This window comes from Bombina bombina, chromosome 2, assembly GCF_027579735.1.
Source record: "Bombina bombina isolate aBomBom1 chromosome 2, aBomBom1.pri, whole genome shotgun sequence".
In the NCBI taxonomy this organism is placed as follows: domain Eukaryota; kingdom Metazoa; phylum Chordata; class Amphibia; order Anura; family Bombinatoridae; genus Bombina; species Bombina bombina.
Window position 1 is genome coordinate 1,397,295,877 of NC_069500.1, and position 72,089 is coordinate 1,397,367,965.

Consider the following 72,089-nt stretch of genomic DNA (forward strand, 5'->3'; position numbering starts at 1 on the left):
CAACCAATCTTCTCCTTCTTTAGTCAAGCTTATCTCCACAGGTTTTCGTGTTTTTAAAAACTGGCTCTTTTACAGACAATTCTACTCCTATATTTCATCCCATCCTCAAAACAAAAACATGACAAGATCAATGACACCATTTGAATCCCTTTTGTAATAAATCTTTCCCCACTAGACACGCCCTCTCTCTCACGTACTCCATACTTTTACAACAACCCCATGACCATCTCCCTTAATACATAGAGAGATGGAATTCCAAACTAGGAACAGACATTACCCATACTGATGCATTATATATATGTTTCAATATTAAGAAAACCTCAGTTTTGTGTAAATTTATTAAGCTCAATCTAAAAATTTCACAATGATGGTACCTTACCCCTAAAAGATGTAAAACAATTTATAAACTAAAATCTGCTCAATGCTGGAGATGCGGTTCCACTGAAAGCCACATGGCCCACATTTGGTGGCAATGCACCAAACTATATTCCATCTGGAATGAGATCTCACAAGAATCAAGTAAAAATCTTGAAACTCCCTCCCCTCTAGTTCCAATAACGCTCCCTACATCCTCGAAAAAACTGTTTAACATACTAAGTAACAGCTTTAAAATTTTAACCGCAAGAAATTGGAAATCCGACAAGATTCCCTCCCTTAGCCAATGACACTTAGAATGTAAGCGCACAATTTCCCTAGAAGAATTTTATTATATAAGAACCAAGAAAATTGATATCTATGCTCAAATGCTATACACGTGGGAAACATACATTCAAAATAACCCCTCTATAACGACCTAATTTGGCACAATCCAGGTTCATAGGCCAATCAAACACTTTATGATCTTTTCATAGTGAATGAGTTATGCTAATACCATGCAGACAATAACTTTATTTTATTTTTCTTGTGTTTATCTATTTATTTTCCCCCACTCCCCTTATGTTGTTTAATTATTCCTCAAAAAATTTAAAAATGCAAATTTGAATTTGATGTATATTAAAACCAATGTATATTTTCTCATTTTTATTCTTTATTTCTGTAATATTTTGATTTTCAATAAACTTTTGAACTAATATACAGGGAGTGCAGAATTATTAGGCAAATGAGTATTTTGACCACATCATCCTCTTTATGCATGTTGTCTTACTCCAAGCTGTATAGGCTCGAAAGCCTACTACCAATTAAGCATATTAGGTGATGTGCATCTCTGTAATGAGAAGGGGTGTGGTCTAATGACATCAACACCCTATATCAGGTGTGCATAATTATTAGGCAACTTCCTTTCCTTTGGCAAAATGGGTCAAAAGAAGGACTTGACAGGCTCAGAAAAGTAAAAAATAGTGAGATATCTTGCAGAGGGATGCAGCACTCTTAAAATTGCAAAGCTTCTGAAGCGTGATCATCGAACAATCAAGCGTTTCATTCAAAATAGTCAACAGGGTCGCAAGAAGCGTGTGGAAAAACCAAGGCGCAAAATAACTGCCCATGAACTGAGAAAAGTCAAGTGTGCAGCTGCCAAGATGCCACTTGCCACCAGTTTGGCCATATTTCAGAGCTGCAACATCACTGGAGTGCCCAAAAGCACAAGGTGTGCAATACTCAGAGACATGGCCAAGGTAAGAAAGGCTGAAAGACGACCACCACTGAACAAGACACACAAGCTGAAACGTCAAGACTGGGCCAAGAAATATCTCAAGACTGATTTTTCTAAGGTTTTATGGACTGATGAAATGAGAGTGAGTCTTGATGGGCCAGATGGATGGGCCCGTGGCTGGATTGGTAAAGGGCAGAGAGCTCCAGTCCGACTCAGACGCCAGCAAGGTGGAGGTGGAGTACTGGTTTGGGCTGGTATCATCAAAGATGAGCTTGTGGGGCCTTTTCGGGTTGAGGATGGAGTCAAGCTCAACTCCCAGTCCTATTGCCAGTTTCTGGAAGACACCTTCTTCAAGCAGTGGTACAGGAAGAAGTCTGCATCCTTCAAGAAAAACATGATTTTCATGCAGGACAATGCTCCATCACACGCGTCCAAGTACTCCACAGCGTGGCTGGCAAGAAAGGGTATAAAAGAAGAAAATCTAATGACATGGCCTCCTTGTTCACCTGATCTGAACCCCATTGAGAACCTGTGGTCCATCATCAAATGTGAGATTTACAAGGAGGGAAAACAGTACACCTCTCTGAACAGTGTCTGGGAGGCTGTGGTTGCTGCTGCACGCAATTTTGATGGTGAACAGATCAAAACACTGACAGAATCCATGGATGGCAGGCTTTTGAGTGTCCTTGCAAAGAAATGTGGCTATATTGGTCACTGATTTGTTTTTGTTTTGTTTTTGAATGTCAGAAATGTATATTTGTGAATGTTGAGATGTTATATTGGTTTCACTGGTAAAAATAAATAATTGAAATGGGTATATATTTGTTTTTTGTTAAGTTGCCTAATAATTATGCACAGTAATAGTCACCTGCACACACAGATATCCCCCTAAAATAGCTATAACTTGCCTAATAATTCTGCACTCCCTGTATATATATATATATATATATATATATATATATATATATATATATATATATATATATATAATATAATATAATATAAGTGAGTGCATTGGAGCTCTTTGCAGTCAAGTAGATGAAAACATGAAATAGCATATTTATGCAATATTCATATTTAATAAAGTGTTATACTGTGTATTCACTATAAATATTTCACATTCCAATTTTCTGCACATAGCAGAATATGTTCTATGTATTTATAAATAGATATTCCTATTTCATATACTCCCATGGAACACTCGTGTTCAGGCCATTTTACAAAAAAAGAACAATTCTGCTTTGTATTTTGTACTAAGTATGAATTTCTAGATGATTTTTTGCACATCCAGTGCACTTAAATTGCAATTTATGCTGTGCATATTTTATACGATTTATTCATGTGTAATTTGCATTCAAATATTACGTTTTTGATTAAATTTGTTATGATTTTTGAAGCACCTTAACAATACAATTTTTTTCCTGAGTATTTTTGTGTGAATGGTTCTATTATTTATTTTGTAAAAATTTTAAATTGCAATTTTTATTGTGCATTTTTGTAATGTGTGTGTCTCCTTCCCATACAAAAATGCAGTATACCTCCTTTAGGGAGACACCCTGTTTTCAGGGTATAAAGTGGCTTTAGATAATTCCACCAGGGAAATAGCAGTACTGGCATCACATATTGTTATAGAATCTTACAAGTCCAGAGAGCTTTATATAATCAGGCCCTTAGAGAGACACACTAGATTAATTGTACACATGTCACATATTAGGATTAATGTGGTGTAATTGCTAGATTAACGAAATTCCCAGTTGGTTTATATTGAATTGTATGCTTTTCGTTTTTATATAAAACACAGATAATAATTTTATGTTATTTTCTTGAGGTAACATTTTCAAGCTTCAGGGATATAATAAGCAGACACATTTGGGGTTCTTTGGTCACTGGAAAAACACATTGACATTATCAGTTGAATCACAAGCTTGTAATCAACCCTATAGAAATAGTACAATAATAAAGGGCTATAACACATTACAGAATTTTATTATTTCTACTAGCGTCCCTTTAATAAAGAGGTACAGCAAAAAAAAACATATTTAATTTGTCTTTTAGTGAACAAAGCATTTATAAGTCAATTAAGTCTTCCGTAAAAAAAAACTGACGCTGTATTTAATTCTGATATTTTAAATTATAAAGGATTTCTCTATATTTAGTAAAAAGACATAGCAAAGTGGCAGAGATGCCCTTAAAATTATAGATATAAGCACAGTAAAATGCAAATGAAATGTCCCATTAATTCTGAATGCATGACGTATTTCTGACAGGTGAGAAGTCAGGCACGTTGCATGAATAAGCACCCACATCCTAAATCACAATCCAGGAGCTCAGTGTGTGAGATGCTTCTACTGGCACGACTGTGGCATGGGTGTATTTGGCTGAGCGCGCTGAAGGATTACATTAAGCGGATGAAACCTGTGACTGAGATGTCAGCAGGGTCTGTTTTACTGACAAGGCATTGCCTATACATTCAAGAAGAAGTCAGAAGTCAGAAGAAAAAGTTTGTTTTTTTTTTTTTTTTTTTTAAATATGACTTTTCCATGTGTCAATTTTAGAAGCTATTTCCGAGAAACTAATCAGTGACTGTTCTTCCGCTTACATTGCTGGGTGATACATATGTCAGGGATATGAACATCTGTAGATTTGTGCTGCAAACTGAATAAAAATGAAATGGAATAGAAATAGTTTTTACTAACAGTACTTCCTACTTCCCAATCAACCATATTATATAGACAAGTTTCTACTGGACATATGTTTATACTCTTAGGGCCAGATTACAAGTGGAGCGCAAAGTATCACTCTTGCAAAAGCGATATTTGCACTCCACTGAGTAATACCAGCACACGCAAATTTGAACGCGACCTATGGAGAGCGCATTTCCATAGGCTCCAATGGGAGCCCCGTTCTCATGCCGTTTGCAGCAGAGCGATAAATTAGAGCTCCACTTGTAATCTAGGTCTTAGTTGTCTAGAAAATTATCTTTATTTTGACATTAGAATTTAAAATACCTCCTTTACTAGATTTCAGAATACAACATATTAGCCTTTGTTTAGTTCACTGAAAGCTTATGTTGGTTCTTGTTTACTAAAACAAATAGGAAATATTAGACAGATTTACTTTTGAGCATTTCAAGTGGATTTTATTTTAGAAGTTTTAACAAGTCCGTTGTATAAGCCAATATAGAAGCTAAGAACATTATTAAGAAACCCCCAAAGATACATTTTAAAATGTAAAAATTGAAATGTTGCTCCTTTATTCCTTTAAAGAGATATAAATAGTGATGTCGCGAATAGTTCGGCGGCGAATAGTTCCCGGTGAACATAGCATGTTCGCGTTCGCCGCTGACAGCGAACATATGCGATGTTCAATCCGCCCCCTATTCTTTATCATTGAGTAAACTTTGACCCTGTACCTCACAGTCAGAAGACACATTACAGCCAATCAGCAGCAGACCCTCCCTCCCAGACCCTCCCACCTCCTGGACAGCATCCATTTTATATTCATTCGAAAGCTGCTTTCTTAGTGAAAGGAGGGACAGTGTAGCTGCTGCTGATTTAATAGGGAAATCGATAGCTAGGCTAGTGTATTCAGTGTCCACTACAGTCCTGAAGGACTCATCTGATCTCTGCTGTAAGGACAGCACCCCAAAAAGCCCTTTTTAGGGCTAGAACATCAGTCTGCTTTTTTTTTTTCCTGTGTAATCTAATTGCAGTTGCCTGCCTGCCTGCCTGCGTGTGTGTCAGGCTCACAGCGTATACTGTGCCCACTTGCCCAGTGCCACCACTCATATCTGGTGTAACAGTAGTGTACATTTAAAAAATAACAACACTTTTTTGACTGTGAAATAATAGCAGACAGCTGCCAGTACCCAAGATGGCTGCCAATAATGGCAGATGGGGAGGGTTAGAGAGCTGTTTTGGGGGGGATCAGGGAGGTTGGGGGCTAAGGGGGGATGCTACACCACAGCATATGTAAATATGCTAAAAAAATAAAAACCTTTTATTTTTTTTATTTTAGTACTGGCAGACTTTCTGCCAGTACTTAAGATGGCGGGGACAATTGTGGGGTGGGGGAGGGAAGGGAGCTGTTTGGGAGGGATCAGGGGGTCTGATGTGTCAGTTGGGAGGCTGATCTCTACACTAAAGCTAAAATTAACCCTGCAAGCTCCCTACAAACTACCTAATTAACCCCCTCACTGCTAGCCATGATGCACGTGTTATGCGCAGCAGCATTTAGCGGCCTTCTAATTACCAGAAAGCAACGCCAAAGTCATATATGTCTGCTATTTCTGAACAAAGGGGATCCCAGAAAAGCATTTACAACCATTTTTGCCATAATTGCACAAGCTGTTTGTAAATAATTTCAGTGAGAAACCTAAAATTGCGAAAAAATTTAACGTTTTTTTTATTTGATCGCATTTGGCGGTGAAATGGTGGCATGAAATATACCAAAATGGGCCTAGATCGATACTTTGGGTTTTCTACTACACTACACTTAAGCTAAAATTAACTCTACAAGCTCCCTACATGCTCCCTAATTAACCCCTTCATTGCTGGGCATAAAACACGTGTGGTGCGCAGTGGCATTTAGCAGCCTTCTAATTACCAAAAAGCAACGCCAAAGCCATATAAGTCTGCTATAATGGCATGTCTGGCACACAGTGTTGGGGCAAGGGTCCATCTGACCATTGATACCTGGTCTGCAAAGCATGGTCAGGGCAGGTATATCACCTACACTGCGCACTGTGAAATGGGCGTAACCCTTACACTACCTGATCGATACAACATCATACCTGATGTTTTAAAGCATGTTATTCCAAACAATTTAGGAATGTTAGGTGATTTATGCCCTTTATGGGTTAAAAGCAGACTCTGCATCAACTATGTAATTTTCCATGGGAGTTTTGCCATGGATCCCGCTCCGGCATACCACAGTCCAGGTGTTAGTCCCCTTGAAACAACTTTTCCATCACTATTGTGGCCAGAAAGAGTCCCTGTGGGTTTTAAAATTCGCCTGCCTATTGAAGTCAATGGCGGTTCGCCCATTTTTTGCAGAAGTTCGCATTCGACGTTCGCGAACCCATATTTTTATGTTCGCGACATCACTAGATATAAAACACAATTTTTTCTTCATGATTCAGATGGAACATCAATTTGAAGCAAATTTCTAATTTATCTTATTAACAATTTGTCTTTGTTCTCTTGATATCTTTATTTGAAAAAGTAGCAATATAAGCTTAGAAGCCAGCCCATTTTTTATCCAGCACCTGGGTAGCGTTTGCTGATTGGTGGCTACTGCCTATATGATTGCTTAAAGGGACATGAAACCCAAACTTCAGATAGAGCATAACATTTTAAACAACTACTTCTATTGTCAAATTTGCTGCTCTTAAACCTACCTGGGAATGTTTTTCAACATTCAAGGAAACCAAGAGAATGAACCAAATTAGATAATAGAGCTAAATTAGAAAGTTGTTTTAAATTGTATGCTCTATCTTAATCATGAAAGAAACATTTGGGGTTTCATATCCCTTTTAATTTTCAGGCATCTTTCCTGACATCTAGGGGCTCGATCCGATATAAATCGTCGCCGCAAAAGCCGGTGACGCCAATATTTGCGCGAGTTTGGTATCCTATATACGGTGTAACTTAGAAGTTACGCGCATATATTTCTGCCTTCGCCCGTCGTTTTTTGGCCCATAGACCGACATACAAAACATGCGCAGTTTGGTATCCAATATACGGCGTAAGGACTTACACGCGCAGATTTCAGAAAATCTACTCCATTCTCATCTCGCCACAAATTTCAGCCGCAGGAACCCTTGCACTGACTTAGAAACCAACGTAACTCTCTGAAGGCCTAACAAGTGCATGCTTAACAACATACATATCAGCAGCTTGATCACAAATAGTTAACCTCTTCAAAGCATTTATTATTCCTGCCCCTGCAAGTTTGTCAAACCAATCACAAAGTGGTCATCATGGGGCACAAGGGTTCATCATGGGGCACAAGGGGTCTTCATGGGGCACAAGGGGTGCTGGAAACCCTACAATCCCCTGTTGTTCTGTCCCCCATTCCCTTAACAACCCTAATTACTGAAAATATATCATGAGTTCAATTCATGTTTTGGTCACTTTGATTTATTGACTATCATTTCGAGGAATGAAAATGGATGTTTATACCTTATGTTCACACCTTCTGTAAAAACATTATTATTTAGATATATATACCTATGTGCAGGGATAGGCAAGGTGTCCTTCACTAAAAGTCTTTACCTTAGAAAATGTCCGCCACAGCCTTGGCTCGTGCCTATCCCTGCACATAGGTCAATTTCTATTGGATGTGAGAAACCTTGATTTACATCTTAAAAGTGAATATCACTATATGTACCCTTCATACACAACTATTTGATGTGGTTTAGAGAACATGAATATGTCATAAACATGATGATATTACCTTTTCTGGGCCATTTCCACACAGGCCTTATTATATGTTTTAACAATATTAGTGTACTAAAACACCCCTCACATGGATGTGGATGACAATTATATGGTAAATAACAGAGGACAAGATTTATGCTGAAATATAACAATATTTTTTTTTTAGGCTTCTTAGATGAGTGGGCTGAGGTGCCTGGAGTGGCTCTCCTGGGTCTCCTGGGTTGTGTGGATTCAGAGGATTCTGTAGGAGTGCTGGCCACAGATGAGAGGCTGGAGGCAGTGTCCTGCTGGTGTGTGAAATGCTCCACCAACACACCCAACAGTTGGTTTTGTTCCCTCCATCTGTTGTCAGTCTGCATCTGCATGTCCGAAATAACTCTCAACATCTGAGATTGGTTCTGGACGATACCACTTAAAGATGCTGCCATGTCCCGTTGCAGCTCAATGGAACACTGTAGTAAAGTCTGTTGGCTCCTGTAAAACCTGCATTGGTCTCTCTGCATTCTCTCACAGGTTGATGTTTGCCTCCTCTGGAGGGCAATGTATTCGTCGCCCATGGCGGAAGTCAGAGGATCTAAAGGCTCTTCACCAGCAGGGATTCTAGGCGCAGGTTCACCTCTAGCTGCTGTTTCAACTTGAACATCCTCAGCTGCTGGTGCTGCCTGAGGGATCACAGCTGGTGCTGCTTGCGGGATCACAGCTGGTGCTGCCTGAGGGATCACAGCTGGTGCTGCCTGAGGGATTACAGCTGGTGCTGCTTGTGGGATCACATCTGGTGCTGCCTGAGGGATGATGACAGGCGGTGCTGCCTGAGGAATGCTGACAGCTATATGCTCATCCTCAGATGCTGGAGCTCTTCCAAGGGAAGCAGATGGTGGAGATCTCCTGATGTACTGGTAGTCCCATTGCCGACTGGTGTGCACCCACTCAGCCTGGTGGTTTAATCCCTGACTGGCCTGATATTGGTGGGGGGGGGGGGGTGGTAAAGACATCTACCCTTCGAGGCTGACTTGGCTCCCCATCCAAGCCAAAGGAATAGTCCTCCGGCCAGGGATCCTGCCAGGTATCGTCTTGCAATGCTGGTGGCATGAGATCTGGATCGTCAACAGAGGCACTCCAACCCAGCTCATGTCTGGGAGCATACTCTTGCTGGACTCTCTGGACCGGTGGTTGAGGTGGAGGCATTCTCTATGGCGGTAGTAGAGGTGAATGCATGGTTGTTTGCACCCTGGTGACTGGAGGTTCTGTGGAGGAGTCAAATAATGAGAGGGATTAGTACAGTCAGATATATATCCATGTGGGCATACAATGTACATGCTAGGGCCTATACACATTCTCATGTCAAACTCTATAACATGCATGTGCACATTGAGATTTGTGATATGAGGGTTTTTAATATGCAAAGTATACATGTATGTGTTTCATACAATAGTTCTGTGTACATGTCAGTGATGGAGAAAATGTGTTCTTTAAGTGACACTATGGTTGTGTTGACTATAGTGTGCATTTACTGAAAACTCTACATGTGGCTTGTGGCCTGTGTTACTCTGAGACATGTTAGTATTTCACTATTCCACCTCATATCATGAATTTCAATGTGTTAAGTAGCATTAAATGGACATTAAACCCATTTTTATTCTTTCGTGATTCAGCTAGAGCATGCAATTTTAAACAACTTTGTAATTTACTTCCATTACCTAATTTGGTTCATTCTCTTGATATTCTTAACTGAAAAGCATATCTAGATAGGCTCAGAAGCTGCTGATTGGGGGCTGCACATCAATGCCTCATGTGATTGCCTCACCCATGTGCATTGATATTTAATAAACAAAGAATAACAAAATAATGAAGCAAATTAGATAATAGAAGTAAATTGGGATGGTGTTTAAAACGGTATTCTCTATCTGAATAATGAAATAAAAAGATTTAGTTTAATGTCCCTTTAATGTGAAATATAATTGTAGATGTTTTTGTTAGTAGGCCAAATACCATGCTCCTTGTTGTGTACATGAATGTATGACATTATAGGATGTTATATCTCAAATACAAATAATACTGGTGGGTGGGATGTTACTCACCAGCATGCTGTGCTGATGTTGCAATCCCTGAGTCATGAGCCCCTGGAAGTCCACGGACTGCTGTGACGCTCAGGGACCTACGAATGAGCTCCTGCCACTCGTTATATTCTGCCTCATGGTGAGGCCCACCTCCTGTTGCCCTCTGGGACATTGCTTCTTGGCCCATCTTCTCCTTGACTCTCCTCTTACAATCATTCAACCTGTTCTTTAGGCCATCCACAGTCCTCCTCTGCTGGGACACACCATTAACTGCCTCCTCCACCTTCAGCCAGGCATCTTTACGCCTACGGGCAACTCCTTTGCCCTTCTCTTTGCCAAAGAGGGTGGTATGGTTCTCCAGGACGGCCTGGACTAGAGCGAGGTTTTCAGCAAAGGAGAAGTTGGGGCACCTCATACGCTCCTCGTCCTGGGCCGCCTGGCTCCCTCCCTGGGATGTCCCTGGTGTGGGTTCCTCCCTATCCTCTCCCTCCTCCCCCCTTCTATCCCCATGTGCACCCTCTATCCCTCTTCTACTGAGTGTGCCTGGCCTTGGGGCAACCCCACTCCCATCCTCCCTTCTAAGTTTCCCTCTCCCCACTCCACTGACTCCCTGACAGGGACCCTGCTGCTCTTCCTGACCATAATCCTCTACCTGCAACTCCCCTTCCCTCCTCCCCCCCGCCCTAGCTCTCCCTGACATCCTCACACTACACACACTCACACACTCACACTCACTCCCACTTCAATCACACACAATCACAACCAAACACTCAGCCTTTCACACTGTAAAAGATAAATAAAATGTGTAAGGTGTTATAAAAAAAAATGTATTTTGTATATGTGTGTATGCAAAATGTGTGCAATATGTAAAAAAGTGACAGTAATGTACAAGCTTAACAAATCCACCAAATCCGACCTAACTAACGGCTAGATTTAGAGTTTTGTCGGTAACGACCCGCGTAGCTAACGCTGGCTTTTTTCTGGCCGCACCTTTTAAATAACTCTGGTATTGAGAGTTCACAGAATGGCTGCGTTAGGCTCCAAAAAGGGAGCGTACAGGCATATTTAACGCCACTGCAACTCTCGATACCAGAGTTGCTTACGGACGCGGCCAGCCTCAAAAACGTGCTCGTGCACGATTCCCCCATAGAAAACAATAGGGCTGTTTGAGCTGAAAAAAAACCTGCAAAAAAGCCACGTTCAGCTCCTAACGCAGCCCCATTGTTGTCTATGGGGAAACACTTCCTACGTCTGCACCTAACACCCTAACATGTACCCCGAGTCTAAACACCCCTAACCTTACACTTATTAACCCCTATTCTGCCGCCCCCGATATCGCTGACCCCTGCATATTATTTTTAACCCCTAATCTGCCGCTCCGTAAACCGCCGCTACTTACATTATCCCTATGTACCCCAAATCTGCTGCCCCTAACACCGCCGACCCCTATATTATATTTATTAAACCCTAATCTGCCCCCCACAACGTCGCCTCCACCTGCCTACACTTATTAACCCCTAATCTGCCGAGCGGACCGCACCACTATTATAATAAAGTTATTAACCCTTAATCCGCCTCACTAACCCTGTAATAAATAGTATTAACCCCTAATCTGCCCTCCCTAACATCGCCGACACCTAACTTCAAACATTAACCCCTAATCTGCCGACTGGAGCTCACCGCTATTCTAATAAATGTATTAACCCCTAAAGCTAAATCTAACCCTAACACTAACACCCCCCTAAGTTAAATATAATTTAAATCTAACGAAATTAATTAACTCTTATTAAATAAATTATTCCTATTTAAAGCTAAATACTTACCTGTAAAATAAATCCTAATATAGCTACAATATAAATTATAATTATATTGTAGCTATTTTAGGATTAATATTTATTTTACAGGCAACTTTGTATTTATTTTAAACAGGTACAATAGCTAAAATAGTTAAAATAATTACAAAATTACCTGTAAAATAAATCCTAACCTAAGTTACAATTAAACCTAACACTACACTATCAATAAATTAATTAAATAAAATACCTACAATTACCTACAATTAAACCTAACACTACACTATCTAGAAATTAATTAAATACAATATCTACAAATAAATACAATGAAATAAACTAACTAAAGTACAAAAAATAAAAAAGAACTAAGTTACAAAAAATAAAAAAATATTTACAAACATCAGAAAAATATTACAACAATTTTAAACTAATTACACCTACTCTAAGCCCCCTAATAAAATAACAAAGACCCCCAAAATAAAAAAATGCTCTACCCTATTCTAAATTACTAAAGTTCAAAGCTCTTTTACCTTACCAGCCCTGAACAGGGCCCTTTGCGGGGCATGCCCCAAAGAATTCAGCTCTTTTGCCTGTAAAAAAAACACATACAATACCTCCCCCAACATTACAACCCACCACCCACATACCCCTAATCTAACCCAAACCCCCCTTAAATAAACCTAACACTAAGCCCCTGAAGATCTTCCTACCTTATCTTCACCATACCAGGTTCACCAATCGATCCAGAAGAGCTCCTCCGATGTCCTGATCCAAGCCCAAGCGGGGGGCTGAAGATGTCCATGATCCGGCTGAAGTCATCATCCAAGCGGGAGCTGAAGAGGTCCATGATCTGGCTGAAGTCATCATCCAAGCGGGAGCTGAAGAGGTCCATGATCCGGCTGAAGTCTTCTATCAACGGCATCTTCAATCTTCTTTCTTCCGGATCCATCTTGCAGACCTCCGACGCGGAACATCCTGCTGGCCCGACAGACTACCGACGAATGAAGGCTCCTTTAAGGGACGTTATCCAAGATGGCGTCCCTCGAATTCCGATTGGCTGATAGGATTCTATCAGCCAATCGGAATTAAGGTAGGAAAATTCTGATTGGCTGATGGAATCAGCCAATCAGAATCAAGTTCAATCCGATTGGCTGATCCGATCAGCCAATCAGATTGAGCTCGCATTCTATTGGCTGTTCTGATCAGCCAATAGAATGCAAGCTCAATCTGATTGGCTGATGGGATCGGCCAATCGGATTGAACTTGATTCTGATTGGTTGATTTTTTTTATTTTTTGTAACTTAGTTCTTTTTTATTTTTTGTACTTTAGTTAGTTTATTTCATTGTATTTATTTGTAGATATTGTATTTAATTAATTTCTAGATAGTGTAGTGTTAGGTTTATTTGTAGGTAATTGTAGGTATTTTATTTAATTAATTTATTGATAGTGTATTGTTAGGTTTAATTGTATCTTAGGTTAGGATTTATTTTACAGGTAATTCTGTAATTATTTTAACTATTTTAGCTATTGTACCTGGTTAAAATAAATACAAAGTTACCTTTAAAATAAATATAAATCCTAAAATAGCTATAATATAAATATAATTTATATTGTAGCTATATTAGGATTTATTTTACAGGTAAGTATTTAGCTTTAAATAGGAATAATTTATTTAATAAGAGTTAATTAATTTTGTTAGATTTAAATTATATTTAATTTAGGGGGGTGTTAGTATTAGGGTTAGACTTAGCTTTAGCTATAACATTATTAGAATAGTGGTGAGCTCCAATCGGCAGATTAGGGGTTAATGTTTGAAGTTAGGTGTCGGCGATGTTAGGGAGGGCAGATTAGGGGTTAATACTATTTATTATAGGGTTAGTGAGGCGGATTAGGGGTTAATAACTTTATTATAATAGCGGTGCAGTCAGCTCGGCAGATTAGGGGTTAATAAGTGTAGGCAGGTGGAGGCGACGTTGTGGGGGGCAGATTTGGGGTTAATAAATATAATATAGGGGTCGGCGGTGTTAGGGGCAGCAGATTAGGGGTACATAAGGATAACGTAGGTGGCGGTCGGCAGATTAGGGGTTAAAAAAATTAAATCGAGTGGCGGCGATGTGGGGGGACCTCGGTTTAGGGGTACATAGGTAGTTTATGGGTGTTAGTGTACTTTAGAGCACAGTAGTTAAGAGCTTTATAAACCGGCGTTAGCCCAGAAAGCTTTTAACTACTGACTTTTTTCTGCGGCTGGAGTTTTGTCGTTAGATTTCTAACGCTCACTTCAGCCACGACTCTAAATACCGGCGTTAGAAAGATCCCATTGAAAAGATAGGATACGCAATTGACGTAAGGGGATTTGCGGTATGGAAAAGTCGCGGCTGGAAAGTGAGCGTTAGACCCTTTAATGACTGACTCCAAATACCGGCGGTAGCCTAAAACCAGCGTTAGGAGCCTCTAACGCTGGTTTTCACGGCTACCGCCAAACTCTAAATCTAGGCCTAAATATATGCAATGTGCCTCTCTCTCTACTCTAACCACTTTCTCTTACTCACTGTAGTGTGCTGTAGCTCCAAGTACCAACCAAACAAAATGGCGGCTGCACAGGGGTTTAAGTATGATTTTTGAATGGCGTAAATACTTGGCGCATCTTTTAGAACTTTCTGTTATTTTTTACGATTCATATCCTAATTTGCATAAAACTACACTTTATTGAGACTTTATGTGAACAAAATACTGGCGTAAGTACCTGCGTCAACTAAAATGTGTATTTGCGCAAATTTTAGCTGATCGACGGTTCCCTCGTCTGCGCCGAAAACTACGACGGATATCGGAGCGCGCCCTTGATCTTTTGGTCTTTTTTTTTTAGCCATAGACTAACATAGAACAGACGCGCAATTTGGTATCCAATATACAGCGTAAGGACTTACGCGCGCAGAATTCAGAAAATCTACTCCATTCTCATTTCGCCACAAATTGCAGGCGCAGCAACCCTTGCACTGACTAAAAAAGCAACATAACTCCCTGGAAGCCTTAACAAACACATACATTTAAGCAGCATCTCAAGGTTAAAGGGACAGTATACTATGATATTGCTTTTTAAGGTTTATTTGTGTATTTGAAATAGTTTGAAGCCACAACATAATCAAATGGATTGAGCTTGTAGGTACTTTATCACATTGGGGACATATACTTGCTTATTTACTGTAAATTGGATTACCTTCATCTCTATAGAACCCACTGGAGTGTAATTTATTCTAATGCTAACACAGCTTGGCACTGATGCCAAAATATATAAAGGGACAGTCAAGTCCAAAGAAAACCTTCTTCTTTTAAATAGGGAATGTTATTTCAAACTACTTTCAGATTTAATTCTAACACTTGCTTTGTTCTCTTGGTATTCTTAGTTGAAAGCAAAACCTAGGATGGCTCATATGATCATTTCTAACACCTTCTTGAAGGCTGCCTCTTTGCAATTGTGTCAAACCAATCACAGACACCACAACCTCTCACCTTCAGACTTAAAACACCTGATAATGCCCACCCTATCAGTAACATCACTACTATATATACCAATGTGACAATTTATATTGGATGTGAGATACATTGATTTACATCTTACAAGTGAATATTACTATATGTACCCTTCAGAAACAACTATTGTGGATGTGAGTTATAGTACAAGAATATGTCATAAACTGGATAATATTACATTTTATGGGTCATTTCCACACAGGCCTTATTATATGTTTTAACAATATTAGTGTACTAAAACACACCTCACATGGATGTGGATGACAATTATATGGTAAATAACAGAGGACAAGATTTATGGTCAACTATAAGAATATTTATTTCTTTTTTGGCTTCTTGGATGAGGGAGCTTAGGTGGCTGTAGTGGATTGCCTTGTTCTCCTGCTTTGAGAAGATTCTGCTGTTTCTGCTGGTGTGCTGGCCACAGATGATAGGCTGGAGGCAGTGTCCTGCTGGTGTGTAAAGTGCTCAACCAACACACCCAAGAGTTGATTTTGTTCTCGCCATCTATTGTCCATTTGCATCTGCATATCAGACAGAATTTGCATAATCTGTGATTGGTTATGAACACTTGCACTTAACTATGCTGCTATGTCCCTCTGTAGCTCTATGCTACGTTGTTATCTCCTCTGTTGGCTCCTGAAGAACCTCTCTTGGCCTCTTTGCATGTTCTCCGTGCATGTTATGAGCCTCCTCTGGAGTGCAATGTATTCCTCACCCAGGGGTGAATACAATGCATCCACAGGCTCTTGAGCAGCAGGGCTTCTATGTGCTTGTGGGGCAGGGTCACCTGCATCTGCTGTTGCCTGAGGTGCAGGTTCAGCTGCATCTGCTGGTTCTGTTGGGACAGGTTCAGCTGCATCTTCTGGTTCTGTTGGGACAGGTTCCGCTGCATCTGCTGGTGCTTGAGTACCTTCAGCTATATTTTCATCTGCAGATGGTGGAGCTCTCCCAAGTGATGAGGAGGGTGGAGCTCTCCCAAGTAATGAAGATGGTGGAGCTCTCAGGGTGGATCGATAGTCCCACTGATGACCAGTGTGTGACCACTCAGCCTGTCCAGTTGGTACTTCTTGTCAAATGATGAGAGGTATTAGTACAGTCATATATATGTCCATGTGGGCATACAATGTACATTGATACATGCTAGGGCCTATACTGATTCTCATGTCAAACTCTATAACATGCATGTGCACATTGTGATTTGTGATATGAGGGATTTTAATATGCGCAGTATACAGGTATGTGTTTCATACAATAGTTATGTGTACATGTCAATGAGGGAGAAAATGTGTTCTTTAAGTGACACTATGGTCACACAATTTACTTTAGCCTGATGTAGGCACTGAACCTGCTTTCTTGAGCTAAAAGTATTGTGATGGCTATAGTGTTCATTTACTGAAAACTCTACATGTGGCTTGTGGCCTGTGTTACTCTGAGACATGTTAGTATTGCACTATTCCACCTCATATCATGAATTGCATTGTGTTAAGTAGCATTAATGTCAAATATAATTGTAGATGTTTTTGTTAATAGGCCAAATACCATGCTCCTCATTGTGTACATGAATGTGTGACATTGAAGGATGTTATATATCAAATACATATAATACTGGTGTGTGGGATGTTACTCATCAGCATGATGTGCTGTGGTTGCAGCCCCTGAGTCATGAGCCCCTGGAAGTCCACGGACTGCTGTGATACTCAGGGACCTGCGTATCATCTCCTGCCAGTTGTTGTATTCTATGTCCAGGGGTGGACCACCGCCTGTTCCCCTCTGGTGCATAGCTTCCTGCCCCATCTTTTCTTTCACCCACCTCTTGTAGTCATTCCACCTCTTTTTAAGGCCCTCAACAGTCCTCCTCTGCAGGGCCACACTGTTGACGGCATCCTCTACTGCCAACCATGCTGTTTTATGCCTTTTGGCACTGCCTTTGCCCTTCTCCTGGCCAAAGAGGGCACTGTGATGGTCCATGATGTCCTGGACTAGGGCAACATTTTCTTCGAATGAGAAGTTTGGACATCTCATCCTCTTATCCTCTGTGGACACCTGGCTTGCTCCCTCTGATGTCCCTGGTGTGGGTTCCTCCCTATCCTCTCCCTCCTCCCCCCTTCTGTCCCCATGTGCACCCTCTGTCCCTCTTCTAGATGTGCCTGGTCTCTGGGGCTCTCGGGCATCTCCCCTCCCATCATCCCTTCTAGCTCACCCTTTCCCCACTCCACTTACTCCCTGATGGGGACCCCACTGCTCCTCCTGTCCTCTACAATACTCCTCTCCCTGCCACTCCTCTCCCCTCCTACCCTCTGCCCTACCTCTCCCTGCCATCCTCACACTAAATCACACTACACACACTCACACTCACTCCCAGTTCAATCACACACAATCACAACCAAATACTCAGCCTATCACACTGTAAAATTGAAATAAAATGTGTGAGGTGTTAGAAAAAAAAGTGTGGTGTATTTGTATATGTATGTATGTAAAATGTGTGCAATATGTAAAAATATGTGTAAGTGTACAAGCTTAATCAACCAACAATGCGACCTTACTAACTCCTCTGTTTGCGCCTCTCTCTCTACTCTGACTAATCCTCCACTCCAGTGTAGTGTGCTTTAGCTCAACGAACCATCCAAACACACTGAAGAAAATGGCGGCTACGCATGGGTTTATATATGACTTATGAATAGCGTAATTGCGTGTCACATTTTTAGATGGATTTGCGGTTAATTTTTACAAGTGTTAGCCTAATTTGCATAAAACTACTCTTTATTGAGACTTTATGTAGACAAAATACAGGCGTAAGTTACTTGCGACGACTAAAATGTGTATTTGCGCACTTTTTGGAAGATCGCCAGTTTGTCCTACTTACACCAGTTAAGCATCTAACGGCGCAGTATATATTTAATACCCCGATGTGCGAGGTGAAATAACGTGCAACGCGGGTTTCCACGCTTGCGCCGAAACCTACGCCGTATATCGGATCGCGCCCATGATGTGTTTAAAATGCTAGTGCACGGAGCATACTTAAATACACATTTGAAACAGCTAAAGCTTTTATTAGAAGCATTTTTGCTATTACAAAAATGTTTCTATTGAAAACTGAAATACATCCATGTGGATTCCAATGTTGGCTGGAATCTCCCTTTAACTAGGACTTTTTTATTTGGTACCTCATTTTGCATTGCACAAAAGAATAAAAATAAAGATGTTTTAATAGTCTCCAAGGGTCATCCTTTTTAAAATGTGCTTCATTCCAGCAAGGTATGCAGCACACAAAGACTGCTCATATTCACATTGAAAGAAATATCTCCTGGGCATTCAAGTCCCTAGAAATCTGACTCATTTTTTGGGGACACCAATCACTCAAAACCATTCAAGTTTCAATCTAATTTTCTACTTGAGAGCAGAAGATACTTTTGTGGGAATTCTTTATTCTTGAAATTAGATAACACTCATCCTTTAGGCACATGTTACAACACTCAACAGGATCCCATAAAGCAAATATATATATATAGGAAGAGAAAAATAAAGCCCTTTGATGCAGTTAATTAAAATCGTACTATAGTTCACAGTTTTATTTTTAATAGAAATACAGCCAAATCTGAGGATGGAATTATCAACACTAAAGTTGCTTGAAAGAGCCTTTGCATGGAACAAGAAATGAATAATTTATAGTAAAATTATATTCATTATTAGGAAGAACCGTGGCAGCAGATACAACTTTGCTTCTTTGAAGCTGAGAAAAAAAAAAAGAATAGAATTGCAAAATTAGTTATTCTGCAACCGAGCATTGATAAAAAAAAGTTTATTGTATATTTGTAGTATACAAAAATTCCCATTGAAAAATCAAGAATTTCATGATTATGTGGCTAACGTGTAATTTGGGGAATATTCAACCATAGGGGTTCTATTCTAATCCACTAGGAAAGCCATACAAAGGCCTAGATTTGGAGTTTGGCGGTAGCCGTGAAAACCAGCGTTAGAGGCTCCTAACGCTGGTTTTAGGCTACCTCCGGTATTTGGAGTCACTCAAAATAGGGTCTAACGCTCACTTTTCAGCCGCGACTTTTCCATACCGCAGATCCCCTTACGTCAATTGCGTATCCTATCTTTTCAATGGGATTTTTCTAACTCCGGTATTTAGAGTCGTGTCTGAAGTGAGCGTTAGAATTCTAACGACAAAACTCCAGCCGCAGAAAAAAGTCAGTAGTTAAGAGCTTTCTGGGCTAACGCCGGTTCATAAAGCTCTTAACTACTGTACTCTAAAGTACACTAACACCCATAAACTACCTATGTACCCCTAAACCGAGGTCCCCCCACATCGCCGCCACTCGATTAAATTTTTTTAACCCCTAATCTGCCGACCGCCACCTACGTTATACTTATGTACCCCTAATCTGCTGCCCCTAACACCGCCGACCCCTATATTATATTTATTAACCCCTAACCTGCCCCCCACAACGTCGCAGCCAGCTACCTACAATAATTAACCCCTAATCTGCCGACCACAAAGCGCCGCCACCTACGTTATACTTATGTACCCCTAATCTGCTGCCCCTAACACCGCCGACCCCTATATTATATTTATTAACCCCTAATCTGCCCCCCACAACATCGCCTCCACCTGCCTACACTTATTAACACCTAATCTGCCGAGGGGACCGCACCGCTATTATTATAAAGTTATTAACCCCTAATCCGCCTCACTAACCCTATAATAAATAGTATTAACCCCTAATCTGCCCTCCCTAACATCACCGACACCTAACTTCAAACATTAACCCCTAATCTGCTGACTGGAGCTCACCGCTATTCTAATAAATGTATTAACCCCTAAAGCTAAGTCTAACCCTAACACTAACACCCCCTAAATTAAATATAATTTTAATCTAACGAAATTAATTAACTCTTATTAAATAAATTATTCCTATTTAAAGCTAAATACTTACCTGTAAAATAAATCCTAATATAGCTACAATATAAATTATAATTATATTATAGCTATTTTAGGATTAATATTTATTTTACAGGTAACTTTGTATTTATTTTAACCAGGTACAATAGCTATTAAATAGTTAAGAACTATTTAATAGCTAAAATAGTTAAAATAATTACAAATTTACCTGTAAAATAAATCCTAACCTAAGTTACAATTAAACCTAACACTACACTATCAATAAATAAATACCTACAAATAACTACAATGAAATAAACTAACTAAAGTACAAAAAATAAAAAAGAACTAAGTTACAAAAAATAAAAAAATATTTACAAACATAAGAAAAATATTACAACAATTTTAAACTAATTACACCTACTCTAAGCCCCCTAATAAAATAACAAAGCCCCCCAAAATAAAAATATGCCCTACCCTATTCTAAATTACTAAAGTTCAAAGCTCTTTTACCTTACCAGCCCTGAACAGGGCCCTTTGCGGGGCATGCCCCAAGAAGTTCAGCTCTTTTGCCTGTAAAAAAAACATACAATACCCCCCCCAACATTACAACCCACCACCCACATACCCCTAATCTAACCCAAACGCCCCTTAAATAAACCTAACACTAAGCCCCTGAAGATCATCCTACCTTGTCTTCACCTCAACGGGTATCACACCGATCCGTCCTGGCTCCGATATCTTCATCCAACCCAAGCGGGGGATAGACATCCACTGAAGAAGTCCAGAAGAGGGTCCAAAGTCTTCATCCTATCCAGGAAGAAGAGTAGATCCGGACCGGCAACCATCATCTTCCAAGCGGCATCTTCTATCTTCATCCGATGAGGACCGGCTCCATCCTGAAGACCTCCACCGTGGAACCATCTTCATCCGGCGACGTCCAACTGAAGAATGACGGTTCCTTTAAGGGACGTCATCCAAGATGGCGTCCCTCAAATTCCGATTGGCTGATAGGATTCTATCAGCCAATCGGAATTAAGGTAGGAATATTCTGATTGGCTGATGGAATCAGCCAATCAGAATCAAGATCAATCTGATTGGCTGATCCAATCAGCCAATCAGATTGAGCTCGCATTCTATTGGCTGATCGGAACAGCCAATAGAATACAAGCTCAATCTGATTGGCTGATTGGATCAGCCAATCGGATTGAACTTGATTCTGATTGGCTGATTCCATCAGCCAATCAGAATATTCCTACCTTAATTCCGATTGGCTGATAGAATCCTATCAGCCAATCGGAATTCGAGGGACGCCATCTTGGATGACGTCCCTTAAAGGAACCGTCATTCTTCAGTTGGACGTCGCCGGATGAAGATGTGTCCGCGGTGGAGGTCTTCAGGATGGAGCCGGTCGTCATTGGATGAAGATAGAAGATGCCGCTTGGAAGATGATGGTTGCCGGTCCGGATCTACTCTTCTTCCCGGATAGGATGAAGACTTTGGACCCTCTTCTGGACTTCTTCAGTGGATGTCTAGCCCCCGCTTGGGTTGGATGAAGATATCGGAGCCAGGACGGATCGGTGTGATACCCGGTGAGGTGAAGACAAGGTAGGATGATCTTCAGGGGCTTAGTGTTAGGTTTATTTAAGGGGGGATTGGGTTAGATTAGGGGTATGTGGGTGGTGGGTTGTAATGTTGGGGGGGGGTATTGTATGTTTTTTTTTACAGGCAAAAGAGCTGAACTTCTTGGGGAATGCCCCGCAAAGGGCCCTGTTCAGGGCTGGTAAGGTAAAAGAGCTTTGAACTTTAGTAATTTAGAATAGGGTAGGGCATTTTTTATTTTGGGGGGCTTTGTTATTTTATTAGGGGGCTTAGAGTAGGTGTAATTAGTTTAAAATTGTTGTAAGATTTTCCTTATGTTTGTAAATATTTTTTTATTTTTTTGTAACTTAGTTCTTTTTTATTTTTTGTACTTTAGTTAGTTTATTTCATTGTAGTTATTTGCAGATATTGTATTTAATTAATGTATTGATAGTGTAGTGTTAGGTTTAATTGTAGGTAATTGTAGATATTTTATTTAATTAATTTAATGATAGTGTAGTGTTAGGTTTAATTGTAACTTAGGTTAGGATTTATTTTACAGGTAATTTTGTTATTATTTGAACTAGGTAACTATTAAATAGTTCTTAACTATTTAATAGCTATTGTACCTGGTTAAAATAATTACAAAGTTACCTGTAAAATAAATATTAATCCTAAAATAGCTATAATATAAATATAATTTATATTGTAGCTATATTAGGATTTATTTTACAGGTAAGTATTTAGCTTTAAATAGGAATACTTTATTTAATAAGAGATAATTTCGTTAGATGTAAATTATATTTAACTTAGGGGGGTGTTAGTGTTAGGGTTAGACTTAGCTTTAGGGGTTAATACATTTATTAGAATAGCGGTGACCTCCAGTCGGCAGATTAGGGGTTAATAATTGAAGTTAGGTGTCGGCGATGTTAGGGAGGGCAGATTAGGGGTTAATACTATTTATTATAGGGTTAGTGAGGCGGATTAGGGGTTAATAACTTTATAATAATAGCGGTGCGGTCCACTCGGTAGATTAGGGGTTAATAAGTGTAGGCGACGTTGTGGGGGGGCAGATTAGGGGTTAATAAATATAATATAGGGGTCGGCGATGTTAGGGCAGCAGATTAGGGGTACATAGGGATAATGTAAGTACCGGCGGTTTACGAAGCGGCAGATTAGGGGTTAATAATATTATGCAGGGGTCAGCGATAGCGGGGGTGGCAGATTAGGGGTTAATAAGTGTAAGGTTAGGGGTGTTTAGACTCGGGGTACATGTTAGAGTGTTAGGTGCAGACGTAGGAAGTGTTTCCCCATAGCAAACAATGGGGCTGCGTTAAGAGCTGAACGTTGCTTTCTTGCAGGTGTTAGTTTTTTTTTCAGCTCAAACAGCCCCATTGTTTCCTATGGGGGAATCGTGCACGAGCACGTTTTTGAGGCTGGCCGCTTGCGTAAGCAACTCTGGTATCGAGAGTTGAAGCTGCGTTAAATATGCTCTACGCTCCTTTTTTGGAGCCTAACGCAGCCTTTATGTGGACTCTCAATGCCAATTATTTTTATGGTGCGGCCAGAAAAAAGCCAGCGTTAGATTTTCGGGTTGTTACCGACAAAACTCTAAATCTAGCCGAAAGTGCTTAGCAAAAGATGTTGTGCAAAATTCAAAACCATTTCAGTTAATCAGAAAACACTATCGGCCAGATTACGAGTTTTGCGGTAAGAGGGGTGCGGTGCTAATTTGCACGTTATTGTCACCGCTCACTTACCTACAGCGCTGGTATTACAGGTTTTTATAAACAGCATTAAATGTCAAGAAGTGAGCGTAGAGCAAAATTGTGCTCCATACCGCACTCCAATACCAGCGCTGCTTAAGTCAGCGGTGAGCTGGTTGTACGTGCTTGTGCATGATTTCCCCATAGACATCAATGGGGAGAGCCGGCAGAAAAAAGCCTAACACCTGCAATAAAGCAGCGTAAAGCTCCGTAACACAGCCCCATTGATTCCTATGGGGAAACAAAATTTATGTTTACACCTTACACCCTAACATGAACCCAGAGTCTAGACACCCCTAATCTTATACTTATTAGCCCCTAATCTGCCGCCCCCAACATCGCAGACAACTGCATTATACTTATATTAACCTCTAATCTGCCGCTCCGGACATCGCCGCCACCTACATTATACTTATTAACCCCTAATCTGCTGCCCCCAACATCGACAACACCTACATTATATTTAGTAACCCCTAATCTGCCGCTCAGGACATCTCCACCACTATAATAAACATATTAACCCCTAAACTGATGCACTCCAGCATCGCAAACACTAGTTAAATAGTATTAACCCCTAATCTGCTGCCCTTAACATCGCCGCCACCTAACTACATTTATTAACCCCTAATTTGCTGCCCCCAACGTCGCCGACACTATACTAAATTTATAAACCCCTAAATCTAAGTCTAACCCTAACACCCCCTAACTTAAATTTAATTAAATTAAATCTAAATAAAACCTACTATCATTACCTAAATAATTCCTATTTAAAACTAAATACTTACCTGTAAAATAAACCCTAAGCAAGTTACAATATAACTAATAGTTACATTGTAGCTAGCTAAGGGTTTATTTGTATTTCACAGGTAAGTTTGTATTTATTTTAACTAGGTAGAATAGTTACTGAATAGTTATTAACTATTTACTAACTACCTAGCTAAAATAAATACAAATTTACCTGTAAAATAAAACCTAACCTAAGTTACACTAACACCTAACACTACACTACAATTAAAAAAATGACCTAAATTAAATACAATTAAATAAATTAAATATAATTACCTAAATTACAAAAAACAAACAAACACTAAATTACACAAAATAAAAAACAAATTACAAGATATTTAAACTAATTACACCTAATCTAATAGCCCCCCCCCCCCCCCAAAATAAAAAAAACCCTAGCCTAAACTAAACTACCAATAGCCCTTAAAAGGGCCTTTTGCAGGGCATTGCCCCAAAGAAATCAGCTCTTTAACCTGTTAAAAAATACAAACAACCCCCCCAACAGTGAAACTCTCCACCCACACAACCAAACCCCCCAAATAAAACCCTAACTAAAAAAAACTAGGCTCCCATTGTCCTGACAAGGGCATTTGGATGGGCATTGCCCTTAAAATGGCATTTTGCTCTATTGCAGCCCAAAGTCCTAACCTAAAAATAAAACCCACCCAATAAACCTTAAAAAAAACCTAACACTAACCCCTGAAGATCCACTTACAGTTTTGAAGATCCGACATCCATCCTCAATGAAGCCGGGAGAAGTCCTCATCAAAGCGGCAAGAAGTCCTCAATGAAGCCGGGAGAAGTCTTCATCCAAGCCGGCATCTTCTATCTTCATCCATGCGGAGCGGCTCCATCTTCAAGACATCCAGAGCGGAGCATCCTCTTCTGCTGACGACTACCCGAGGAATGAAGGTTCCTTTAAGTGACGTCATCCAAGATGGCGTCCCTTAGATTCCGATTGGCTGATAGAATTCTATCAGCCAATCAGAATTAAAGTTGAAAAAATCCTATTGGCTGATGCAATCAGCCAATAGGATTAATCTTCAATCCTATTGGCTGATCAAATCAGCCAAAAGGATTGAGCTTGCATTCTATTGGCTGATTGGAACAGCCAATAGAATTTGAGCTCAATCCTATTGGCTGATTGGATCAGCCATTTGGATTGAAGTTCAATCCTATTGGCTGACTGCATCAGCCAATAGGATTTTTTCAACCTTTATTCCGATTGGCTGATAGAATTTTATCAGCCAATCGGAATCTAAGGGATGCCATCTTGGATGACGTCACTTAAAGAAACATTCATTCGGAAAGAAAACTTCATTGGTAGAGGATGCTCCGCACCGGATGTCTTGAAGATGGAGCCGCTCTGCGCCGGATGGATGAAGATAGAATATGCCGCCTGGATGAAGACTTCTGCCCATCTAGAGGACCACTTCTCCCGGCTTGGATGAAGACTTTTCCCGGCTTCATTGAGGACTTCTTGCTGTTTCGATGTGGACTTCTCCTGGCTTCGTTGAGGATGGATGTCGGATCTTCAAAACTGTAAGTGGATCTTCAGGGGCTAGTGTTAGGTTTTTTTAAGGGTTTATTGGGTGGGTTTTATTTTTAGTTTAGGGCTTTGGGCTGCAATAGAGATAAATGCCCTTTTAAGGGCAATGCCCATTCAAATGCCCTTTTCAGGGCAATGGGGAGCTTAGGTTTTTTTATTTAGGGTTTTATTTGGGGGCTTTGGTTGTGTGGGTGGTAGTTTTACTGTTGGGGGGATGTTTGTATTTTTTTAACAGGTTAAAGAGCTGGTTTCTTTGGGTTAATGCCCCGCAAAAGGCCCTTTTAAGGGCTATTGGTAGTGTAGTTTAGGCTAGGTTTTTTTTTTATTTTGGGGGGCTTTTTTATTTTGATAGGGCTATTAGATTAGGTGTAATTAGTTTAAATATCTTGTAATTTGTTTTTATTTAGTGTAATTTAGTGTTTTTTTTGTAATTTAGGTAATTATATTTAATTTATTTAAGTGTATTTAATTTAGGTAATTTATTTAATTGTAGTGTTAGGTTAGGTGTTAGTGTAACTTAGGTTAGGTTTTATTTTACAGGTTCATTTTTATTATTTTAACTAGGTAGTTAGTAAATAGTTAATAACTATTTAGTAACTATTCTACCTTGTTTAAATAAATACAAACTTGCCTGTAAAATAAAAATAAACCCTAAGCTAGCTACAATGTAACTATTAGTTATATTGTAGCTAGCTTAGGGTTTATTTTACAGGTAAATATTTAGTTTTAAATAGGAATTATTAATGACTAGATTACGAGTTGTGCGTTGGGGTAAAAAAGCAGAGTTAAGAGGTCCTAACGCTGCTTTTTTCCTAACACTGGTATTACGAGTCTTGCAGGTACAGGTGTACCGCTCACTTTTTTGGTCAGACTCAAAAATACTGCAAATCCACTTACGTCAATTGCGTATCCTATATTTTCCATAAGATTTGCCTAACGCCGGTATTACGAGTCTTCCAAAAAGTGAGCGGTACAGCCTCTCCTGTCAAGACTGATACCGCATTTAAAAGTCAGTAGTTAAGAGTTTTATGGGCTAATGCTGTAGTATAAAACTCTTAACTAAAGTGCTAAAAAGTACACTAGCACCCATAAACTACCTATTAACCCCTAAACCGAGGCACCCCCCCACATTGCAAACACTAAAATAAAATTTTTAACCCCTAATCTGCCGAACCGGACATCACCGCCACTATAATAAATATATTAACCCCTAAACCACCACCCTCCCGCATCGCAAACACTAGTTACATTTTATTAACCCCTAATCTGCCGTCCCTAACATCGCCGACACCTACCTACATTTATTAACCCCTAATCTGCCGCCTACAATGTTGCCGCAACTATATTAAATGTATTAACCCCTAAATCTAAGTCTAACCCTAACCCCCACTAACTTAAATATAATTTAAATAAATCTAAATAAAATTACTACAATTCACTAAATAATTCCAATTTAAAACTAAATACTTACCTATAAAATAAACCATAAGATAGCTACAATATAACTAATAGTTACATTGTATCTATCTTAGGGTTTATTTTTATTTTACAGGCAAGTTTGTATTTATTTTAACTAGGTACTAGTTTTTAACTAGTTATTAACTATTTAATAGCTTCCTAGTTAAAATAAATTCAAATTTACCTGTAAAATAAATCCCAACCTAAGTTACAATTATACCTAACACTACACTATAATTAAATTAATTACCTAAACTAAATACAGTTAAATACAATTTAAATAAATTATCAAAATTACGAAAAAAAACCCACTAAATTACAGAAAATAATAAAATAATTACAAGTTTTTTAAACTAATTACACCAAATCCAATCATCCTAATAAAATAAAATAGCCCCCCAAAATAATAAAAAGTCCTACCCTATACTAAATTACAAATAGCCCTTAAAAGGGCCTTTTGCAGGGCATTGCCCCAAAGTAATCAGCTCTTTTACCTGTAAAAAAAGTACAATACCCCCCTAACATTAAAACCCACCACCCACACACCCAATTGTATTTAGTTTAGGTAATTAATTTAATTATAGTGTATTGTTAGGTGTTATTGTAACTTAGGTTATGATTTATTTTACAGGTAAATTTGTATTTATTTTAACTAGGTAGTTATTAAATAGTTAATAACTATTTAATAACTATTGTACCTAGTTAAAATAAATACAAACTTGCCTGTAAAATAAAAATAAACCCTAAGATAGATACAATGTAACTATTAGTTATATTGTAGCTATCTTATGGTTTATTTTATAGGTAAGTATTTAGTTTTAAATAGGAATTATTTAGTTAATGATAGGAATATTTAATTAGATTTATTTAAATTATATTTAAGTTAGGCGGGGTTAGGGTTAGGGTTAGGTTTAGGGGTTAATAACTTTATTATAGTGGTGGCGACGTTGGGGGCAGCAGATTAGGGGTTAATAAGTGTAGGTAGGTGGCAGCGACATTGGGGGCGGCAGATTAGGGGTTAATAAATAAAATGTAGGTGTTGGCGATGTTGGGGGCAGCAGATTTGGGGTTAATAAGTATAATGCCGGTGGCGGTGGTGTCCGGAGCGGCAGATTTAGGGGTTAATAATATTATGAAGGCGTCGGTGATGTCAGGGGCGGCGGATTAGGGGTTAATAAGTGTAAGATTAGGGGTGTTTAGACTCAGGGTTCATGTTAGGGTGTTAGGTGTAGACATAACTTTTATTTCCCCTTAGGAATCAATGGGGCTGCGTTAGGAGCTTTACGCTGCTTTTTTGCAGGTGTTAGGTTTTTTTTCTGCCCGCTCTGTCCCATTGATTCCTATGGGGAAATCGTGCACAAGCACGTTTTGCCAGCTCACCGCTACCGTGAGCAGCGCTGGTATTGAGGTGAGATGTGGAGCTAAATTTTGCTCTACGCTCACTTTTCTGCGGCTAACGCCGGGTTTCTAAAAAACCCTTAATGCCAGCGTTGTCTGTAGGTGAGCGGTGAGGGAAAACTGCTCGTTAGCAACGCACAGCATTACCGACAAAACTCATAATCTAGGTGTTAGTTATTAATTGTAGGTTTTATTTTGAATTATTTTAATTATATTTAAGTTAGGGAGTGTTAGGGTTAGACTTAGGTTTAGGGGTTAATAAATATAGTATAGTTACGGCGACATTGGAGGCGGCAGATTAGGGGTTAATAAATGTAGGTAGGTGGCGGTGATGTTAGGGACAGCAGATTAGGGGTTAATAATATTTAACTAGTGTTTATGATGTGGGAGTGCAGCGGTTTAGGGGTTAATATGTTTATTCAACTGGTGGCGATGTCGGGAGCGGCAGATTGGGGGTTAATAATTTTATTTTAGTGTTTGCGATGCGGGAGGGCCTCGGGTTAGGGGTTAATAGGTAGTTTATGGGTGTTAGTGTACTTTGTAACACTTTAGTTATGAGTTTTATGCTACAGCTCTGTAGTGTAAAACTCACAACTACTGACTTTAGAATGCGTTACGAATCTTGCGTGATAGGCTGTACCGCTCACTTTTAGGCCTAAAAAAAAAGCTTGTAATACCGGCGCTATGGAAGTCCCATTGAAAAAAGACTATACGCAAATTGCGTAAGTTGATTTGCGGTAAGGTAAAAAAAAGTGTGCGGGACAGCTGTATCTACAAGACTCGTAAAATCAGCGGTAGTAAAAAAGCAGCGTTATGAGCCTTAACGCTTCTTTTTTACTCATAACGCAAAACTTGTAATCTAGCCAATTTTTTTTACATATTTCTTTCTCTTTTTATATCTTTGCTTTTATTTTTTCATTTTGTTCCTAAGATTGATGTAGGATGGACTCTAGGCAGAACTCCCAAACATAAAAATCTGCAAAATGTCAGGCAGTTGGGTAATCTGTAATTATCACAAATTACCCCAATTATCCCAAAATTATCCCAAAATACAAGAGAATTTTTAGCATTTTTGCTATCACTCCTTTGAAACAGAAATAGAGCTTTGTTGGGTTTTTTTTTTTAATTTACCTGTCATATTTTTTTAAGTTGACAACCCAAGGTATTGATCTAGGCCCATTTTGTTATATTTCATGCCGCCATTTCACCACCAAATGCGATCAAATAAAAAAAAAAGATTTTTTTTTTCACAAACTTTTGGTTTCTCACTGAAATTATTTACCTACCGCTTGTGCAATCATGAAATAGCAGACATATATGGCTTTGCCATTGCTTTTTGGTAATTAGAAGGCTGCTAATTGCAGCTGTGCACCACACTTCTATTATTCCCAACAGTGAAGGGGTTAATCAGGTTGCTTGTAAGGTTAATTTTAGCTTTAGGGGCCGATTTATTATGCCCCGAATGCAGCTATATGCAGCTGTTTCCGCGTGAACCTTCAGGCTCACTGGAAACATAAGTTAAGAAACCGCTGTCTTAAGACCGCTGCTCCTTAACTCATCTGCCACCTCTGAGGCGGTGGAAAGCAATCCGCCCTTTTGCACACGATTGATTGACTCCCCCTGCTAGCGGCCAATTGGCTGCAAATCTGCAGGGTGGCGGCATTGCACAAGCATTTCACAAGGAATGCTTGTGCAAGGATAAATGCCAACAGCGTATGCTGTCGGCATTTATCGATGTCTAGCAGACATGATCGCTACAGCGGATCATGTCCGCCAAAAAAATGATAAATCGGCCCCTTAGTAGAGATTACCCTCCCAACTGACACCTCCTGAACCCTGATCCCTACCTGAATCCCTCTCAAACAGCTTTCTTCCCTCCCCCTCCCCCCACTGGTCACCCCCCATCGTAAGTACTAGCAGATAATCTGCCAATATAATAATGTAAGGCTTTTTTTTCCCTCCCTGATCCCTCCCAAACAGCTCTCTAATTCTCCCCCCTCTAACTATTGCTGTCATGTTAGGTACTGGCATTTGTCTGCCAGTACCTATAAAACCGCTTTTTTTTTTCTGTAGTGTAGGGGTCCTACCACCTCCTTCACCTTCCGCGATCGCCAGTTAGTGACCCCTCCACACCTCTTCAACCCTTTTTCTGTATTGTAGCTGCTCCATCCCTCCCTGTCCTTTTATTTTTTTCTGTAGCGTAGGGCCCTCCGCCTCCCTCCACCTCCCTCCCCCATCTGCTGAAGGGTCAACCATCCGCCATCCACCTCCCACCCACACCTCCCGCCAGCACCAGCAATGATCGTTACAGACGGTGACACACACAGTGTCACAGTTTGTACTGATCACTGTACTGTACTGCCCTCATATGGAACCAGAGCACCAATCACGCTCCGGTTCCATTTGCGGCAGATGCCTGGAGCTTCAGGAACTCCAGTTCTCGGCAGTAAATTAACAACCGAGATTTCTGGAGCTTCCTGAAGTTCAGACGTATATATATGTTGTGCAGTACAATAAGCAAAGTACCACATTACAAGTTCCAAATAAAAAACTTATTTTACGCAAGCGTTAACCCGAATAGCGTGAAAATTCTAACTTAAGTTTTCACTTGCGCTTGCATATATCCCCCTGTAGAGATCAATGGAGAAGAAAATAACTAATACCCGAGATCGCGCAAACTCCATTGCATTTTCACATTCCCCATAGAAGTCAAAGGAGAAAAGAAAATTGTTGGAAAAAAAACAACCATCGCGCAAACAATAGAGCATATTCGCATTAGCAAAAGTAAAATATTTACAGTAAATACATAGTTAAAATTGTTATTAAATATAAAAATTGCATAAATATGTGTCATCATGTTTATACCTGCTTAATGGCAAAGAAATATAAAGCACTTATATATATCTCTATATATGTTACATATAAATGGTACCCTACTGTTGTATTCTTTATGGTACCTTACTGTTGTATTCTGTATGGTATCTTACTGTTGTATTCTGTACGGTACCTTACTGTTGTATTCTGTATGGTACCTTACTGTTGTATTCTTTATGGTACCCTGCTGTTGTTTTCTGTATGGTACCTTACTGTTGTATTATGTATGGTACCCTGCTGTTGTATTCTTTATGGTACCTTACTGTTGTATTCTGTATGGTACCTTACTGTTGTATTCTGTATGGTACCCTACTGTTGTATTATGTATGGTACCCTGCTGTTGTATTCTTTATGGTACCTTACTGTTGTATTCTGTATGGTACCTTACTGTTGTATTCTGTATGGTACCCTGCTGTTGTATTCTGTATGGTACCTAACTGTTGCATTCTTTATGATACACTACTGTTGTATTAAATACGGTACCTAACTATTGTATTCTGTAGGGTACTTTTCTGTTGTATTCTGTATGGTACCTTACTGGTGTATTATGTATGATACTTTACTGTTGTATTCTGTATGATAGTCTATTGTCGTATTCTGTACAGTACCTTATTGTTTATTCTGTATGGTGCCTTATTGTTTATTCTATCTGGTATCCTTTGTTGTTTTCTGTATAATACCTTACTGTTGTATTCTGTATGGTACCCTACTATTGTATTCTGTATGGTACCTTACTGTTGTATTCTGTATGATACACTACTGTTGTATTCTGTATGATACCTTACTGTTGTATTCTGTATGGTACCTTACTGTTGTATTCTGTATGATACTTTACTGTTGTATTCTGTATGATACCTTACTGTTGTATTCTGTATGGTACCTTACTGTTGTATTCTGTATGATACTTTACTGTTGTATTCTGTATAGTACCTTACTGTTGTATTCTGTATGGTAACATACTTTTGTAACCTGTATGCTACCCTGCTGTTGTATTCTGTATGATACTCTATTGTTGTATTCTGTACAGTACCTTATTGTTTATTCTTTATGGTACCTGAATGTTGTATTCTGTATGGTACTGTGCTGTTGTATTCTGTATTGTACACTACTGTTGTATTCTGTACGGTACCTAACTGTTGTATTCTGTATGGTACCTTACTGCTTTATTCTGTACAGTACCTAACTGTTGTATTCTGTATGGTACCCTACTGCTGTATTCTGTATGATATTCTATTGTTGTATTCTGAATGGTACCCTGCTGTTGTATTCTGTACGGTACCTAACTGTTGTATTCTGTATGGTACCCTGCTGTTGTATTCTGTATTGTACTTTACTGTTGTATTCTGTACGGTACCTAACTGTTGTATTCTGTATGGTACACTGCTGTTGAATTATGTACGGTACCTAACTGTTGTATTCTGTATGGTACCCTGCTGTTGTATTCTGTACGGTATCTTAGTGTTGTATTCTGTATGATATTCTATTGTTGTATTCTGTATGGTACCCTGCTGTTCTATTCTTACGGTACCTAACTGTTGTATTCTGTATGGTACCCTACTGTTGTATTTTGTATGGTACCCTGCTGTTGTATCCTGTATGGTACCCTACTGTTGTATTCTGTATGGTACCCTGCTGTTGCATTCTGTATGGTACCCTGCTGTTCTATTCTGTACGGTACCTAACTGTTGTATTCTGTATGGTACCCTACTGTTGTATTTTGTATCGTACCCTGCTGTTGTATCCTGTATGGTACCATACTGTTGTATTCTGTATGGTACCCTGCTGTTGTATTCTGTATGGTACCCTGCTGTTGTATTCTATATTGTGCATTACTATTGTATTCTGTATGGTATCCTACTTTTGTATTCTGTACGGTACCTAACTGTTGTATTCTGTATGGTACCCTACTGCTGTATTCTGTATGGTACCCTACTGTTGTATTCTGTACGGTACCTAACTGTTGTATTCTGTATGGTACCCTGCTGTTGTATTCTGTACGGTACCTTAGTGTTGTATTCTGTATGATATTCTATTGTTGTATTCTGTATGGTACCCTGCTGTTCTATTCTTACGGTACTTAACTGTTGTATTCTGTATGGTACCCTACTGTTGTATTTTGTATGGTAACCTGCTGTTGTATCCTGTATGGTACCCTACTGTTGTATTCTGTATGGTACCCTGCTGTTGCATTCTGTATGGTACCCTGCTGTTCTATTCTGTACGGTACCTAACTGTTGTATTCTGTATGGTACCCTACTGTTGTATTTTGTATCGTACCCTGCTGTTGTATCCTGTATGGTACCATACTGTTGTATTCTGTATGGTACCCTGCTGTTGTATTCTGTATGGTACCCTGCTGTTGTATTCTATATTGTACATTACTATTGTATTCTGTATTGTACCTTACTGTCGTATTTTGTATGGTACCTTACTGTTGTATTCTGTATGGTACCTTACTGTTGTATTATGTATGATACCTTACTGTTGTATTCTGTATGGTACGCTTCTGTTGTATTATGTATGGATGTATGGTACCCTGCTGTTGTTTTTTTTATGGTAGCCTACTATTGTATTCTGTATGGTACCTTACTGTTGTATTCTGTAGGGTACCTTACTGTTTTATTCTGTACGATACCCTACTGTTGTATTCTGAAAGGTACCCTACTGTTGTATTCTTTATGGTACCTTGCTGCTGTATTTTGTATGGTACCCTACTGTTGTATTTTGTTTGGAACCCTACTGTTGTATTCTGTATGATACACTGTTGTTGTATTCTGCATGGTACCTGTTTTATTATGTATGGTACACTACTGTTTTTTTCTGTATGATACCCTACTGTTGTATTCTGTATGGTACCCTACTTTTGTATTCTGTATGGTAGCCTGTTGTTGTATTATGTGAGGTACCTAACTGTTGTATTCTGTATGATACACTACTGTTGTATTCTATATGGTACCATACTGTTATATTCTGTAAGGTACGTTACTGCTTTATTCTGCATGGTACCTTACTGTTGTATTCTGTATGGTACCCTACTGTTGTATTATGTATGGTACCCTGATGTTGTATTCTGCATGGTACCTAACTGTTGTATTTTGTATGGTACACTAATGTTTTATTCTGTATGATGCCCTACTGTTGTATTCTGTATGGTATCCTACTTTTGTATTCTGTATGGTAGCCTGCTGTTGTATTATGTAAGGTAGCTAACTGTTCTATTATGTATGATACACTACTGTTGTATTCTGTATGGTACCTTACTGTTGTATTCTGTATGGTACCCTGCTGTAGTATTCTGTATGGTACCCTGCTGTTGTATTCTGTATGGTACGCTGCTGTTGTATTCTATATGGTACCTTACTGTTGTATTCTGTATGATACCTTACTGTTGTTTTCTGTATGGTACCCTACTGTTGTATTATGTATGGTACCCTGCTGTTGTATTCTTTATGGTACCCTACTGTTATATTCTGTATGGTACCCTGCTGTTGTATTCTGTATGATACCGTACTTTTGTATTCTGTATGATACCTTACTGTTGTATTCTGTATGGTACCCTACTGTTGTATTATGTATGGTACCCTGTTGTTGTATTCTGTATGGTAGCCTACTATTGTATTCTGTATGGTCCCTTACGTTGTATTCTCTATGGAACCTTACTGTTGTATTCTGTATGGTACCATACTGTTGTATTCTGCAAGGTACCTTACTGTTGTATTCTGTATGTTACCCTGCTGTTGTATTATGTATGGTATTCCCTACTGTTGTATTCTGCATGGTACCCTACTGTTGTATTCTGTATTGTACCCTGCTGTCGTATGCTGCATGGTACCTGTTTCATTATGTATGGTACACTACTGTTTTATTCTGTATGATACCCTACTGTTGTATTCTGTATGGTACCCTCCTTTTGTATTCTGTACGGTACCTTACTGTTGTATTCTTTATGGTACCTTTCTGTTGTATTCTGTATGATATTCTATTGTTGTATTCTGTATGGTACCCTGCTGTTCTATTCTGTACGGTACCTAACTGTTTTATTCTGTATGGTACCCTACTGTTGTATTCTGTATGGTACCCTACTGTTGTATTTTGTATGGTACCCTGCTGTTGTATCCTGTATGGTACCCTACTATTGTATTCTGTATGGTACCCTGCTGTTGTATTCTGTATGGTACCCTGCTGTTGTATTCTATATTGTACATTACTGTTGTATTCTGTATTGTACGGTACTGTTGTATTTTGTATGGTACCTTACTGTTGTATTCTGTATGGTACCTTACTGTTGAATTATGTATGATACCTTACTGTTGTATTCTGTATGGTACGCTACTGTTGTATTATGTATGGTAACCTGCTGTTGTTTTCTGTATGTTGTATTCTGTATGGTACACTGATGTTGTATTCTGCATGGTACCTAACTGTCTTATTATGTATGGTACACTACTGTTTTTTTCTGTATGATACCCTACTGTTGTATTCTGTATGGTACCCTACTTTTGTATTCTGTATGTAGCCAGTTGTTGTATTATGTAAGGTACCTAACTGTTGTATTCTGTATGATACTCTATTGTTGTATTCTGTATGGTACCATACTGTTATATTCTGTAAGGTATGTTACTGCTTTATTCTGTATGGTACCTTACTGTTGTATTCTGTATGGTACCCTACTGTTGTATTCTCTATGGTACCCTGATGTTGTATTCTGCATGGTACCTAACTGTTGTATTTTGTATGGTACACTAATGTTTTATTCTGTATGATGCCCAACTGTTGTATTCTGTATGGTATCCTACTTTTGTATTCTGTATGGTAGCCTGCTGTTGTATTATGTAAGGTAGCTAACTGTTGTATTCTGTATGATACACTACTGTTCTATTCTGTATGGTACCTTACTGTTGTATTCTGTATGGTACCTTACTGTTGTATTCTGTATGGTACCCTGCTGTAGTATTCTGTATGGTACGCTGCTGTTGTATTCTGTATGGTTCCCTGCTGTTGTATTCTATATGGTACCTTACTGTTGTATTATGTATGGTACCGTACTGTTGTATTCTGTTTGATACCTTAATGTTGTTTTCTGTATGGTACCCTACTGTTGTATTATGTATGGTACCCTGCTGTTGTATTCTTTATGGTACCATACTGTTATATTCTGTATGGTACCCTGCTGTTGTATTCTGTATGGTACCTTACTGTTGTATTTTGTATAATGCCGTTCTTTTGTATTCTGTATGATACCTTACTGTTGTATTCTGTATAGTACCCTACTGTTGTATTATGTATGGTACCCGGCTGTTGTATTCTGTATGGTAGCCTACTATTGTATTCTGTATGTTCCCTTACTGTTGTATTCTCTATGGTACCGTACTGTTGTATTCTGTATGGTACCATACTGTTGTATTCTGCAAGGTACCTTACTGTTGTATTCTGTATGTTACCCTGCTGTTGTATTATGTATGGTATACCCTACTGTTGTATTCTGCATGGTACCCTACTGTTGTATTCTGTATTGTACCCTGCTGTCGTATGCTGCATGGTACCTGTTTCATTATGTATGGTACACTACTGTTTTATTCTGTATGATACCCTACTGTTGTATTCTGTATGGTACCCTACTTTTGTATTCTGTATGGTAGCCTGCTGTTGTATTATGTAAGGTACCTAACTGTTGTATTCTGTATGATACACTACTGTTGTATTCTGTATGGTACCATACTGTTATATTCTGTAAGGTATGTTACTGCTTTATTATGTATGGTACCTTACTGTTGTATTCTGTATGGTAACTTACTATTGTATTCTGTATGGTACCTTACTGATGTATTCTGCATGATACACTATTGTTGTATTCTGTATGGTACCGTACTGTTACTCAATTCAGAAAGCATAATTATGTCTCTATATACAGTATGTCCCTGGTAACATCTCACCTTGAGTATGGAGCAGAGTATGGATTTTGAAAAAGTTCAGAGAAGGGCCACACAATTATTAAGGCTAATGGAGAATTTAAAGGGATACTGAACCCAATTTTTTTCTTTCATGATTCAGATAGAGCATGCAAGAAACTTTCTCTATTACTCCTATCAATTTTTTCTTAGTTCTCTTGGTATCTTTATTTGAAAAAAGCAAGAATGTAAGCTTACAAGCCAGTCCATTTTTGGTCCAGAACTCTGGATAGCACTTGCTGACTGGTGGCTGCATTTAGCCACCAATCAGCAAGTGCAACCCAGGTTCTGAACCAAAGATGGGCCAACTCATAAGCTTACATGTCTGCTTTTTCAAATAAAGATACAAAGAGAACGAAGTCAAATTGCTAATAGGAGTAAATTAGAAAGTTGCTTAAAATTGCCGTATCTGAATCATGAAAGAAAAAAAAATTGGATTCAGTATCCCTTTAAGCTATGAGGAAAGGTTAGTCAAACTGTAAAAAAAGGAGCTTGAGAGGTGACATGATTACTTTATATAAATATATTCAAGGCCTATATACAGTGTAAACATCAAATGGTACAGTATACAAAAAACATTACTTTGGTGCACATGAAGGCCGGGGTTGCTGCCTTGACTCCCAAACAGGTAATCAATGATGCAATGGTCCACAGCACTCCAATATAAAAGTTCACTTTATTGTGGGCAAGATAAAACAGAACAGTAACGTTTCAGAGTTCTCCCCTTAATCATCATGATTAAGGGGAGAGCCCAAAATGTTACTGTTCCATTTTACCTTGCCCACAATAAAGTGAACTTTTATTCTGGAGTGCTGTGGACCATTGCATCATTCAAGGTCCATATACAGAGTCTGCAGAAGCTCTGTTTATTCCAAGAAAACAGTTAGTGACAAGAGGTCACAATTTAAGGCTGGAGGAAAGGAGATTTAGAGGCCCATTTATCAAGCTCCGTATGGAGCTTGAAGGGCCGTGTTTTTGGCGAGTCTTCAGACTCACTAGAAACAGCAGTTATGAAGCAGCGGTCTAAAGACTGCTGCTCCATAACCCTGTCCGCCTGCTCTGAGCAGACGGACAGGAATCGCCGCAATTCAACCCGATCGAGTACGATCAGGTTGATTGACACCTCCCTGCTGGCGGTCTATTGGCCGCGAGTCAGCAGGGGGCGGCGTTGCACCAGCAGCTCTTGTGAGCTGCTGATGCAATGCTGAATACGGAGAGCGTATTGCTCTCCGTATTCAGCGAGGTCTTGCGGACCTGATCCGCACTGTCGGATCAGGTCCGGAAGACCTTTCATAATTCGGCCTCTTAATCTCCAGCAACATAAACGTTTTTTTCAATGTAAGAGAAATCAAATTGTGGAATCATTACCTAAGGAGGTAGTGAATGCCAGTACCTTATATACTTTTAAAAAAGGTTTAGAAATATTTCTGGCTAGAAACTGAATTAAGGGATATGATTGCTGTTATTATATGGGTCACCTTTTAATGGTTTAGTTTAAAGGGATATGAAACCCAAATTTTTTCTTTAACCCCTTAATGACCACAGCACTTTTCCATTTTCTGTCCGTTTGGGACCAAGGCTATTTTTACATTTTTGAAGTGTTTGTGTCTAGCTGTAATTTTCCTCTTACTCATTTACTGTACCCACACATATTATATACCGTTTTTCTCGCCATTAAATGGACTTTCTAAAGATACCATTATTTTCATCATATCTTATAATTTACTATAAAAAAAAATTATAAAATATGAGGAAAAAATGGAAAAAAAACACACTTTTTCTAACTTTGACCCCCAAAATCTGTTACACATCTAAACCACCAAAAAACACCCGTGCTAAATAGTTTCTAAATGTTGTCCTGATTTTAGAAATACCCAATGTTTACATGTTCTTTGCTTTTTTTGTAAACTATAGGGCCATAAATACAAGTAGCACTTTGCTATTTCCAAACCATTTCTTTTCAAAATTAGCGCTAGTTACATTAGAACACTGATATCTTTCAGGAATCCCTGAATATCCATTGACATGTATATATTTTTTTTTAGTAGACAACCCAAAGTATTGATCTAGGCCCATTTTGGTATATTTCATGCCACCATTTCACCGCCAAATGCAATCAAATACAAAAAATTGTTCACTTTTCACAAATTTTTTCACAAACTTTTGGTTTCTAACTTAAATTATTTACAAACAGCTTGTGCAATTATGGCATAAATGGTTGTAAATTCTTCTCTGGGATCCCCTTTGTTCAGAAATAGCAGACATATATGACTTTGGCGTTGCTTTTTGGTAATTAGAAGGCTGCTAAATGCCACTGCGCACTACACGTGTATTATGCCCAGCAGTGAAGGGGTTAATTAGGGAGCATGCAGGGAGCTTTTTGGGGTAGTTTTAGCTTTAGTGTAGTTTAGTAGATAACCCCAAGTATTGATCTAGGCCAATTTGGTATATTTCATGCCACTATTTCACCGCCAAATGCGATCAAATTAAAAAAAAAACGTTAATTTTTTCTCAATTTTAGGTTTCTCACTGAAATTATTTAAAAACAGCTTGTGCAATTATGGCACAAATGGTTGTAAATGCTTCTCTGGGATCCCCTTTGTTCAGAAATAGCAGATATATATGGCTTTGGGATTGCTTTTTGGTAATTAGAAGGCCTCTAAATGCCGCTGCGCATCACACGTGTATTATGGCTAGCAGTGAAGGGGTTAATTATGTAGCTTGTAGGGAGCTTGCAGGGTTAATTTTATCTTTAGTGTAGAGCTCAGCCTCTCACCTGAAACATCAGACCCCCTGATCCCTCCCAAACAGCTCTCGTCCCTCCCCCACCCCACAATTGTCCCCACCATCTTAAGTACTGGCAGAAACTCTGCCAGTACTAAAATAAAAGGTATTTGGCCTTTTTTTTTTTTAAAGCATATTTACATATGCTGATATGTAGGATCCCCCACTTAGACCCCAACCTCACTGATCCCCCACCAAACAGCTCTCTAACCCTTCCCCTCTGCCTTAATGAGCGCCATCTTGGGTACTGACAGCTGTCTGCCAGTACCCAGTTTTGTAAAAAATGTGCCTTTTTTTAAAAAAATGCCCTTTTCTGTAGTGTAGCTTCCCCCCCCCCACCAAGACCAACCCCCAACCCCTTCCAGATCCCTTAGATTACATTTTTAATACTTTTTAATAACTTTATTAGTTTTTTTTTACTTTTAACTTTATTTTTTTCTGTAGTGTAGCGGTTCCCACCCACTCCCGCCCCGTGCACGCGCCCGCACATCACCCCTGTGCACGTGCGCGCTCCTGTGCGCGCCCCCGTAGGTCCCGCCCCCGATCCCGCTCCCCTCCACTCCACACAGAGCATCGATGGCCGTCCACCCGCCTCCCACGTAAGCTCCCACCCACCAACGATACCGGCCATCGATGTCCGGTGCAGAGAGGGCCACAGAGTGGCTCTCTCTGCATCGGATGGCCAAGGGGGGTTATTGCAGGATGCCTCCATATCGAGGCATCACTGCAATAACCGGAAAGCAGCTGGAAGCGAGCAGGATCGCTTCCAGCTGCTTTCCAGACCAAGGACGTACGCCACACGTCCTCGGTCATTAACTGTATTTTTTTTGAGGACGTGTGGCGTACGTCCTTGGTCGTTAAGGGGTTAATGATGTAGAAAGAGCATTTACTTCTATTATTTCATTTGCTTCATTCTCTTGATATCCTTTGCTGAAAATCATATCTAGATAGGCTCAGTAGCTGCTGATTGGTGGCTGCACATAGATATCTCGTGTGATTGGCTCACCCATGAGCATTGTCATTTCTTCAACAAAGGATATCTAGAGAATGAAGCAAATTAGATAATAAAATTAAATGGGAATGTTGTTTAAAATTGTATTCATCTACCTGAATCATGAAAGATTTTTTTTTTTGTTTAGTGTCCATTTAAGCTCAATTAAAGCTTTTATTCTAAATATATTAAAATTTTGCATTGGTTGAACTTGATGGACTTTTTTTTTTTTTTTAACCTTATCTTCTATTTTACTATGTTACTATGTAAGTAATCCTAATGAATCACCTGAAAGTGTTTCAGCATATCTGTAAGAAGATGACTAGAAAATATCACTTGAACATATGTATATATAAAAAAGAAGATATTTTACTTAAAAAAATCTCCTCAGAACCCACATATCACTGTATAAAGACTTTAGGCATCCAATCAGAATGCTTGTCCACAGTACTTGCAAGGGTGCATGAATCTAGCATGTGCAAGCTCAGTCATGTATTTCTCTTCTCAGTTTCAGGAAGTTTACCATGAAATCTCGCAAAAGTATGGATAAACCCCACAAGATCACTGTAAAGTGTAAATTCAGCACTGATGATACTGATTGGCTGTTGTTTTCTTACTGCAGAAATAAAAGTAAAAAGAGTAGCTGACGGATAACTCCTCACAGAGCACTTACACTGGTGAGCTGAGGTAAAATATGAATATCATCTGTCAGCTTTTTACATATATGCTGCATTAATTTTAAGTGATTTAGCATAGCACATTCCTTTAAGGTGTTTACAGTCCCTTTAAGTACAACAATTGAAGAAAATAAGCAACATGATGGCAGCATTGAGGCATATGTCCATAAGTTCATCACTGCCTGGGTTAGAAAACCTTGTAAAAAGTGACTCATAGCAGGGCTAAATTACAAGTGGAGCACATTATATATATATATATATATATATATATATATATATATATATATAAATATTGCTTGTGGTAGCAATTAACTCTCTAAAAATTAACAGATGTCCCCCAATTGCCCTCAAAATCAAGTGTGTAGTGCCTTTAATAAAATAAAAAATATTAGCAAATATAGATGTGTATATGCTTATATACATACCTATGTATGTGTTAATATGTGTATATTCATATCATATATAAACACATAAATATACATGTACAGTATATAATCATATACATATGTATTTTATAATCATATACATATGCATTTGCATGCACTGGTATTACTGAGTTATTGTGTAAGTGATATATTGGCATCTATTTATCAAATCGTCAACTTACTTGCATTCGACGGCACCAATACGTTTGCCTAAGATCGCCTAACATCGCTGCCGCGGACCTGAATACGTTCTCCAAAATTACTAAAAAAGCTGTCAAAAGCCAAGTATGGTGCGATGAGCAGCGGACTGTTGTTAACTAACAGTCATCGATCTCGCTGCTCTTCGGCTTTTTCCCAGTTTTATTGGTACCCTGTCACTAAACACCCACACTATACTATACTGTTTTACCCCCTATACCGCCGCTCCCGGAGCCCACCGCAACTCTAATAAATATATTAACCCCTAAACCGCCACTCATGTACCCCGCCGCAACTAAATAAAGTGTTTAACCCCTAAACCACCGCTCCCGGAGCCCACCGCCATCTACATTATACTTATTAACCCCTAATCTTCCGCCCCCTACACTGCCACCACCTACATTATACTTATTAACCCCTAATCTGCTCCCCCCTACACCCCCGCCACCTACCTACATTTATTAACCCCTAATCTGCCGCCCCCAACGTCGCCGCCACTATATTAAATGTATTAACCCCTAAACCTAAGTCTAACCCTAACCCTAACACCCCCTAATTTAAATATAATTTAAATAAATCTAAATAAATATTCCAATCATTAAATAAATTATTCCTATTTAAAACTAAATACTTACCTGTAAAATAAACCCTAAGATAGCTACAATATAACTAATAATTACATTGTAGCTAGCTTAGGGTTTATTTTAATTTTACAGGCAACTGTGTATTTATTTTAACTAGGTAAAATAGTTATTAAATAGTTATTAACTATTTAATAACTTCCTAGTTAAAATAAAGACAAATATACCTGTAAAATAAAACCTAACCTAAGTTACAATTACACCTAACACTACACTATAATTAAATTAATTCCCTAAACTAAATACAATTAAATACAATTAAATAAAATTAGTACAAAAAAACCCCACTAAATTACAGAAAAAAATAAACAAATTACAATATTTTTAAACTAATTACACCTAATCTAATCCCCCTAACAAAAAAAAGCCCCCCCCCCAAAATAAAAAAAGCCCTACCCTACACTAAATTACAAATAGCCCTTAAAAGTGCCTTTTGTGGGGCATTGCCCCAAAGTAATCAGCTCTTTTACCTGTTACAAATTACAAATCCCCCCCAACATTAAAACCCACCACCCACACCACCAACCCTTGGATTGGATCAGCCAATAGGATTTTTCCTACCTTAATTCCGATTGGCTGATAGAATTCTATCAGCCAATCGGAATTGAAGGGACGCCATCTTGGATGACGTCACTTAAAGGAACCGTCATTGCTCAAGAAGACGTCGGATAAAGAGGATGCTCCGCGTCGGATGTTTTGAAGATGGAGACGCTCCGCGCCGGATGAAGATAGAAGATGCCATCAAGATGAAGACTTCTGCCCATCTGCAGGACCACTTCTGCCCGTCTGGAGGACCACTTCTGCCGGCTTTGTTGAGAACTTCGGCCCGTTTGGGTGAAGACTTCTCATGGTAGGGTGATCTTCAAGGGGTTAGTGTTAGGTTTTTTTAAGGGGGGATTTGGTGGGTTTTAGAGTAGGGTTGGTGGTGTGGGTGGTGAGTTTTAATGTTGGGGGGGATTTGTAATTTTTGTTTACAGGTAAAAGAGCTGATTACTTTGGGGCAATGCCCCACAAAAGGCACTTTTAAGGGCTATTTGTAATTTAGTGTAGGGTAGGGCTTTTTTTATTTTTTGGGGGGGGGGCTTTTTATTTTGTTAGGGGGATTAGATTAGGTGTAATTAGTTTAAAAATATTGTAATTTAATTTTTTTTTTTAATAACTATTGTACCTAGTTAAAATAAATACAAACTTGCCTGAAAAATAAAAATAAACCCTAACCTAGCTACAATGTAACTATTAGTTATATTGTAGCTAGCTTAGGGTTTATTTTACAGGTAAGTATTTAGTTTTAAATAGGAATAATTTAATGATAGGAATATTTATTTAGATTTATTTAAATTATATTTAAGTTAGGGGGTGTTAGGGTTAGGGTTAGACTTAGGTTTAGGGGTTAATAAATTTAATATAGTGGTGGCGACGTTGGGGGCGGCACATTAGGGGTTAATAAATGTAGGTAGTGGCAGTGTAGAGGGGAGCAGATTAGGGGTTAATAAGTATAATGTATGTGGCGGCAGTGTAGGGGGGGCGGCAGATTAGGGGTTAATAAGTATAATGTAGGTGGCGATGGTGTCGGGCGGCAGATTAGGGGTTAATAAGTATAATGTAGATGGCGGCAGTGTAGGGGGCGGCAGATTAGGGGTGTTTAGACTCGGGGTACATGTTAGGGTGTTAGGTGTAAACGTTACCATAGGAATCAATGGGATATCGGGTAGCAGCGAACATGAGCTTTCGCTGCTTTCAGACTCCCATTGATTCCTATGGCATCCGCCGCCTCTAGGGCGGCGGATTGAAAACCAGGTACTCAGGGCCGGAATAGTGGCGAGCGTACCTGGTAGAAATTTGACAACTAACAAAAGTAGTCAGATTGTGCCGAATTTTCATTCGGAACATCTGTAATGATGTAAGCATCGATCTGTGTCGGACTGAGTCCGGCGGATCTTATGTTACGTCGCAAAATTCTACTTTTGCCGGTCTGTAGGGTTTGATAACTAAGGCGAATCAGGCTCGCCACAAATTCGCTGCGGAATTCCAGCGTATTTGCGGTTGACGGCTTGATAAATAGATGCCATTGCGCGCTCCACTCATAATCTGGATCAGCAGTGTTTTCAAATGGATTCCCTTGCAAAGATTCTTGCATAGCATTTCCCAGGATTTTAAATGTTAAAGCTGTTCCAATCTATTTGAAGAGAGTGATAACCACTTATGACAATATTTAAAAAAAAAAAAAAAAATAGACTAGGCAAGTACAGTTTTTAAACATAGGTATCCGCACAAATACGAATTTGTATGGCTGTTTCTGTTATTCATTCATTAACAAAATAAGCTAATTCATTTCTTTATTTGTTAACAAGTTCTATTCAATGACTAAAGATACTTAAAAGAATAAATCAATCATTTATATTGTTAATAAAATAATAACAAATATTTGTTGAATTTGTTTTTTTACAAATAATAGCAAAAAATTACACACAACATTTTTAATGTATATTTCAAGTATATGGACAACATTTTAGCAAAATTATCTTAAATATTTGGAATGGTGCCTATCAAATAGTCTCAGCTAAAACAGATTTCCATTCAATAGGGAAAGTTATTACTGAAAAGCAAAATAAGGAACAGGCACCTCTCTGTCAGTACTTACTGGCATAATTAATTGCAGAGCTTTATAAAAAAAAAAATGCTATAGCAATAACATTGTATTCAAAAAAATAAACCAGTTGCTCAATACAAAATGAACTTGCATCCAAATCTTAGCTAGAGAGTTGTTGGCATAAATATTAATTATTCTCAGTATAATTTCAACACTGTGTTCGTTACATGCCTAAGTAGTCTTGCTGATACTTCGTCATACCAACTGCATTAATTAGCACACGCTTTCCTGCTCAAAAGCATTTGATAGCATCATATACTGGCCCAGTGCTTGGCTTATTTTTATGGGTCAGAGCTAAAAACCATCATCATTATTTGAAGTGTCCTCTTCTTCCATCTGTGGAGAAAATTGCTATTAATAATTTAGCTGTTGGACACTGGTGTCGACGTCTTAGTGACACTTCAATGAAATGCGTTAGTCTGTAGTGACACATTGTTCATTATGTGTCATGGCACATGAAGCGGATCTGCGTGGCCTTGCATATCTCTCTGGCTTAAACTGTATGCAGAGTGGGAGAAAAAGTGAAGCTTAAAAGTGATAAAAATAATCTTTTTATTTTTCCTAAGAATATTATGCATCAAAGATTAAAAAAAAAGATTTTTTATTATTTATAGTTAATCACGATCCTGTTTTTGACTGTTGCAAAATAAGACTGTTTCCTTATCACTCCAGGGGCTCCATTTATCAAGCAGTGGATTCAGAGAACCTTGAGACTGTTGTTCCTTAACCTCCCTGCCACCTTAAAGGTGGCAGATTGAAATCATCCTGATCCGATATGATCAGGATGATTGACAGCCCCTGCTAAAAACCGATTTGCTGCCAGCGACCAAGGGGCGGCATTGCACAAGCATTTCTGGTAATGGTAAATGGACTTGTAATATCGAATTGTGGCTGACTGTTTCTGTCCAGATGAGTGGCAACAGGGGCAGAACAACCATTGGTGAAGCAAGTGCAATCGCACCAGGGCCCAAGAGCTGGAAGGGGCCAATAACAGCCAGTCTATACATAGGTGTGAGCAGAATGTTTACAATCCTAATGCAGGGAAGCATTTTATGAGTGCAGGTTGTAGGTCCATCTATCTATCTATCTATCTATCATCTATCTGTCTGTCTGTCTATCCTCAAAACCATGCAGAGCAGAATGTATATTAATACTTTTGATTTCTACTTAGTTATCTTTGGGGGGCCCCAAAAAGAATCTTGCACCAGGGCTCTCTGTTGAACAGCTCCACTACTGAGTGGCAATGTGTCCTTCATATAATAGTATAGGGCTTGTTGCCTCTTCAGCAATCCAACCACATAGGTAGGGGAAACAGATCTAGGCAGTGTGAAGGGGCTTGTTTACACATCATATACTGTATGATGGTTTCTGTTTAGTAATAGCCTAAATAAAGATATGTAAAGTAGGTTTCACTGTACCTGCAATAGATTTCTTACTATTGCTAATCTTGCAGCAGAAAGGGTGACAGGTATGTGTGAAAAGATGCATCTAAGCTGGCGGATATTGGTTTAGAACATTAGAAACTCCTGGCGATGTTTCCCCATTATAATACTCCAAAGCAACACCCATAAAACTAACTTTTTATGGTATTTTTCCAATAATGCAGACGCACTGTACCAAAAATGTTACTAAAATAAAGCTTTTGGTTTAGTGCAATTGCCATATTAGAAATATACCAAATTAAATTCACACTTTACTAAATGCATTTACATCTAACATCGCAGCCACATTGACAAATGTGCTATTAATATATCATTTATTTTCTTATTAGGAACAACAGACTAGTGGCTTGTGCTATGACTCAGTTACCACCTAGCTTCTTTTTGGGGCTGGACTCACCTTGTTACGCAGGATCAGACTGATGTACTTCAGGAAAGTGATCCTCTGTGGAAAGCACAACTGGGGTAAAAAAGGCTGCTCCTAGGTGGTGACTCGTTGTAGAACAGGCCACTGAGCTGTTGTTTGTTCCCGGAAGAATTCTACTCTCTTTGTATGGGGGAAACCAGATGTGGACTCCTTGCCGAATGTGCTTAGAGGAATATGGCTGCGTCTTTCTAACGAGGCCCAAAGAAGGCCCAAAATAATCATCTGGGGTTGCCATTTCCCTTGTTAGGAGGTGATATGCCTGGTATTTCTGGGATGGATGGACCTTGTTAGGCAGGACATACTGATATACTTCAGGAAAGTTCTCCTCTGTGAAAAGCACAATTGGGCTAGAAGAAGCTAGATATATTCTACTCAGTCATTAGTTACACACTCTAGTAACCCATTTATAATTTTCCCTAATTGGCTTTAGCAGAGAAACAAACCTCTTCAATATTTAAAAAATTATACAATTTTTAAAAAATACATTTTAGTATTATTCTGAGGCTAATTGTTGTTTTGAATATGTCATTATATACATCATCATTCTATCTAGCATGTGAAATTGGAACTGGATATTTCCTTTATTAACCTCTTTACCCAATAGCTCATCCTACGGCATAATGTGTATATACGCCGGAGCTGCAGGAAGCTCTACAGCTGAGAGCTTGGGTTCCTGAGCTTCAGGCATCTGCCCGTACATGGAAGTGGAGCACGATCTGTACTCTAGTTCCATATTAAGACAGATGCCTGATAGTTACAGACAGTGACACTGTGTGTGTCACCGTCTGTAACAATTATCTTCTTGAGGTGTGGGAGGGAAGGCTGGAGGCAGCACAGAGGTGGAGGGGGAAATAGTGGGAGGGGCCCTATGCTGCAGAAAAATGTTTTAAGACAGAGGGAGTATTGGAAAGCTACACTACAGAAAAAATGGTGGAATGTGGGCCCTAACTAATGATTGCCAGAAGGGGAGGTGTGTGGACCACTACATTACAGAAAATAGTATAAATTATTTATATATATATATATATATATATATATATATATGTTACTGGCAGATAGCTGACAGTACTAAAGATGGCCAGCATTAGTGAGAGGGGAAGGGTTAGAGAGCTATTTGGAGGATTAAGAAGGTTGGAGGGTTGATGAGGATTACTACACTGCAGAAAAACATATATAAATAATAATAATAATAATAATAATTAAAAAAAACTACATATTGACAGACTGTCTGCCAGTACCCAAGATGGTGGTGATCAGTGGGGGTTGAGGGAGGGAAGAGAGCTTTTTGATAGGGATCAGGTAAGGATCAGTGGGTGGAAGGTGTTAGGTGGGAGGGTAATCTCTACACTAAGGCTAACATTAACCTTACAAGCTACCTGATTTACCCCATCACTGACAGGAATAATAGAAGTGTGGTGCACAGCTGCAATAAGTGTGAAGGGGGCGCCTACGGCAGTCTGGTATATGGTGGTTAATCAATTTTTACTGACAAAAAAATACAATGGTTATATTGTGAAGTAACAGTATAAGTATTGCTTACTGCAAGTTTAGAAGTGAATAGCGTTTGTAGTGTAATTAGGTGTTTATAAATTGTGCAAATTCAGACTAATGCGTGCACAAAATAGCAATTAAGTAGATAATATATAAATACAATATATCAGGGATAAAAGTGCAAATTTATGTGCAAATTTAAATTCAAAGCTAAGTGACAATAGTGTAGATATAAAAAAAGAGGGGGGAGAGAGAGCGCAAAAGAGAGGGGGAAAGAGTGCAAAAGAGAGGGGGAGAGAGAGCGCAAAAGAGAGGGGAGAGAGAGAGCGCAAAAGAGAGGGGGAGAGAGAGTGCACAAAGGAGGGGGGAGAGAGCGCTAAAGAGAGAGAGAACACAAAAGAGAGGGGGAGAGAGAGAGCGTAAAAGAGAGGGGGGAGAGAGAGCACAAAAGAAAGGGGGATAGAGAGCAAAAGAGAGAGGGGATAGAAAGCAAAAGAGAGGGGAGAGAGGGAGCAAAAGCGAGGGGAGAGAGAGAGCAAAAGAGAGGTGTAGCAAGAGAGAGCACAAAAGAGAGGGGGAAAGAGTGCAAAAGAGAGGGAGAGAGAGCACAAAAGAGAGGGGGGATAGAGAGCAAAAGAGAGGGGGGAGAGAGCGCAAAAGAGAGGGGGAGAGAGCGCAAAAGAGAGGGGGAGAGAGAGCAAGGGGTGGGACCGCTGTACTGCAAAAAATGGCCCGTGTAAATGGGCTTTAGGTCTAGTATATATAATAAATAATAAATATAATTCCTTTTCTGTTAGGAATAGTATAAATAGTTCTTCCTGAAATTAAATTACTCCAATATGGAGATATACTGTATAAGATGTTTGTGAGAAGTGTTCTAATTAATTAGGTTAAGAAAATCATTACTAAACCACAAGAGTAACATTACTAAACCATAAGAAAATGTATAGGACTAGATTGGATACAAATTCCAATTTTAATCACAGACTGTGAAGCATATATAAAAAATATAAAAAAGTAAACACATACAAAAAGTATACAATGTTATTATTAACAATTCTATAAAAAGTGGGATATTCCCCAAAAATGACACCGGTGTCTAAAAATGAAAAAAAAATATATATAATACTGGCCAATGTGATTCGGCTTGTTAAAAGATGTAATCTGAATCGGATTTCTGTGGCAATTGTCGAGATCAGGTATCTCTTGTAGCTAATTTTTTGTGTGTTTCTTAATTGTGTAACAGTTTATGGTGGATACTATGTATCACTTTAATAGTGGCTCCTCAAGTTAGTAACAAAGTCATTCACTATTCCCAATCTTTGGTAATGGTGAGATTTCTTAGTATTCAGTTCGTATAAATAGATTGCAGGGGTATAATTTCACAGAGCCTTGCTATCTTTACACACCTTTTATTTAGTCATGTCTCCTATAGCGCCTGGATCGACTGTTTTCGACTTTGGTTTGTTGCTTGGTCACGTGGACCTGACTGACCAATCTTTGTGAGTTTACCTTGAATAGTGCACGCACTTCTATAATTGGTTCTTACTGTTCACTTGTAATGCTTTGCTCCTCCCGCTATTCCTCTTGGAACCTCTGCTCACTCTCTATATATGCGTCACTGTCAGGTCTAGATGCAGCGGTCCTGGGAGCTAATGTTGTAGATTTTGTATGAGATATTGGATCACATCCACATGTTTCGGCTTCCCCAAAGCCTTTATTAAGATGATCAATAGCTTTCAAGACAGCAAAGCCATGTATGTCTGATATTTCTAAACAAAGGGGATCCAAGAAAAGCTTTTACAACCATTTGTGTTATGATTGCACAAGCTGTTTGTAAATAATTTCACTTAGAAACCCAGTTTGTGAAAAAGTTAACAATTTTTTTATATGATCGCATTTGGCGGTGAAATGGTGGCATGAAATATAACAAAGTGGGCCTAGATCAATACATTGATAATTTGAAAGTCACAGTAGGTGCTATTGCATTGACTTTTTATTGTACATTTGTGGATAATACAATTATGTTGTATTTAATTGTTCTTTTTTAATACAGAACTATGAACCTACAGCTTTTTGAACTGAAGATAAACAGAGATGCAAATGATTAACATTGGGAAACTATAGCTTTTTATGTTGGTTGAAGCTTTGTGTATTACTTTTGGTATATATGTAGATGTGTTGAATTAATTTATTTTGTTGTTTGCTGTTACATTTAATTTTGTAAGACCCTAAAACTTGCAATCCATGCATACATGGCACATGCACCAGGTATATGGCCCACTATGAAAACCAGTACATCTGGAATAATAACCCATATAGTGATAAGATATATAAATTCTATAAATTCTATAGATACATAGATGACATCTTAATAGTGTGGCGAGGAACTGAAGATGAAGCAGCTGAATTTCTAGAGTATATGAATAATAATATTTATAACCTCACATTTACAGGTAATAGTAATAAGGAATCTAAAGACTTTTTAGATATCACTTTCTTTGTGAGAGAAAATAAGGTGGCCACTAAGAACTTTAGAAAACCCTCGGACAGAAACGCCAATAGTGGAAGGATAACATCCCATATGGACAGTTCAGACGCCTTAGGCGGAACTGTACGTATGAGGATGATTATCTGAAGGAGGCCCAGGTTCTTGAAGACAAATTACTTCAAAAAGGGTACAATTCAGAACTAATAGAAGGAGCTAAAGAGAAATGCCGTACTTTCCCTAGAGATCAGAGGGGAATTAGGACTAATAACATATATGAGGATCAGAATAATCAAGTTAAATTCATCACCACATATAATGAAGGTGCAAAAGTGGCCAAGAATATTCTAAAGAAGCATTGGGAGATACTGATGGGAGATCCATTTTTAAAAAAAAACAGATAGGAAGTAACCCACAAGTAATTTTTTTAAAAAAATAGGAATCTGAAAAGCTTAATAGCCCCCTCTAAACTGAAGGGCAAAAATAATAAGAACAAAAGTAGTTCTATACTATTGTTTCATCCAATTAGTTACAAACACAGGCAGGGACCTATAAGTGCTACAGGAAAAGTTGCATCATGTGTAATCATATCATTAAGGGAGATGCAGTTAATAATTTTGATAAAAGCAAAAAGTTTAAATTGGAAGGTAAATCTAATTGCCAATCCACAAACGTGGTATACCAACTCTTATGCAAATGAAGAAAAACGTATGTAGGATGTACGAAAAGAAGCATTAAAAGGAGGTGGTATGAACACGTGGAAAATATAAAATCAGGGTATGACAAACATAGTGTATCAAGTCACTTTAATAATGTTTATAATAGAGATTTTAGTGACCTGACCATTAGAGTTTTAGAGCAGATCAATCCTGGACCTTGTGCAAATAGAAGACTCTTATTACTTAGGAAGTGTGAGACCAAGTGGATCCACCGCCTAGAATGTTTGGAACCTAAAGGTTTAAACATAGATATTGACCTTCAAGCCTTTATGAATTAGGACATTAAACAAATTAGGGAAAAAAATTAAAATTAAAATAGCATGAACAATATCTATACTTAACTATTATACCAAACTTCCCCTCATCAACAATTTTTTGCTGCAGATACCTTTATTGTTGATATAGTATGAACTATGAGATTCCCCAATATTGTATGAAGTATTTACATCAGATTCAAGATACAGTATTTTTTTTATTTTTGTGAGGTTCATTTCTAATATCCATGAATTGATTTTAAATCAACTAGACGTTTAGGTCCTTTTGAGGAATAATTTTAGAATTTTTTATTTTTTATTTTTTTTTACAATATAACAATAATTTTATACAACATATTTTAGCTTGCAGACATATATATATTTTTATGAATTTCGAGTATTTGGTGACTGTGATGGATTTATGCATATATTTATCCTATCTGTGATCTGTACTATAGTATACTTCTTTGGGCAGTGGAAGTAGAGATTTATACACTCATTTCATTATAACACAATTTATGCTTACCTGATAAATTTATTTCTCTTGTGGTGTATCCAGTCCACGGATCATCCATTACTTGTTGGATATTCTCATTCCCAACAGGAAGTTGCAAGAGGACACCCACAGCAGAGCTGTAATATAGCTCCTCCCCTAACTGTCATAGCCAGTCATTCGACCGAAAACAAGCCGAGAAAGGAGGAACCATAGGGTGTAGTGGTTACTGTAGTTTAAATTTAAAAATTACCTGCCTTAAAATGACAGGGCGGGCCGTGGACTGGATACACCACAAGAGAAATAAATTTATCAGGTAAGCATAAATTGTGTTTTCTCTTGTAAGGTGTATCCAGTCCATGGATCATCCATTACTTGTGGGATACCAATACCAAAGCTAAAGTACACGGATGAAGGGAGGGACAAGGCAGGAACCTAAATGGAAGGAACCACTGCCTGTAAAACCTCTCCCCCAAATATAGCCTCCGAAGAAGCAAAAGTATAAAATTTGTAAAATTTTGAAAAAGTATGAAGCAAAGACCAAGTCGCCGCCTTGCAAATCTGTTCAACAGAAGCCTCATTTTTAAAGGCCCAAGTGGAAGCCACAGCTCTAGTGGAATGAGCTGTAATCCTTTCAGGAGGCTGCTGTCCAGCAGTCTCATAGGCTAAGCGGATTAAGCTTCTTAGCCAAAAAGAAAAAGAGGTTGCCAAAGCCTTTTGACCTCTCCTCTGTCAAGGGTAGTCAACAAACAAAGCAGATGTTTGACGAAAATCTTTAGTAGCTTGTAAGTAAAACTTTAAAGCACAGACCACGTCCAGATTGTGTAACACAAGGATGGAACCACAATCTCTTGATTGATATTCTTGTTAGATACCACCTTAGGTAAGAACCCAGGTTTGGTACGCAGGACTACCTTATCCGTATGAAAAATCAGATAAGGAGAATCACATTGTAAGGCAGATAGCTCAGAGACTCTACGAGCCGAGGAAATAGCTACCAAAAAAAAAAAAAAAAGAACTTTCCAAGATAAAAGTTTGATATCTATGGAATGAAGAGGTTCAAACGGAACTCCTTGAAGAACCTTAAGAACCAAGTTTAAGCTCCATGGTGGAGCAACAGGTTTAAACACAGGCTTGATTCAAACTAAAGCCTGACAAAATGCCTGAACGTCTGGAACATCTGCCAGACGCTAGTGCAAAAGAATAGACAGAGCAAAAATCTGTCCCTTTAAGAAACTAGCTGACAATCCTTTTTCCAAACCTTCTTGGAGAAAAGATAAAATCCTAGGAATCCTGACCTTACTCCATGAGTAACCCTTGGATTCACACCAATAAAGATATCTACGCCATACCTTATGGAAAATTTTCCTGGTGACAGGCTTTCGTGCCTATATAAAGGTATCAATAACTGACTCGGAGAAGCCACGCTTTGATAAAATCAAGCATTCAATCTCCAGGCAGTCAGCCTCAGAGAAATTAGATTTGGATGGTTGAAAGGACCCTGAAGTAGAAGGTCCTGTCTCAGAGGCAGAGACCATGGTGGAAAGGATGACATGTCCACTAGATCTGCATACCAGGTCCTGCATGGCCACGCAGGTGCTATCAGAATCATCCGATGCTCTCTCCTGCTTGATCTTGGCAATCAGTCGAGGGAGCAGAGGAAACGGTGGAAACGCATAAGCCAGGTTGAAAGACCAGGGCGCTGCTAGAGTATCTATCAGTGTCGCCTTGGGATCCCTGGACCTGGATCCGTAACACGGAAGCTTGGCGTTCTGGCGAGACGCCATGAGATCCAGTTCTGGTTTGCCCCAACGGAGAATCAGTTGTGCAAATACCTCCGGATGGAGTTCCCACTCTCCCGGATGAAAAGTCTGACTTAGAAAATCCGCCTCCCAGTGCTCTACACCTGGGATATGGATAGCTGATAGGTGGCAAGAGTGAATCTCTGCCCACTGAATTATTTTTGAAACTTCTAACATCTCTAGGGAACTTCTTGTTCCCCCTCGATGGTTGATGTAAGCTACAGTCGTGATGTTGACCGACTGAAATCTGATGTACCTCAGAGTTGCTAACTGAGGCCAAACCTGAAGAGCCTTGAATATCGCTCTTAGTTCCAGAATATTTATTGGAAGGAGAGACTACTCCTGAGTCCACGATCCCTGAGCCTTCAGGGAGTTCCAGACTGCACCCCAACCTAGAAGGCTGGCATTTGTTGTTACAATAGTCCAATCTGGCCTGCGAAGGTCATACCTTTGGACAGATGGACCCGAGATAGCCACCAGGGAAGAGGATCCCTGGTCTCTTGGTCCAGATTCAGTTGAGGGGCCAAATCTGTGTAATCCCCGCTCCACTGACTGAGCCTGCATAGTTGCAGCGGTCTGAGATGTAAGCGTGCAAACGGCACTATGTCCATTGCCGCTACCATTAAGCCGATTACTTCCATACACTGAGCCACCAAAGGGCGCGGAATGGAATGAAGAACCCGACAGGAATTTAGAAGCTTTGATAACCTGGACTCCGTCAAGGTAAATTTTCATTTCTACAGAATCTATCAGAGTCCCTAGAAAGGAAACTCTTGTGAGTGGGGATAGAGAACACTTTTCCTCGTTCACTTTCCACCCATGCGACCTCAGAAATGCCAGTACTACGTCCGTATGAGACTTGGCACTTTGGAAGTTTGACGCCTGTATCAGGATGTCGTCTAAATAAGGGGCTACTGCTATGCCCCGCGGCCTTAGGACCGCCAAAAGCGACCCTAGAACCTTTGTAAAGATTCTTGGGGCTGTAGCTAATCCAAAGGAAAGAGCTACAACTGGTAATGCCTGTCTTGAAAGGCAAACCTGAGAAACCGATGATGATCTTTGTGTATCGGAATGTGAAGATAAGCATCCTTTAGATCCACTGTAGTCATATATTGACCCTCCTGGATCAGTGGTAGGATGGTACGAATAGTTTCCATCTTGAACGACGGAACTTTGAGGAATTTGTTTAAGATCTTTAGATCCAAAATCGGTCTGAAGGTTCCCTCTTTTTTGGGAACCACAAACAGATTTGAGTAAAAACCCTGTTCTGTTCCTCCTTTGGAACTGGATGGATCACTCCCATAACTAGGAGGTCTCGTACACAGTGTAAGAATGCCTCACTCTTTATCTGGTTTGCAGATAATTGTGAAAGGTGAAATCTCCCTTTTGGGGGGGGAAGCTTTGAAGTCCAGAAGATATCCCTGGGATATAATTTCCAACGCCCAGGGATCCTGAACATCTCTTGCCCACGCCTGGGCGAAGAGTGAAAGTCTGCCCCCTACTAGATCCGTTACCGGATAGGGGGTCGTTCCTTCATGCTGTCTTAGAGGCAGCAGCAGGCTTTTTGACCTGCTTACCTTTTTTCCAGGTCTGGTTTGGTCTCCAGACCGTCTTGGATTGAGCAAAAGTTCCCTCTTGTTTATTATTAGAGGAAGTTGATGCCGCACCTGCCTTGAAGTTTCGAAAGGCACGAAAATTAGACTGTTTGGCCCTAGATTTGAACCTGTCCTGAGGAAGGGCACAACCTTTTCCTCCCGTGATATCAGCAATAATCTCCTTCAAACCAAGCCCGAATAGGGTCTGCCCCTTGAAGGGAATGTTAAGTAGCTTAGATTTTAAAGTCACGTCAGCTGACCATGATTTAAGCCATAGCGCTCTGCGCGCCTGTATAGCAAAACCAGAATTCTTAGCCGTTAGTTTATTCAAATGAACAATGGCATCAGAAATAAAATAATTGGCTAGCTTAAGTGCTCTAAGTTTGCCAAGTATGTCATCCAATGGAGTCTCTACCTGTAAAGCCTCTTCCAGAGACTCAAACCAGTACGCCGCAGCAGCAGTGACAGGGGCAATGCATGCAATGGGCTGTAGGATAAAACCTTGTTGAATAAATATTTTCTTAAGGTAACCTTCTAATTTTTTATCCATTGGCTCTAAAAAAGCACAACTGTCCTCGACAGGGATAGTAGTACGCTTTGCTAGAGTAGAAACTGCTCCCTCCACCTTAGGGACTGTCTGCCATAAGTCCCGTGTGGTGGCGTCTATTGGAAAACATTTTTCTAAAAATAGGAGGGGAAGAGAACGGCACACCTGGTCTATCCCATTCCTTATTAATAATTTCTGTAAACCTTTTAGGTATTGGAAAAACATCAGTACACACCGGCACTGCAAAGCATTTATCCAGTCTACAAAATTTCTCTGGCACTGCAATGGTATCACAGTCATTCAGAGCAGCTAAAACCTCCCTAAGTAATACGCGGAGGTGTTCAAGCTTAAATTTAAATGTAGAAATATTACAATCAGGTATCTTTCCTGAGTCATTAACATCACCCACTGACTGAAGCTCTCCTTCCTCAGCTTCTGCATATTGTGAGGCAGTATCAGACATGGTTCTTAAAGCATCAGTATGCTCTGCATTTTGTCTCACCCCAGAGCTATCTCGCTAACCTCTAAGTTCAGGTAGTCTGGCTAATACCGCTGACAGCGTATTATCCATGACTGCCGCCATGTCTTGTAAAGTAAACGCTATGGGCGCCCTAGATGTACTTGGCGCCATTTGAGCGTGAGTCCCTTGGGCGGGAGTCAAAGGGTCTGACACGTGGGGAGAGTTAGTCGGCATAATTTTCCCCTCGTCAGATTCCTCTGGTGATAATTTTTTTAAAAACAGAATATGATCTTTATTGCATAAAATGAAATCAGTACATTTGGTACACATTCTAAGAGGGGGTTCCACCATGGCTTTTAAACATAATGAACAAGGAGTTTCTTCTATGTCAGACATGTTTATACAGACTAGCAATGAGACTAGCAAGCTTGGAAAACACTTTAAATCAAGTTAACAAGCAAATATAAAAAACGGTACTGTGCCTTTAAGAGAAACAAATTTTGTCAGAATTTGAAAAACAGTGAAAAAATGCAGTAAATCAAACGAAATTTTTTACAGTGTATGTAATAGGCTAGCAGAGCATTGCATCCACTTGCAAATGGATGATTAACCCCTTAGTTCAAAAAACGGATCAAAAAAACGAAATAGACGTTTTTTTGGGGGGTTTTTTAACAGTCACAACCAACTGCCACAGCAAGCTGTGGTCCTACCTTCCCCAATAAACGACTTTGGAAAGCCTTTGAGCCCTTTAGAGATGTCCTATAGCATACAGGGGACTCCTGAGGGAAGCTGGATGTCACAGTTTGTAATTTTAACTGCACCAACTGTAACTTTTATACTATAACAGTGGAAAGCCTCAGTAAAACTGTTTCTAGTCAAAATTTAAGCCAGCCATGTGGAAAAAACTAGGCCCCAATAAAGTTTTATCACCAATGCATATATAAAAACGATTAAACATGCCAGCAAACGTTTATATTGCAATATCATAAGGGTATTACCCCTGGGAGTAAGCATGATACCAGTCATTATTAAATCACTGTATTCAGGATTAATTTACATTAATCCGGTATCAGCAGCATTTTCTAGTGTTTTCCATCTCTAGAAAATTTTTTAACTGCACATACCTGATAGCAGAATAAACTGCACGCCATTCTCTCGCTGAAGTTACCTCATCTGTGTAATCCCCTCAGACATATGTGAGAATAGCAATGGATCTTAGTTACAACCTGCTAAGATCATAGAAACCTCAGGCAGATTCTTCTTCTATTTACTGCCTGAGATAAAATAGCACAACTCCGGTATTATTTAAAAATAACAAACTTTTGATTGAAGAAAATAAACTAACTATATTTAACCATTCTCTCCTACAACATCCTAGCTTGTTGAGAGTTGCAAGAGAATGACTGGCTATGACAGTTAGGGGAGGAGCTATATTACAGCTCTGCTGTGGGTGTCCTCTTGCAACTTCCTGTTGGGAATGAGAATATCCCACAAGTAATGGATGATCCGTGGACTGGATACACCTTACAAGAGTAAAGGGTAACTTCAGCGTGTACTTACTTGACCTGCGTAGCGCTGTGTATTATTGTTCCAATTTTTACATGTACCAGGTACCTACAGGTTCATAGATGTTTAATTTAAATCTTCTATAGGGTACTAGCCATTTACAAAATATTTATTTAGAAATATTGCATCAAATACATAATTTATAAGCAACTAACAGGTGGAATTTAAAATAGACACAAAGAAACATTAAGCGTTGGCTTAATCAGCAAAGAAGAGTATGCAATATGTTCCGGTGCTGCTCCAGTAACAAGGGAATACGTGTGTCTGCAGTGGTGCTTACATATAAATTACCAATGAAAAGCCAGAATATATACATGATTGTCTGCAATATATAATGAGAACCATAAAATAGTCTGCAAACAAGCACTGGGGATCACACAGCATCTCTTAGTAATTAATGAGCAGCACAAACAATCTCTTTGACTGCACAGGAAAGGAAAAAAGGAAATAGAAAGATAAGCTGATTCCCAATAAATGTTCCAATAGATCGTCATTCAACAGGCATGTCCTAAAATCATAAAGAGCTTATACAATCTTTGTAATATCTTTAGATATTGTCTTATTTGCAATGATTTTATTTCATTTGAGGTGTGATAGTTTTCAAGGTAAAATAGATTTAACCAGTCAAATATCAATATTTATATGTGCTATATTTCATAGCTTGTTCACATAGTCCATAATCATATACACAACTTGACCAAATGCCACCACATATTTACTGTCACTTTGTTAATTTCATGAGGTTGTTGGTTATAGTCATATATAATAATAGATTGATGTGACTAGCTAGCTCGCTAGATAAATACATATACTGACAGACAGACCGACAGATATATGATAGATAGATAGATAGATGATAGATAGATTAAGCATCACATATTTAAAACTGTTTATAATCAGGTGAGCTTTTATACTGTGGCCCAAATCTGACAATATAGCCCACCTTGCTCATATAAATATATGGTTAGGTAGGATAAGAAATTTTCTCCCCCTTCCTCAGAATTAACATGTGCAACTGTATAGATTGAGGTACTTTTTCAACCCCCATATACCCCATTCAGTACCTTTTGTAGACCCACAAGGATAAACATAAAAGTTTTTTTTCAATGCAGTCCCTTTAGCTTAAGCGACACTAAACACTAAATACATTTCATGCATCTCCATCTAATCATGGTTGCCACCATTTTGGAACTTATGTTACACTGCAGGTATCTGAAGGAGAATTTACGCACAAGTGCAAACACATGAGCACTGGACTGTAGTGAAAGCTAGATTTCAACATGGGGGTACCCATGACTAGATTGAGGAGGGTAATAACCTCAATGCTATGTTTTTAAAATGTATTTAGGGCTTGTTTACAAGTGAGGTGCAAACGGTTTTTGCCAGCCATTTTCATTGCACTGATATTACAAGTGGAGAGAAATTGCCCTTTACGCTTCAATCCTTACCACGATCTCAGAGCTGTGGTTAACTGTTTTCAGAAACAAAAAAGTTGCACAAAACACTTCAAAAATACATTACATAGTACAGTTACACTCATATTAACACTGTCTGATAAACATTTTTTAATAAAAATATTGCACAAAAAAGTTATACGAGATAAACCTCCTATTACATCATAAGTTCTCTAATACTATAACTTTAGTAAATAAAAACACAACTTTCTTTGGAGAAAAGACCGGTCACGGTCATGTTTATTCAATAAACTGATTTTAACTATGGCTAATATTCAATATTAGGCACTCTTTAATCAATAAATAACTGAACTTGTATCAAGTTCGTTCATAACTGGTGGCGGCATCTAAACACTATCCGAACCCCTACTGACAGACGGACAAGGCCTCTCCGGTGTTTGCCGCGTGACCCCCGGCTGTTCACGCTCAATGGTATAGAGAGAGAGCTGTGATGTGTAGAGATCTTCGGCCTGCAATTCGTAAGAGAGAGGACCCCTAGGCCGACACCTAGTGTGCATCACCCCTCCCTGTTTCTAGACTGTCTCTCTTCTTTCTCAATGCCCATTCCCAGGGCCTTGCCCAACCGTCACAAGAGGAAAAGATCTAAATTTACACTTGCCGCCACCCTTTAACCAACCAGGTACCTCTTAAACATATAAATATAAATTTAACTATACCACAATTTATTTATTTTTAAATATATTTTTTTTTCTAACTTTTTTTTTTTTAAACTTCAAAACCAGTGACTATATAATAGTCATTTAACAACCATTTCAAAAACTTTTTTGTGCGTGTTCATAACAATTTTTTTTTTATATTATCAGTAATAGTGCTTTCCTGATGTCATCCATGAATAAATCTAACCCAACGTCCTTTTTGTCGGCCGTGATTAGTTTGTGCCTGATAACAAAGCCACTCAGGGCCTTCCTACCTCCCTATTAACCTTCTTTTGGATGTTACACGCTGCCCTCTGAGTTACTATGTTTCGCAAATGCAGTCATGCGACCACATTGGACCCCCCTATCCTCACTTCACGAAGCCAAGCATGTACCCATTTTATATTGGCAACCATCCTCCTAATGAGGTCCAGTGCTGGCAATGACACCGTCATTCCCCCTACATGCAACACAATAATGTGAGGCTGCCCCCACCTCCTGTGTGCATCTTGTAGAAGGGCTGGTAACTCCTCCCATGTCAAGCCCCTTCGACCTAACCACCAAAAGTTGGCCCTGGATGCTGCAAATCCAAGCTGCTTACCTTCTGGGGAGTGAAGCGCCCTGATGGACGCCCAGTGCATAAATGAGTACCCTATTATCCACACCCGAACTGGAGGGGATTTCTCACCTAAAATACCTGGCAACAACATGATTAAAATCTTTGCCTGAACTACCCCGTTTGTCCAATCGGCTGGAGACTCTACTGCCCTCCCTTGGCGCTTGATCTCTGTCATGAAGATCCCCTCACAGCTGCAGTAGTGGCAGCCCCTATCCAAGTCTTCCCTCATCTCTGCTCTGACCTTGAAAATCTTTCACTTGCCACTAGGCCCCTTTAACTGACCCTCTAACCGTCGGATAAAGAATTAATTGTTCCTTTCATCACATATACAAGTACTGTACTGGTCCCCAGCTGGGGATTGCTAGTAGTAAAAGGTGGGAGCAAGGGGGCGGAAAAGCCTATCTCCACAGGGGGTATTGGAGGCAAGAGCCCCAACTCCACTTAAGCCAGCTGCGATGGCACCCTGGCTGGTGCATTACCCTGATCAGGAAGCCGCAGAGTTACTTACCTGGCCCTGTAGGTGTCCCATAATCCCTTCTGCCAGAACCCCTGAGGGTACTTTTGCCAACCCTGTGACACCCACTTTAGCTTTGGACTGTGCTGCCGCCAATTTCTTAATCCGTTTAAACATCTGCTGCTGACCTTTACTCACTAGACCTAACTCCACACCACTATGATGGAAATAACATAAGTTAATAACTAATAAAACAACCAAAAAATAAACCACAAAACAAAAAATAAAATAAAAGAAATAGAAATTTAATCTTTCATAAACCAGTATTTTGTTTCCAAAAAATGTTGGTCTTTTTCTCTTCAAGATGACATATTTTTCTTCTTTTTCTATGCACAATATATTGTAAATAATGTTAATTTAATTCTCATACATGTTCAGTTTGTTAGAAAATTTCTTTCTGAACATATAATATTATAAATTGGGTTTTGGGAATTATATGCAGCATTTAACTTAAACAAATTTAGCTTGGTACTATATTTACTCATTATTGAATGTACTAACTTATTTGCTTGTCTATTTTTGTTCTCTTGCCTATCCTTTGTTTTTCAGCTTAGCGGGGGAACTTGTATAAAATATAGGAAGTCATATTGTTTTTAAATGGTTTATGTGTTATAATTGGTCAGGTGTTTATCTACTAATTATGAGTGACCGTTATAAAAAGCAGGCTTCAATGTAGTATCTCTAGTCTATGATGAAGCGCCACTAAAGGGCGCGAAACATGTCAGACGATTTTTCCATTTTTTGTATGCCTGCTTGGATTGAGGAATAAAAGTTTTCTTGCTTTCAATAATACTGCTGTGCTGCTGGATTCTTTACCTTTTAACTAGTAGATGAACCTGTGTCAGTGTGTGATGTTAGTAAGGCAGTACTCACCACTAGGGGCCGCCTTGTCCTGAGCTCCTGAACTAGCCATCTGTGCAGCAGATGTTGAATCTTTGACAGCTTCTCTGCTGGGCCCAGCAATCACCAATGCTCTTGACACCTCTGCATCCATGCTTGATGGTTTGCTTGTGACGACCTGTGAAGATAGAGCATTTTGGGGAGCACTCCAGGTAAATAATAGAGCCCCAAGGGGGACAACCCCACTTCCTGCTCCCCAGCCCACACTGTCTCTCATACCCAGCATGACAGATACAGCTCTTCTGATAATTTCCTCATTCATACCCCCATCCTGGGCTTGCCCCTATAGCCCAGTAGATGCCTGTGGCAGAATACTAGCTGATCTACCCTGCATACCATCCCCAATCGCACTCATCTGTGTCCCAGCCATACCACTTCTAACTGGTATTACATTCTTCTGTCCTTGAGGTGTGCTCACAGCCATTGTGCCCCTTGGGTCCATGCGCTCATTAACCACAGTCACATTAGGCCTTATTGCACTTTCATTCCTTTCATCAGTAACCACCATGTAATTAATCCAAACTTTCATGCCGCATTGCCTCATTACAAGCCCTTGCATCCATCCTTCCACTGAGATTATGCCCCATATGCCTTGTAACCTCATCTCCACAAGTGCCTTGTCCCCTTTGCACCGTGTCTCTATGATACAGATTGCGCCCTCTGACTGCACTACCCCCACCCCCTGTGGCCCCATCCTCTACCCAGAGTCTCTCCAACTTACTGGGAGTACCCCGGATGATAGTTCTATCCCTGCTACTTCTTCGCCACCTCCATTGACGGCCGCGCTCCTCTCCACTCGATGAGTCGAGGTAGAGGTTGTGCGTGACGCGTCATCCGGAGGGGCATGGCCTAAAGCCGACGACGGATCTGTAGAGGTAGAAGGCATCAATGTGCCGCACTGCACTCCCCCAGCCCAGGAGCCATCCCACCCCTCCACAATCCCCTCCGGGCATATCACCAAAGCCAGGGACTGGGCAAGGGCCAAGACGGCCTCTATGACTGCCGAGGGTAAGACTGGCAGCAGCTGCGTCACAACCCCCCTCCAGGCCCAGTCTGTAATTTAAGGGTAGAGGGAGCAGGTCCCGGCAAATGAATAGATCGGGAGGCAGAGTATCTGGAGACAAGATTTGAGATATAAGGGGAAGAAGTACTATTGAGGGCCTTGTATTTCAGGGTCAGAATTTTGTGTTTAAAGGGACATTTAACACCTGGTAAAAATGATTATTAATAAAAATCAGGTAATCACTGCTGTCTATTTTTTCTGTTCAGTTTACTCCAAAGTGTTTAAAAAGATTGTTTTGAAGTAGGCTGTTAGCATGGTGCTTGATTCTTCTATGTGTGGTGCCATATTGTAACGTATGTTATACTGGGGCACATGACATGCATGATGCAGAGTCACATGACATGCATGATGCAGAGTCACATGACATGCATGGCAGATTTCACATGACATGCATTGCAGATTTCCCTATAATGTATGCATCGAGGAAGCACAGCTGCAGCACTCGCTCACTATGCAGAGCTTGCGATGCAGTTCATGTTTAGAATCTGCATACAATATTTCATTAACTTTGTTTTCTATCACCTAGATTCTGAGTTTTGCATTCGTGTTTTAACGCTGAAAAATGGTCATTTCAGCGTTAAAACAGCACTGCAGCCATTATAAGTCTTGTCGTTATAGCTGCACCACAAGCCTTTAGCCTGTAACGCAACGTCAGTCCCGCACACATAAAAATTACGTTTTTTCATGGGACTTCCATAGCTTTGCCATTACGAGTTTTGCGGTGAGGCTAAAAAGCTTGCGTTCCAGCCTATACCGATAAGATCCGTTTCGCAATTTAAAAGCAATAGTTATGAGTTTTACGCTATAAATCTGTTACATAAAACTCATAACTAAACTGCTACAAAGTACACTAAACACCCATAAACTACCTATTAACCCCTAAACCGAGGCCCTCCCGCATCACAAATACTATATTAAAGTTAATAACCACTAATCTGCCGCTCCCAACATCGCCGCTACTAAAAAAAATATTAACCCCTATTCTGCCACTCCCCGACATCTTCACCACTATAATATAGTTATTAACTCCTAAATTGGTGCCCTTCTGCATCGCAAACACTATTTAAATATTATTAACCCCTAATCTGCCATCAACCCACCATACTTAAGTTGCTAAGCCCTACACCGTCACCACTATAATAAACCTATTAACATCTAAACCGCAAGCACCCCACAACAAAATATACTAAAGTAAACTATGAACCCCTAAACCGAAAGCCCCCACATCGCAATAAACTAAATTAAACTAGTAACCCCTAAACCTAACGCCCCCCTAACTTGATATTAATATTACAATTTCCCTATCTTAAATTTAATTAAAACTTACCTGTCAAATTAAAAGAACTAAATTTAAACCTTACAATTAAACTAATATAATCATTAAACTAAAATTTAACTAACTACCAATTTAATTAAACTAAACTACACAATAGAAAAATTTGAACACTACTCTTAAAATTACAAAATATCTAAATAAAAAAAATAAAAAAGACTAAATTGCAAAGAATAACAAACACTAAATTACGAAAAGTAACAAACTAAATTATCTAAAATAAAAAAGAATTACACCTAATCTAATAGCCGTATCAAAATAAAAAAGCCCACCCAAAATTAAAAAAACCCTAGCCTACAATAAACTACCAATTGCCCTTAAAAGGGCCTTTTGTGGGGCATTGCCCCAAAGATATCAGTTCTTTTCCCTGAAAAAAAATAAAAAGACCCCCCAACAGTAAAACCCCCTATCAGCCAATAGGATTTAAGCAGCTCTCATTCTATTGAATGATGAATCCTATTCAAGCAGGACTTCAAAAACTATAAGTGGATCTTCGGGGGTTAGTGATAGTTTTTTTAAGGGATTTTTTGGGTGTTTTTTTTTTTTAGTTTAGGGTTTGGGCTTGTAAAAGAGCTAAATGCCCTTTTAAGGGCAATGTCCATACAATTGCCCTTTTCAGAGCAATGGGGAGCTTAGGTTTTTTTATATAGTTTTTTTTTTTTATTTTGTGGGTTTGGGGGGGGGGGGGTTGTAATGTTAGTTGGTCTTTGTAATTTTTTTCAGGTGAAAGAGCTGTTTAACTTAGGGCAATGCCCTACAAAAGGCCCTTTTAAGGACTATATTCCTAGGTATTCTAGATTAGGTTTCTTTTATTTTGGGGTGTTTTTCTTTTTTTTTAATATGGATATTAGAATAGGAATAATTTTTATTATTTTTGATCATTTTTGTTATTTTGTGTAATGTATTTTTTATCGTTTTGGGGTGGGTTTCTATTTTTAGATTAGGGCTTGGGCATTTAATAAAAGAGGTGAATGCCCTTTTAAGGGCAGGAAAAAGAGCTAAATGCCCTTTTAAGGGCAATGCCCATACAAATGCCCTTTTCAGGGCAATGGGTAGATTAGGTTTTACTTTATTTTTATTTTGTGGGTTTAGGGGGTGGGGCTTTGTATACTGTTAGGGGTGTTTTGTTTTGTAGCAAAAGAGCTGTTAACTTTAGGGCAATGCCCTACAAAAGACCTTTTAAGGGCCCTTGGTAGTTTATTATAGATTAGGTTTTTTTTTTATTTTGGGGTGTTTTTTATTTTTATTTTAAAGGGTATTAGAATTGGAATAATTTGTATTGTTTTGTATAATTTTGTTTGTTATTTTTTGTAAAGGTAGGTTTTATATTTTTTGTAATTTTAGTGTTTTTTTATTTTTTGTAATGTTAGGTTTTAGTGTAAGGTTTTATTTCACAGATAAGTTTGTATTTATTTTAACTAGGTAGTTAATAAATAGTTAATAACTATTTACTAACTAGTCTACCTCGTTAAAATAAATACAAACTTACCTGTGAAATAAAAATAAAACCTAAGCTAGATACAATATAACTATTAGTTATATTGTAGCAAGCTTAGGTTTTATTTCACAGATAAGTATGTATTTTGTTTTAAGTAGGTATTATTTAGTTAATAATTGTAACTTTAGTTTAGCTCTATTTTATTATGTTAAAGCTAGGGGGTGTTAGGGTTACGTTAGAGTTAGGTTTAGGGGTTAATATAGTTTAATTTAGGTTGTTGCGATGTGGGGGGCTGGCGGTTTATGGGTTAATAGGTTTATATAGTGGTAGTGATGTGAGAGGCCAGAAGTTTAGGGGTTAATACCTTTATTTAGTGGAGGTGATGTCGGGGAGCGGCGGAATAGGGGTTAATAACTTTAATATAGTGGCGGTGATGTTGGGTGTGCGGCGGAATAGGGGTTAGTAACTTTATTTAGGTGGCGGCGATATCGGGAGCAACAGATTAGGGGTTAATAACATTATGTAGGAGGCGGCATTATTGGGAGTGGCAGATTAGGGATTTATAACATTATGTAGGTGGCAGAGATGTTGGGGGCGGCAGATTAGGGGTGTTTAGACGTGAAGTTTATGTTAGGGTGTAAGGTTTAAACGTAACTTTTATTTTCCCCATAGACATCAATGGGGCTGCGTAAAAACATTTCTTGAATTGTGTGCGGTATGGAGCTCAACACAATCATATCGCACGCACAAGCCGCCTGTTTGAAAACTTGTAATGGCTGCGCTATAGGGGGTTAAATAATGCAACTTTAATTTCCCTATAGCGCGCATAACTCGTAATCTAGGTGTTTGTAAATAAGTTTATTGCTCAAATATTACCACACTTTATAACTTTCCTAAGCGATGTGAGTGTACAGTCCCCGGAAGGGTTATAAATGTAAATCACAAGAGGGGGAAAAAGGCTCATGCTACAAATACTTTTACCAGGAGATTTATTCACTAAAATATTTGTACACAGTAATTAAAAAATGTTTAATGGATGATGCTTTACATACTTTGTATATATAATGTAGATATATGAAAATAAAAACATATTTTATTGAATAAATCTTCATGTAAATGTATAAGCAGGGTGTTTTCTTACACAGAGCCTCTCTCCCCTCTCCCCCCCCCCTCCTCTCTCCCCCCCTCCTCTCTAGACTAGAGCTTGTCATTTACATTTATAACCCTGCCCGGTGCCGTGTACTCACACAGTTTGGGAAAGTTATAAAATGTGGTAAAGTTTGAGCAATAAACTTTTTTACATAGAAAACAAAGTTAATAAAATATTGTATGCAGATTCTAAACATAAACTGCAGCACGAGCTCTGCATAGTGAGCGAGTGCTGCAGCTTCCTCTATGCATACATTACAGGGAAGTCTGCCATGCGTGTCACGTGACTACTGTGCTGTAACAATATGGCAGAATGCATAGCGACATCAAGCACTGGATCAGCATTCTAATAGCAAACACTTTATTTGAAGTTTTTGGGGGTAAGCTGAGCTTCCAGCATAGAGAACTGTGTTTAGTTTGTTGTTATTTCTCAGTAGAAGCTAGATTTAAGGATTTTTTGGAATGAAGTTTTTAATGGCCCATTTAATTCTAGAGGCAAGAGGAAGCCAGTGAACGGATTGTCAGAAAGCTGCAGCAGATGAAAAGCGATGTGTAAGGAAGATGAGCCTGGCAAAGGCATTCATTATGGATTGTAAAAAAGCTAGTCGGCAGATAGGGAGACCAGAGAGGATAGAGTTGCAGTAGTCAAGGCGGGAAAGGATGAGAGAGTGGATTAAAATCTTAGTTATGTCTTGTGCGAGGACAAGTCAAATTTTAGAGCTGTTTTTGAGGTGGAAGTGGCAGGAACTGGCCAAAGACTGAATGTGAGGAGTGAAAGAAAGATCGGAGTCAAGTGTGACCCCAAGACATCTGGCATGCAGGGTAGGGGTAATGATGGAATTATCAACAGTTATCGAAAAAATGGGAGTAGAGATTTTGGAAGAAGGGGAGAAAATAAGGAGCTCAGTATTAGCGAGATTTAGTTTAAGGTAGTGAGAGGACATCCAAGATAAGATATAAGAAAGAGAGTTAGTGGCATGAGTTAGCAAGGAAGGGAATAGGCCTGGTACAAAGAGGTAGATTTGGGTGTCATCAGCATATAAATTATATTGAAACCTGTGGGACTTTATTAAGGAAACCTAATGATTATGTATAGATAAAGAAGAGAAGGGGACCAAGGACAGAGCCTTGTGGTACCCCAAAAGAAACTAGTAAAAGGGCAGAGGATGCAGCTGAGAAGGCTACACTAAAGGTATGATTAGAGAGGTAGGAAGAGAACCACAAGATGGCTCTATCACAAATGCTGAGGGATTGGAGGTTTGGAGCAAAAGGGTGGTCAACATGATCAAGGGCTGCAGACAGATCAAGGAGGATTAGCAAAGAGAAGTGGCCTTTCAATGTTGCTGTAAGTAGGTTGTTGGTAACCTTAACGATTGCTATCCCTGTGGAGTGTAGGGGGAAAAATCCAGATTGCAGTGGGTAAAGGAGTGTCAGGGATTCATTGTTTTTTGCTGCTTGGCTGCAATTTTTACTCACCTGTCTCTCTCCTAGCCTGCTGCAGAGTGTGTAATGCTGCTCACCACACGCAGGTGCCCTCTTATGGCAAAACTAGAGAACATCATCAGTGAGAGACAGGTTGCAGTCGCTATTTAAGGGACTCAGTTCAGTCTGCCTTTGCCCTTGCGTTTTCTCAGACTTCTTTGTGGGTTCCTGTGTTCCTGTCCCTGTGTATAACCTGGCTTGTTTGACGTCCCTTCTGGTTCCTGATCCCTGGCTTGTTCCTGAATCTGCTGATCTTTGTGCTCCTGACCCTGGCTCGTCTGACTATTCGCTTTGGCTCCTGACCCGGCTCGTCTGACTACAAGCTCTAGCTTTGACTCCTGGCTCGTCGTTTGGCTTATAGACTCTTTATAATTTCTGTTCCTATATAATAAAGGTGTGATTATTTTAGTATTTCACGGCACGGGAGTTTAATGTAATAAATGTGTGTATACTAGCGTTTGTAGAAGTTTTGAGGCAAGGGGGAGTAGGGAAATAGGGAGGTAGGTTAGATTGAGAGAATGGGTGTGATCAGTGCATGTTTATAAATGAGGGAAGTATACAGGTGCTGAGGGAGAGGATTAAAATATGTGTGAGGATACAGGTAAGGGTAGGAGAAAGAGGGGGAGTAGCTGTGAGCTATGTTGAGGCATAATTTTGTTTTCAAAGGAATCCATTTTTGTTGTTGAAGTGACTAACAAAATATAGATCTGAGAGAGAAGTTGTAATAGGAGGGGTGGGGGGTGGGCATAGAAGATTATTAAAAGTTGAGAACAGACGTTTTGGGTTTGAAGATAGAGTAGAGAAGTAATCTTGCTTACAGAGGTTAAGGAAACAATAATATAATTTCAAGATGAACTTGTAGTGAAGAAAGTCAGCAGAACACAGAGATTTTCTCCAGTGTTACTCAGCAGTGAGGGAATATCTGTCTAGGTATAGTGTCAGTGGAGTATGCCAGGGCTGAGGATGAGTCAGTGACTTATGGTAGGAGGGCCCAAATTGTCAAGGGCCGATGTAATTGAATTGTAGAGGCAAATAGATTGGTTAGGATAGCAAAAGGAGGAGATGGAAGAGAGCAGAGGTTTAGGAGATATTGCTGATCTAGTGACTTAATGCTTTTGTGAAGTTTGGTATCAGGGGTAGATTGAGGGAGTTGTAAGGACAGCTGTAATGCTACAAATGAGGAGATGATGGTCAGAAAGAGGAAAATGTGAATTTGTAAAGTTTGAGAGATTGCATAGCTTTCTTTGTGAGTGGGAGAGTCAGTCTATTGGGACAGACCAAAAGAGGAAGAGAGTAGGAGAAGTTAACAAATAAAGAGATTGATTATAAGTTTGGTGTTATGAGTGAAAAAGCAGCTGCTATTACGAGTCTTGTCGGTATAGGTGTACCGCACACCTTTTAGCCTGTCATGCAACATCAGTACTGCACTTTTAAAAAAGTCATTTTTCAATGGGACTCCCATAGCACCGATATTACGAGTTTGTCTGGGTGGCCAAAAAGTGAGCAGTACACTTTTACGTTACAAAGCTGTACCATAAAACTCATAAATAAAGTGTTAAAAAGTACACTAACACCCATAAACTACCTATTAACCCCTAAAATGATGTCCTCCCGCATCGCAAACACTATAATAAATGTATTAACCCCTAATCTGCCGCTCCGGACATCGCCGCCACTGTTAAAATGTAGTAGCCCCTATTCCGTCGCTCCACAACATTGTCGTCACTATAATATACCTATTACCCCCTAAACCACTGCCCTCTCGCATCACAAACACTATTTAAATATAATGAACCCCTAATCTGCCGTCCGCCCACACCGCCGCTATAATAAACCTATTAACCCTTAAACCGCAAGCCACCCACAATGACATATACTTAAATAAACTATTAACCCCGAAACTGAAAGCCCCCCACAACGAAATATACTAAAATAAACTATTAACCCCTAAACCTAATGCCCCCTTAACTTTATATTAAAATTACAATTTCCCTATTTTAAATTAAATTAAAATTTACCTGTCAAATTAAATAAATTAATTTTAAACTAAAAATTAAACTAAGATAATTATTAAACTACAATTAAACTAACTACCAATTAAATTAAACTAAACTACACATTAAAAAAACTAACACTACTCATTAAATTGCGAAAAATAAGAAACAAATTATCA